Source organism: Crinia signifera, chromosome 19, assembly GCF_055691185.1.
Source record: "Crinia signifera chromosome 19, ASM5569118v1, whole genome shotgun sequence".
Classification (NCBI taxonomy): Eukaryota; Metazoa; Chordata; class Amphibia; order Anura; family Myobatrachidae; genus Crinia; species Crinia signifera.
The window spans coordinates 143383028-143453524 of record NC_139226.1 but is presented as its reverse complement, the minus strand read 5'-3'; the positions used below and the strand labels follow the sequence as shown (position 1 = coordinate 143453524).

The 70497-nt window shown below is 50.5% G+C and overlaps 3 protein-coding genes across 5 annotated transcripts; 1 reads left to right on the top strand and 2 right to left on the bottom strand.

Annotated features, from left to right (window-relative positions):
* Positions 1 to 24549: 24549 nt before the first annotated feature.
* On the bottom strand, positions 24550 to 33708 carry LOC146043135 (E3 SUMO-protein ligase ZBED1-like). 2 transcript variants are annotated; one of them, XM_083163573.1, is made up of 4 exons: positions 33167 to 33708; positions 31368 to 33046; positions 30027 to 30161; positions 24550 to 25455 (listed from the first exon to the last, which is right to left on the bottom strand). In XM_083163573.1, the coding sequence occupies exons 2-4, from the start codon at positions 32971 to 32973 to the stop codon at positions 24761 to 24763; spliced, it is 2436 nt and encodes an 811-aa protein (XP_083019699.1). In that variant the 5' UTR covers positions 32974 to 33046; positions 33167 to 33708; the 3' UTR covers positions 24550 to 24760. The 2 variants fall into 2 exon arrangements, with proteins under 2 accessions (XP_083019699.1, XP_083019700.1); XM_083163574.1 differs by having other exon boundaries at positions 30027 to 30146; positions 31368 to 33704.
* TBRG1 (transforming growth factor beta regulator 1) lies at positions 33596 to 48876 on the top strand. 2 transcript variants are annotated; one of them, XM_083163576.1, is made up of 10 exons: positions 33596 to 33751; positions 37250 to 37394; positions 38790 to 38860; positions 39190 to 39398; positions 39546 to 39685; positions 40282 to 40428; positions 46121 to 46218; positions 47477 to 47587; positions 47665 to 47807; positions 48654 to 48876. In XM_083163576.1, exons 2-10 carry the CDS (start codon positions 37266 to 37268, stop codon positions 48782 to 48784), a joined length of 1179 nt encoding a protein of 392 aa, XP_083019702.1. In that variant the 5' UTR covers positions 33596 to 33751; positions 37250 to 37265; the 3' UTR covers positions 48785 to 48876. The 2 variants fall into 2 exon arrangements, with proteins under 2 accessions (XP_083019702.1, XP_083019701.1); XM_083163575.1 differs by lacking the exon at positions 33596 to 33751 and adding an exon at positions 36849 to 36971.
* A 770-nt stretch (positions 48877 to 49646) lies between these two features.
* Positions 49647 to 65367, bottom strand: PANX3 (pannexin 3). The gene is made up of 5 exons (XM_083162132.1): positions 65028 to 65367; positions 54369 to 54511; positions 52651 to 52865; positions 50933 to 51591; positions 49647 to 49864 (listed from the first exon to the last, which is right to left on the bottom strand). Exons 1-5 carry the CDS (start codon positions 65215 to 65217, stop codon positions 49842 to 49844), a joined length of 1230 nt encoding a protein of 409 aa, XP_083018258.1. The 5' UTR covers positions 65218 to 65367; the 3' UTR covers positions 49647 to 49841.
* Positions 65368 to 70497: the final 5130 nt, after the last annotated feature.

Genomic DNA, 70497 nt, shown 5'->3' with positions numbered 1-70497 from the left:
GTATCAGCGTAGTGTTACCACGGCCAGCCTAGTCAGCGTCCATGTCAGTATCAGCGTAGTGTTACCACGGCCAGCCTAGTCAGCGTCCCTGTCAGTATCAGCGTAGTGTTCCCGCGGCCAGCCTAGTCAGCGTCCCTGTCAGTATCAGCGTAGTGTTACCACGGTCAGCGTCCCTGTCAGTATCAGCGTTGTGTTCCCAGGGTCAGTGTCCCTGTCAGTATCAGCGTTGTGTTCCCACGGCCAGCGTAGTTAGCGTCCCTGTCCGTATCAGCGTCGTGTTCCCACGGCCAGCGTAGTCAGCGTCCCTGTCAGTTTCAGCGTTGTGTTCCCACGGTCAGTGTCCCTGTCAGTATCAGCGTAGTGTTCCCACGGCCAGCGTAGTCAGCGTCCCTGTCCGTATCAGCGTCGTGTTCCCACGGCCAGCGTAGTCAGCATCCCTGTCAGTATCAGCTTCGTGTTCCCATGGTCAGCATAGTCAGCGTCCCTGTCAATATCAGTGTAGTGTTCCCACGGCCAGCGTAGTTAGCGTCCCTGTCAATATCAGCGTTGTGTTCCCACGGTCAGTGTCCCTGTCAGAATCAGCGTTGTGTTCCCATGGCCAGCGTAGTTCGCATCCCTGTCAGTATCAGCGTAGTGTTCCCACGGCCAACGTAGTCAGCGTCCCTGTCCGTATCAGCATTGTGTTCCCACGGCCAGCGTAGTCAGCGTCCCTGTCAGTATCAGCGTAGTGTTTCCATGGCCAGCGTAGTCAGCATCCCTGTCAGTATCAGCGTTGTGTTCCCACGGCCAGCGTAGTCAGCGTCCCTGTCAGTATCAGCGTAGTGTTACCACGGCCAGCCTAGTCAGCGTCCCTGTCAGTATTAGCGTAGTGTTCCCGCGGCCAGCCTAGTCAGCGTCCCTGTCAGTATCAGCGTAGTGTTACCACGGCCAGCGTAGTCAGCGTCCCTGTCAGTATCAGCGTTGTGTTGCCACGGTCAGTGTCCCTGTCAGTATCAGCGTTGTGTTCCCACGGCCAGCGTAGTCAGCGTCCCTGTCAGTATCAGCGTAGTGTTCCCACGGCCAGCGTAGTCAGCGTCCCTGTCAGTATCAGCGTTGTGTTCCCACGGCCAGCGTAGTCAGCGTCCCTGTCAGTATCAGCGTCGTGTTCCCACTGTCAGTATCAGCATTGTGTTCGCATGGCCAGCGTAGTCAGCGTCCCTGTCAGTATCAGCGTAGTGTTCCCACGGCCAGCGTAGTCAGCGTCCCTGTCCGTATCAGCGTCGTGTTCCCACAGCCAGCGTAGTCAGCATCCCTGTCAGTATCAGCATAGTGTTCCCACGGCCAGTGTAGTCAGCGTCCCTGTCAGTATCAGCGTAGTGTTCCCGCGGCCAGCCTAGTCAGCGTCCCTGTCGGTATCAGCGTTGTGTTACCACGGCCAGCGTAGTCAGTGTCCCTGTCAGTATCAGCGTAGTGTTCCCACGGCCAGCGTAGTCAGCGCCCCTGTCAGTATTAGCGTTGTGTTCCCACGGTCAGTGTCCCTGTCAGTTTCAGCGTAGTGTTCCCACGGTCAGTGTCCCTGTCAGTATCAGCATCGTGTTACCACGGTCAGCGTAGTCAGCGACCCTGTCAGTATCAGCGTAGTGTTACCACGGCCAGCGTAGTCAGCACCCCTGTCAGTATCAGCGTAGTGTTCCCACGGCCAGCCTAGTCAGCGTCCCTGTCAGTATCAGCGTAGTGTTCCCGCGGCCAGCCTAGTCAGCGTCCCTGTCAGTATCAGCGTAGTGTTCCCACGGCCAGCGTAGTCAGCGTCTCTGTCAGTATCAGCGTTGTGTTCCCACGGTCAGTGTCCCTGTCAGTATCAGCGTAGTGTTCCCACGGCCAGCGTCCCTGTCAGTATCAGCGTAGTGTTACCACGGTCAGCGTCCCTGTCAGTATCAGCGTTGTGTTCCCACAGTCAGTGTCCCTGTCAGTATCAGCGTTGTGTTCCCACGGTCAGTGTCCCTGTCAGTATCAGCGTAGTGTTCCCACGGCCAGCGTAGTCAGCGTCCCTGTCCGTATCAGCGTCGTGTTCCCATGGCCAGCGTAGTCAGCGTCCCTGTCAGTATCAGCTTCGTGTTCCCATGGCCAGCATAGTCAGCGTCCCTGTCAATATCAGCGTAGTGTTCCCACGGCCAGCGTAGTTAGCGTCCCTGTCAATATCAGCGTAGTGTTCCCGCGGCCAGCCTAGTCAGCGTCCCTGTCAGTATCAGCGTAGTGTTACCACGGCCAGCCTAGTCAGCGTCCCTGTCAGTATCAGCGTAGTGTTCCCGGGGCCAGCCTAGTCAGCGTCCCTGTCAGTATCAGCGTAGTGTTACCACGGCCAGCGTAGTCAGCATCCCTGTCAGTATCAGCGTTGTGTTCCCACGGTCAGTGTCCCTGTCAGTATCAGCGTTGTGTTCCCATGGCCAGCGTAGTTCGCATCCCTGTCAGTATCAGCGTAGTGTTCCCACGGCCAACGTAGTCAGCGTCCCTGTCCGTATCAGCATCGTGTTCCCACGGCCAGCGTAGTCAGCGTCCCTGTCAGTATCAGCGTAGTGTTTCCATGGCCAGCATAGTCAGCGTCCCTGTCAGTATCAGCGTCGTGTTCCCACGGCCAGCGTAGTCAGCGTCCCTGTCAGTATCAGCGTAGTGTTCCCACGGCCAGCGTAGTCATCACCCCTGTCAGTATCAGCGTGGTGTTCCCACGGTCAGTGTCCCTGTCAGTATCAGCGTAGTGTTCCCACGGTCAGTGTCCCTGTCAGTATCAGCATCGTGTTACCACGGCCAGCGTAGTCAGCGACCCTGTCAGTATCAGCGTAGTGTTCTCACGGCCAGCATAGTCAGCGTCCCTGTCAGTATCAGCATAGTGTTCCCACGGTCAGTGTCCCTGTCAGTATCAGCGTTGTGTTCCCATGGCCAGCGGAGTCAGCGTCCCTGTCAGTATCAGCATAGTGTTCCCACGGCCAGCGTAGTCAGCGTCCCTGTCAGTATCAGCGTAGTGTTGCCACGGCCAACATAGCCAGCGTCCCTGTCAGTATCAGCATAGTGTTCCCACGGCCAGCGTAGTCAGCGCCCCTGTCAGTATCAGCGTAGTGTTCCCACGGCCAGCCTAGTCAGCGTCCCTGTCAGTATCAGCGTAGTGTTACCACGGCCAGCCTAGTCAGCGTCCATGTCAGTATCAGCGTAGTGTTCCCGCGGCCAGCCTAGTCAGCGTCCCTGTCAGTATCAGCGTAGTGTTACCACGGTCAGCGTCCCTGTCAGTATCAGCGTTGTGTTCCCAGGGTCAGTGTCCCTGTCAGTATCAGCGTTGTGTTCCCACGGCCAGCGTAGTCAGCGTCCCTGTCCGTATCAGCGTCGTGTTCCCACGGCCAGCGTAGTCAGCGTCCCTGTCAGTTTCAGCGTTGTGTTCCCACGGTCAGTGTCCCTGTCAGTATCAGCGTAGTGTTCCCACGGCCAGCGTAGTCAGCGTCCCTGTCCGTATCAGCGTCGTGTTCCCACGGCCAGCGTAGTCAGCATCCCTGTCAGTATCAGCTTCGTGTTCCCATGGTCAGCATAGTCAGCGTCCCTGTCAATATCAGTGTAGTGTTCCCACGGCCAGCGTAGTTAGCGTCCCTGTCAATATCAGCGTTGTGTTCCCACGGTCAGTGTCCCTGTCAGAATCAGCGTTGTGTTCCCATGGCCAGCGTAGTTCGCATCCCTGTCAGTATCAGCGTAGTGTTCCCACGGCCAACGTAGTCAGCGTCCCTGTCCGTATCAGCATTGTGTTCCCACGGCCAGCGTAGTCAGCGTCCCTGTCAGTATCAGCGTAGTGTTTCCATGGCCAGCGTAGTCAGCATCCCTGTCAGTATCAGCGTTGTGTTCCCACGGCCAGCGTAGTCAGCGTCCCTGTCAGTATCAGCGTAGTGTTACCACGGCCAGCCTAGTCAGCGTCCCTGTCAGTATCAGCGTAGTGTTCCCGCGGCCAGCCTAGTCAGCGTCCCTGTCAGTATCAGCGTAGTGTTACCACGGCCAGCGTAGTCAGCGTCCCTGTCAGTATCAGCGTTGTGTTCCCACGGTCAGTGTCCCTGTCAGTATCAGCGTTGTGTTCCCACGGCCAGCGTAGTCAGCGTCCCTGTCAGTATCAGCGTAGTGTTCCCACGGCCAGCGTAGTCAGCGTCCCTGTCAGTATCAGCGTTGTGTTCCCACGGCCAGCGTAGTCAGCGTCCCTGTCAGTATCAGCGTCGTGTTCCCACTGTCAGTATCAGCATTGTGTTCGCATGGCCAGCGTAGTCAGCGTCCCTGTCAGTATCAGCGTAGTGTTCCCACGGCCAGCGTAGTCAGCGTCCCTGTCCGTATCAGCGTCGTGTTCCCACAGCCAGCGTAGTCAGCATCCCTGTCAGTATCAGCATAGTGTTCCCACGGCCAGTGTAGTCAGCGTCCCTGTCAGTATCAGCGTAGTGTTCCCGCGGCCAGCCTAGTCAGCGTCCCTGTCGGTATCAGCGTTGTGTTACCACGGCCAGCGTAGTCAGTGTCCCTGTCAGTATCAGCGTAGTGTTCCCACGGCCAGCGTAGTCAGCGCCCCTGTCAGTATTAGCGTTGTGTTCCCACGGTCAGTGTCCCTGTCAGTTTCAGCGTAGTGTTCCCACGGTCAGTGTCCCTGTCAGTATCAGCATCGTGTTACCACGGTCAGCGTAGTCAGCGACCCTGTCAGTATCAGCGTAGTGTTCCCACGGCCAGCGTAGTCAGCACCCCTGTCAGTATCAGCGTAGTGTTCCCACGGCCAGCCTAGTCAGCGTCCCTGTCAGTATCAGCGTAGTGTTCCCGCGGCCAGCCTAGTCAGCGTCCCTGTCAGTATCAGCGTAGTGTTCCCACGGCCAGCGTAGTCAGCGTCTCTGTCAGTATCAGCGTTGTGTTCCCACGGTCAGTGTCCCTGTCAGTATCAGCGTAGTGTTCCCACGGCCAGCGTCCCTGTCAGTATCAGCGTAGTGTTACCACGGTCAGCGTCCCTGTCAGTATCAGCGTTGTGTTCCCACAGTCAGTGTCCCTGTCAGTATCAGCGTTGTGTTCCCACGGTCAGTGTCCCTGTCAGTATCAGCGTTGTGTTCCCATGGCCAGCGTAGTCAGCGTCCCCGTCCGTATCAGCGTCGTGTTCCCACGGCCAGCGTAGTCAGCGTCCCTGTCAGTATCAGCGTTGTGTTCCCACGGTCAGTGTCCCTTTCAGTATCAGCGTAGTGTTCCCACGGCCAGCGTAGTCAGCGTCCCTGTCCGTATCAGCGTCGTGTTCCCATGGCCAGCGTAGTCAGCGTCCCTGTCAGTATCAGCTTCGTGTTCCCATGGCCAGCATAGTCAGCGTCCCTGTCAATATCAGCGTAGTGTTCCCACGGCCAGCGTAGTTAGCGTCCCTGTCAATATCAGCGTAGTGTTCCCGCGGCCAGCCTAGTCAGCGTCCCTGTCAGTATCAGCGTAGTGTTACCACGGCCAGCCTAGTCAGCGTCCCTGTCAGTATCAGCGTAGTGTTCCCGCGGCCAGCCTAGTCAGCGTCCCTGTCAGTATCAGCGTAGTGTTACCACGGCCAGCGTAGTCAGCATCCCTGTCAGTATCAGCGTTGTGTTCCCACGGTCAGTGTCCCTGTCAGTATCAGCGTTGTGTTCCCATGGCCAGCGTAGTTCGCATCCCTGTCAGTATCAGCGTAGTGTTCCCACGGCCAACGTAGTCAGCGTCCCTGTCCGTATCAGCATCGTGTTCCCACGGCCAGCGTAGTCAGCGTCCCTGTCAGTATCAGCGTAGTGTTTCCATGGCCAGCATAGTCAGCGTCCCTGTCAGTATCAGCGTCGTGTTCCCACGGCCAGCGTAGTCAGCGTCCCTGTCCGTATCAGCGTTGTGTTCCCACGGCCAGCATAGTAAGCGTCCCTGTCAGTATCAGCGTAGTGTTCCCACGGCCAGCGTAGTCAGCGCCCCTGTCAGTATCAGCGTAGTGTTCCCGCGGCCAGCCTAGTCAGCGTCCCTGTCAGTATCAGCGTAGTGTTACCACGGCCAGCCTAGTCAGCGTCCCTGTCAGTATCAGCGTAGTGTTCCCGCGGCCAGCCTAGTCAGCGTCCCTGTCAGTATCAGCGTAGTGTTACCACGGCCAGCGTAGTCAGCATCCCTGTCAGTATCAGCGTTGTGTTCCCACGGTCAGTGTCCCTGTCAGTATCAGCGTGTGTTCCCACGGCCAGCGTAGTCAGCGTCCCTGTCAGTATCAGCGTAGTGTTCCCACGGCCAGCGTAGTCAACGTCCTTGTCCGTATCAGCGTTGTGTTCCCACGGCCAGCGTAGTCAGGGTCCCTGTCAGTATCAGCGTCGTGGTCCCACTGTCAGTATCAGCATTGTGTTCCCATGGCCAGCGTAGTCAGCGTCCCTGTCAGTATCAGCGTAGTGTTCCCACGGCCAGTGTAGTCAGTGTCCCTGTCAGTATCAGCGTAGTGTTCCCACGGCCAGCGTGGTCAGCGTCCCTGTCCGTATCAGCGTCGTGTTCCACAGCCAGCGTAGTCAGCGTCCCTGTCAGTATCAGCATAGTGTTCCCACGGCCAGTGTCGTCAGCGTCCCTGTCAGTATCAGGGTAGTGTTCCCGCGGCCAGCCTAGTCAGCGTCCCTGTCAGTATCAGCGTAGTGTTACCACGGCCAGCGTAGTCAGTGTCCCTGTCAGTATCAGCGTAGTGTTCCCACGGCCAGTGTAGTCAGCGCCCCTGTCAGTATCAGCGTTGTGTTCCCACGGTCAGTGTCCCTGTCAGTTTCAGTGTAGTGTTCCCACGGTCAGTGTCCCTGTCAGTTTCAGCGTAGTGTTCCCACGGTCAGTGTCCCTGTCAGTATCAGCATTGTGTTACCACGGTCAGCGTAGTCAGCGACCCTGTCAGTATCAGCGTAGTGTTCCCACGGCCAGCGTCCCTGTCAGTATCAGCATAGTGTTCCCACGGCCAGTGTAGTCAGCACCCCTGTCAGTATCAGCGTAGTGTTCCCACGGCCAGCCTAGTCAGCATCCCTGTCAGTATCAGCGTAGTGTTCCTGCGGCCATCCTAGTCAGCGTCCCTGTCAGTATCAGCGTAGTGTTACCACGGCCAGCCTAGTCAGCGTCTCTGTCAGTATCAGCGTAGTGTTCCCACGGCCAGCCTAGTCAGCGTCCCTGTCAGTATCAGCGTAGTGTTACCACGGCCAGTGTAGTCAGCGTCTCTGTCAGTATCAGCGTTGTGTTCCCACGGTCAGTGTCCCTGTCAGAATCAGCGTAGTGTTACCACGGCCAGCGTCCCTGTCAGTATCAGCATAGTGTTCCCACGGCCAGCGTAGTCAGCACCCCTGTCAGTATCAGCGTAGTGTTCCCACGGCCAGCCTAGTCAGCGTCCCTGCCAGTATCAGCGTAGTGTTCCCGCGGCCAGCCTAGTCAGCGTCCCTGTCAGTATCAGCGTAGTGTTACCACGGCCAGCCTAGTCAGCCTCCCTGTCAGTATCAGCGTAGTGTTCCCGCGGCCAGCCTAGTCAGCGTCCCTGTCAGTATCAGCGTAGTGTTACCACGGCCAGCGTAGTCAGCGTCTCTGTCAGTATCAGCATTGTGTTCCCACGGTCAGTGTCCCTGTCAGTATCAGCGTTGTGTTCCCACGGCCAGCGTAGTCAGCGTCCCTGTCCGTATCAGCGTCGTGTTCCCACGGCCAGCGTAGTCAGCATCCCTGTCAGTATCAGCGTTGTGTTTCCACGGTCAGTGTCCCTGTCAGTATCAGCGTAGTGTTCCCACGGCGAGCGTAGTCAGCGTCCCTGTCCGTATCAGCGTTGTGTTCCCACGGCCAGCGTAGTCAGCGTCCCTCATTGAGAGGGAAGCTTGCATTACTAAAGTGAAGCTTGATTACTTAAGTGAGTTGGAAACTGAAGCAGGTGAGTTATCTTGCATTCTGTCTGTCTTGTATTCTTTATCTGTCTTTCTATATAGAGACTGTAATTTTGAGGGAGAAATCTGAGTGTGATTTTGGTTGTGCCTGTATCTGTATAGTGTATTGTTACTAGGTGTGAACAGATACTAGGAGGAGGAGCTAAATCTAGGTGTCAAGGAAGATTAGGGGGAGGAGCTGAGTGTAACAGGGGCCTGACATACTATATAAGGAGGGGCAGAGCTCATTTGGGAGCGTGCTCATTGAGAGGGAAGCTTGCATTACTAAAGTGAAGCTTGATTACTTAAGTGAGTTGGAAACTGAAGCAGGTGAGTTATCTTGCATTCTGTCTGTCTTGTATTCTTTATCTGTCTTTCTATATAGAGACTGTAATTTTGAGGGAGAAATCTGAGTGTGATTTTGGTTGTGCCTGTATCTGTATAGTGTATTGTTACTAGGTGTGAACAGATACTAGGAGGAGGAGCTAAATCTAGGTGTCAAGGAAGATTAGGGGGAGGAGCTGAGTGTAACAGGGGCCTGACATACTATATAAGGAGGGGCAGAGCTCATTTGGGAGCGTGCTCATTGAGAGGGAAGCTTGCATTACTAAAGTGAAGCTTGATTACTTAAGTGAGTTGGAAACTGAAGCAGGTGAGTTAGAATACTGAAAAAGGTGAGTTTGAACACAGTCTAAATTTTCATATTCTGTTTTATTGTAATATATTCATCTTCTTTCTATCCTATTGTAACCTGTTGCTCAATTTTGACATTTAAATTCATTGTATCTATATTTTTCCAACATTGTATGTCATTTTTACTCATTCACTATTATTTTCTCTTATCTTTGCCACACATTTATCGCACCCTGTTTCCCTCTTCACGCCTGCTCACATTTGCCTCACTTCTGACCTTCTCTGTTCCCTTCATCCTCTCACTTGTTGTTGTTTCATACTTAATTGGATTACTCAATCAACCTGATTTTACCCACTGGTCTCCTCTCTGACAGTAGTTCCTTGCCTGTTACCTTCTCTCTCACTCTGTTTTCTACCAAATTTACTACAGACGCTGTCTGTCCTCCCAAATCCCTCTGTCTGCTTTCACTAACCTACCCTCTCACCTTCGGTTCCTCATGGCTGTTAATCTCTCAACTTCACTTTCTCCAACTGCTCCTCCCCCCTCCCATCCCATACCTATCCTGACCACTCGCCCCCGCACCCCCACCCTCCCAATGACCCCCCCTCGCTTATGCAATCCCAAAAACCTTATCCACATAAATACACAACCCACCCCCCCTCTTTCCTGTGCACTATGGAACGCCAGATCCATCTGCAACAAACTCCCTGCCATCCATGACCTATTCATCTCTAGAGCATTCCACCTCCTTGCTATCACCGAGACCTGGCTCTCCACCTCTGATTCTGTCTCTCCAGCTGCTCTCTCCCACGGTGGCCTCTCTTTCTCTCACACTCCCAGGCCTGACGGTCGCCAAGGTGGCGGTGTGGGTTTTCTCCTCTCAGCCTCATGCACCCACAGTGTCATTCACCCTGAACCCTCTCTCCTTTTCTCCTCCTTTGAGTCTCACTCTATCCGTCTATACTACCCCTACCACCTCCGTGTCGCTGTAATCTACCGCCCCCCTGGCCCTATCTCCCAATTTCTTGACAACTTCGCCGCCTGGCTTCCACACTTCCTCTCCTCTGACCTGCCATCTGTCATTCTTGGTGACTTTAACATCCCCTTGGATAACCCCGCTGATCCTGGCACCTCCAAACTCCTCTCTCTCTGCTCCTCTCTTGGCCTATCTCAGTGGACTACCTCTCCCACCCACATCCAAGGACACTCCCTCGATCTCGTCTTCTCTCGCTCTTGTTCCCTTACTGACTACACTATCTCAGCTTTTCCTCTTTCTGACCATCACCTCATCTCCTTCTCCCTCACTGCTTCCCCCTCTCCCACCCCCCCTCCCAAGCGCATTGTCTCACGGCATAACGTCAACACACTTGATCTTGCTGCCTTCTCAAACACGCTGTGTCCTCTTCTCGCCCCAATCGCCCTCATGTCCTGCCCGAACCTCGCTGCCTCCCTCTATAATGACACCCTATCTTCGGCATTGGACTCTGCCTGCCCTCCCTCCTCTATCCCCCTTCGATGCTCCAACCCCCAACCGTGGCACTCACCTATCACCCGATTCCTTAAAAAGTGCTCTCGCACTGCTGAGCGCTTCTGGAAGAAATCACGCTCCCTTGCGGATTATCTCCATTTCAAATTTATTCTTTCCTCCTTCAGCTCTGCCCTTGCTCTGGCCAAGGAATCCTACTTTAAGTCCCTCATCCTTTCCCAATCATCCAATCCCCGCAGGCTCTTCGCCACCTTCAACTCCTTGCTCTCCCCCCCTCCTCCAGCTCTTCCGTCCTCCATCGTAGCCGCTGATTTTGCTACCTACTTTTCAACCAAAATCTCCTCTCTCAGGACTGCCATCACTGCTGCCATGACCTCACCCTCTCCCTCCTCCCCTCCTACATCTCCACTCCCCTCCTTCCAACCCCTGTCCTCATTTTACCCCACCACTGCTGCTGAAGTCCACTCTATCCTTCAATCCGCTTCTCCCTCCACCTGCCCGCTTGATCCTATCCCCTCCAATATTATCCGTCGTCTCAGTCCATCAGTCTGCTCTCACCTGGCTCACCTCTTTAATCTTTCCCTATCCTCTGGGATCTTCCCTTCCTCCTTCAAACACGCTCTTGTCTCCCCAATTCTCAAAAAAACAAATCTGGACCCCAACTCTCCATCCAACTACAGGCCCATCTCCCTCCTCCCTTTTGCCTCCAAACTCCTAGAACGTCTGACCTATAATCGTCTCCTAAGCCACCTTACTGCTAACTCCATTCTAGACCCCCTCCAATCCGGGTTCCGCCCTTTACATTCCACTGAAACTGCCCTGACCAAAGTCACTAACGATCTACTATCGGCTAAATCCAAAGGCCTCTTCTCTATCCTCATCCAGCTTGATCTGTCGGCTGCCTTTGACACTGTTGACCACCCTCTCCTGCTCAACACCCTCCGCTCCTTTGGCATCACTGGCACGGTCTTCTCCTGGTTCACCTCATACCTCTCCGATCGCTCCTTCTCCGTCTCCACTCCGAGCTCCTCCTCTCCTACTACCCCCCAGCCAGTCGGTGTTCCCCAAGGGTCAGTCCTTGGCCCTCTCCTCTTCTCCCTCTACACCACCTCTCTGGGCACCCTCATCAGCTCCTATGGTTTTCATTACCACCTTTATGCTGATGATACCCTAATCTATCTCTCCTCCTCCGACTTATCCCCATCACTTCTGTCCAAGGTCTCCGAATGCCTCACGGCCATCTCAGCCTGGATGACCCAACGCTTCCTGAAACTAAACATGGCTAAAACTGAACTTCTAATCTTCCATCCCCCGAACATCCCCTCTTCTCCCACTATCTCCATCAGCATTGGTGAAACCGAGATCACGTCCACCGACCAAACGCGCTGCCTCGGTGTCATCATTGACTCCTCCCTCTCTTTCACCCCCCACATTCGTGCTCTCTCACAGTCTTGCCGCTTTCACCTACGCAACATCTCACGCATCAGACCATTCCTCTCCACTGACGCGACCAAAATTCTCATTCACTCTCTTGTCATCTCCCGCCTTGACTACTGCAACATCCTTCTCTCTGGGCTACCTCTCACCCGCCTCGCACCTCTCCAATCCATTCTTAACGCTGCTGCTAGGCTCATCTTCCTCTCCCGCCGCTCTACCTCCGCCTCCCCCCTCTGTTTATCTCTTCACTGGCTCCCAATTCCTTTCCGAGTTCTCTTTAAACTCCTCACCACCACCTACAAGGCTCTCTCCTCCTCCACAGCTCCCTACCTCTCTTCACTGATCTCTATCCACACTCCCTCCCGTCCTCTTCGCTCCATCGCTGACCGCCGACTGACCTCTCACCTAATCACCTCCTCCCACTCCCGTGTCCAAGATTTCTCTCGCGCTGCCCCCCTGCACTGGAACAACCTCCCGCCACCCATCAGGCTATCTGATTCCCTTACCTCCTTCAAGCGCTCCCTCAAAACCCACTTTTTTCGACTAGCCTATCCCTCCTCCTAACCTCTTTTGATCCTCCTATCCTGCCTCCGTTCCCCTCCGTTCCTACTTATCCTATTGTATTTCGTTCGTCCACCCACCTATTTTTAGTATGTTAACTCTTATGAGCAGGGCCCTTCTTCCTCACGTACTCACCCTACCTCATTACCTCACCTGTGCTCCTGTCCTGTTCTTCCCTTCCTCTACTTCATCTTCGGTCTCCTTGACTATTTTGACACCTACTTCTGAACTGATGCTGATTTTAGTTCTACCAGCTATACCCCTATTTATACTGTATCTTTCTACACACCCTGTACGTTACCTTGTAATTTGTTTGCTATGTACGGCGCTGCGGACACTTTGTGGCGCCTTATAAATAAACGTACTACTACTACTACTACTGTCAGTATCAGCTTCGTGTTCCCATGGCCAGCATAGTCAGCGTCCCTGTCAATATCAGCGTAGTGTTCCCATGGCCAACGTAGTCAGCGTCCCTGTCCGTATCAGCATCGTGTTCCCACGGCCAGCGTAGTCAGCGTCCCTGTCTGTATCAGCGTAGTGTTCCCACGGCCAGCGTAGTCAGCGCCCCTGTCAGTATCAGCGTAGTGTTCCCACGGCCAGCGTAGTCAGCGTCCCTGTCCGTATCAGCGTTGTGTTCCCACGGCCAGCATAGTAAGCGTCCCTGTCAGTATCAGCGTAGTGTTCCCACGGCCAGCGTAGTCAGCGCCCCTGTCAGTATCAGCGTAGTGTTCCCGCGGCCAGCCTAGTCAGCGTCCCTGTCAGTATCAGCGTAGTGTTACCACGGCCAGCCTAGTCAGCGTCCCTGTCAGTATCAGCGTAGTGTTCCCGCGGCCAGCCTAGTCAGCGTCCCTGTCAGTATCAGCGTAGTGTTACCACGGCCAGCGTAGTCAGCATCCCTGTCAGTATCAGCGTTGTGTTCCCACGGTCAGTGTCCCTGTCAGTATCAGCGTGTGTTCCCACGGCCAGCGTAGTCAGCGTCCCTGTCAGTATCAGCGTAGTGTTCCCACGGCCAGCGTAGTCAACGTCCTTGTCCGTATCAGCGTTGTGTTCCCACGGCCAGCGTAGTCAGGGTCCCTGTCAGTATCAGCGTCGTGGTCCCACTGTCAGTATCAGCATTGTGTTCCCATGGCCAGCGTAGTCAGCGTCCCTGTCAGTATCAGCGTAGTGTTCCCACGGCCAGTGTAGTCAGCGTCCCTGTCAGTATCAGCGTAGTGTTCCCACGGCCAGCGTGGTCAGCGTCCCTGTCCGTATCAGCGTCGTGTTCCACAGCCAGCGTAGTCAGCGTCCCTGTCAGTATCAGCGTTGTGTTCCCACGGTCAGTGTCCCTGTCAGTTTCAGCGTAGTGTTCCCACGGTCAGTGTCCCTGTCAGTTTCAGCGTAGTGTTCCCACGGTCAGTGTCCCTGTCAGTATCAGCATCGTGTTACCACGGTCAGCGTAGTCAGCGACCCTGTCAGTATCAGCATCGTGTTACCACGGTCAGCGTCCCTGTCAGTATCAGCATAGTGTTCCCACGGCCAGTGTAGTCAGCACCCCTGTCAGTATCAGCGTAGTGTTCCCACGGCCAGCCTAGTCAGCATCCCTGTCAGTATCAGCGTAGTGTTCCTGCGGCCATCCTAGTCAGCGTCCCTGTCAGTATCAGCGTAGTGTTACCACAGCCAGCCTAGTCAGCGTCTCTGTCAGTATCAGCGTAGTGTTCCCGCGGCCAGCCTAGTCAGCGTCCCTGTCAGTATCAGCGTAGTGTTACCACGGCCAGTGTAGTCAGCGTCTCTGTCAGTATCAGCGTTGTGTTCCCACGGTCAGTGTCCCTGTCAGAATCAGCGTAGTGTTACCACGGCCAGCGTCCCTGTCAGTATCAGCATAGTGTTCCCACAGCCAGCGTAGTCAGCACCCCTGTCAGTATCAGCGTAGTGTTCCCACGGCCAGCCTAGTCAGCGTCCCTGCCAGTATCAGCGTAGTGTTCCCGCGGCCAGCCTAGTCAGCGTCCCTGTCAGTATCAGCGTAGTGTTACCACGGCCAGCCTAGTCAGCCTCCCTGTCAGTATCAGCGTAGTGTTCCCGCGGCCAGCCTAGTCAGCGTCCCTGTCAGTATCAGCGTAGTGTTACCACGGCCAGCGTAGTCAGCGTCTCTGTCAGTATCAGCATTGTGTTCCCACGGTCAGTGTCCCTGTCAGTATCAGCGTTGTGTTCCCACGGCCAGCGTAGTCAGCGTCCCTGTCCGTATCAGCGTCGTGTTCCCACGGCCAGCGTAGTCAGCATCCCTGTCAGTATCAGCGTTGTGTTTCCACGGTCAGTGTCCCTGTCAGTATCAGCGTAGTGTTCCCACGGCGAGCGTAGTCAGCGTCCCTGTCCGTATCAGCGTTGTGTTCCCACGGCCAGCGTAGTCAGCGTCCCTGTCAGTATCAGCTTCGTGTTCCTATGGCCAGCATAGTCAGCGTCCCTGTCAATATCAGCGTAGTGTTCCCATGGCCAACGTAGTCAGCGTCCCTGTCCGTATCAGCATCGTGTTCCCACGGCCAGCGTAGTCAGCGTCCCTGTCAGTATCAGCGTAGTGTTTCCATGGCCAGCATAGTCAGCGTCCCTGTCAGTATCAGCGTCGTGTTCCCACGGCCAGCGTAGTCAGCGTCCCTGTCCGTATCAGCGTTGTGTTCCCACGGCCAGCATAGTAAGCGTCCCTGTCAGTATCAGCGTAGTGTTCCCACGGCCAGCGTAGTCAGCGCCCCTGTCAGTATCAGCGTAGTGTTCCCGCGGCCAGCCTAGTCAGCGTCCCTGTCAGTATCAGCGTAGTGTTCCCACGGCCAGCCTAGTCAGCGTCCCTGTCAGTATCAGCGTAGTGTTCCCGCGGCCAGCCTAGTCAGCGTCCCTGTCAGTATCAGCGTAGTGTTACCACGGCCAGCGTAGTCAGCATCCCTGTCAGTATCAGCGTTGTGTTCCCACGGTCAGTGTCCCTGTCAGTATCAGCGTGTGTTCCCACGGCCAGCGTAGTCAGCGTCCCTGTCAGTATCAGCGTAGTGTTCCCACGGCCAGCGTAGTCAACGTCCTTGTCCGTATCAGCGTTGTGTTCCCACGGCCAGCGTAGTCAGGGTCCCTGTCAGTATCAGCGTCGTGGTCCCACTGTCAGTATCAGCATTGTGTTCCCATGGCCAGCGTAGTCAGCGTCCCTGTCAGTATCAGCGTAGTGTTCCCACGGCCAGTGTAGTCAGCGTCCCTGTCAGTATCAGCGTAGTGTTCCCACGGCCAGCTTGGTCAGCGTCCCTGTCCGTATCAGCGTCGTGTTCCACAGCCAGCGTAGTCAGTGTCCCTGTCAGTATCAGTGTTGTGTTCCCACGGTCAGTGTCCCTGTCCGGATCAGCGTAGTGTTCCCACGGCCAGCGTAGTCAGCTCCCCTGTCAGTATCAGCGTTGTGTTCCCACGGTCAGTGTCCCTGTCAGTATTAGCGTAGTGTTCCTACGGCCAGCCTTGTCAGCGCCTCTGTCAGTATCAGCGTAGTGTTCCCACGGCCAGCATAGTCAGCCTCCCTGTCAGTATCAGCGTAGTGTTCCCGCGGCCAGCCTAGTCAGCGTCCCTGTCAGTATCAGCGTAGTGTTACCACGGCCAGCGTAGTCAGCGTCTCTGTCAGTATCAGCATTGTGTTCCCACGGTCAGTGTCCCTGTCAGTATCAGCGTTGTGTTCCCACGGCCAGCGTAGTCAGCGTCCCTGTCCGTATAAGCGTCGTGTTCCCACGGCCAGCGTAGTCAGCATCCCTGTCAGTATCAGCGTTGTGTTTCCACGGTCAGTGTCCCTGTCAGTATCAGCGTAGTGTTCCCACGGCGAGCGTAGTCAGCGTCCCTGTCCGTATCAGCGTTGTGTTCCCACGGCCAGCGTAGTCAGCGTCCCTGTCAGTATCAGCTTCGTGTTCCTATGGCCAGCATAGTCAGCGTCCCTGTCAATATCAGCGTAGTGTTCCCATGGCCAACGTAGTCAGCGTCCCTGTCCGTATCAGCATCGTGTTCCCACGGCCAGCGTAGTCAGCGTCCCTGTCAGTATCAGCGTAGTGTTTCCATGGCCAGCATAGTCAGCGTCCCTGTCAGTATCAGCGTCGTGTTCCCACGGCCAGCGTAGTCAGCGTCCCTGTCCGCATCAGCGTTGTGTTCCCACGGCCAGCATAGTAAGCGTCCCTGTCAGTATCAGCGTAGTGTTCCCACGGCCAGCGTAGTCAGCGCCCCTGTCAGTATCAGCGTAGTGTTCCCGCGGCCAGCCTAGTCAGCGTCCCTGTCAGTATCAGCGTAGTGTTACCACGGCCAGCCTAGTCAGCGTCCCTGTCAGTATCAGCGTAGTGTTCCCGCGGCCAGCCTAGTCAGCGTCCCTGTCAGTATCAGCGTAGTGTTACCACGGCCAGCGTAGTCAGCATCCCTGTCAGTATCAGCGTTGTGTTCCCACGGTCAGTGTCCCTGTCAGTATCAGCGTGTGTTCCCACGGCCAGCGTAGTCAGCGTCCCTGTCAGTATCAGCGTAGTGTTCCCACGGCCAGCGTAGTCAACGTCCTTGTCCGTATCAGCGTTGTGTTCCCACGGCCAGCGTAGTCAGGGTCCCTGTCAGTATCAGCGTCGTGGTCCCACTGTCAGTATCAGCATTGTGTTCCCATGGCCAGCGTAGTCAGCGTCCCTGTCAGTATCAGCGTAGTGTTCCCACGGCCAGTGTAGTCAGCGTCCCTGTCAGTATCAGCGTAGTGTTCCCACGGCCAGCGTGGTCAGCGTCCCTGTCCGTATCAGCGTCGTGTTCCACAGCCAGCGTAGTCAGTGTCCCTGTCAGTATCAGTGTTGTGTTCCCACGGTCAGTGTCCCTGTCCGGATCAGCGTAGTGTTCCCACGGCCAGCGTAGTCAGCTCCCCTGTCAGTATCAGCGTTGTGTTCCCACGGTCAGTGTCCCTGTCAGTATTAGCGTAGTGTTCCTACGGCCAGCCTTGTCAGCGCCTCTGTCAGTATCAGCGTAGTGTTCCCACGGCCAGCATAGTCAGCGTCCCTGTCAGTATCAGCGTCGTGTTCCCACGGTCAGCGTCCCTGTCATTATCAGCGTAGTGTTCCCACGGTCAGTGTCCCTGTCAGTATCAGCATTGTGTTACCACGGCCAGCATAGTCAGCGTCCCTGTCAGTATCAGCGTAGTGTTCCCACGGCCAGCATAGTCAGCGTCCCTGTCAGTATCAGCGTAGTGTTCCCACGGCCAGCGTAGTCAGCGCCCCTGTCAGTATCAGCATAGTGTTCCCACGCTCAGTGTCCCTGTCAGTATCAGCGTTGTGTTACCACGGTCAGCGTCCCTGTCAGTATCAGCGTAGTGTTCCCACGGCCAGCGTAGTCAGCATCCCTGTCAGTATCAGTGTTGTGTTCCCACGGTCAGCGTCCCTGTCACTATCAGTGTAGTGTTCCCACGGCCAGCGTAGTTAGCGTCCCTGTCAGTATCAGCATAGTGTTCCCACGGTCAGTGTCCCTGTCAGTATCAGCATAGTGTTCCCACGGTCAGTGTCCCTGTCAGTATCAGCGTTGTGTTCCCACGGTCAGCGTCCCTGTCAGTATCAGCGTTGTGTTCCCACGGTCAGCGTCCCTGTCAGTATCAGCGTAGTGTTCCCACGGCCAGCGTAGTCAGCGTCCCTATCAGTATCAGCGTCGTGTTCCCACGGTCAGCGTCCCTGTCAGTATCAGCGTAGTGTTCCCACGGCCAGCGTAGTTAGCGTCCCTGTCAGTATCAGCATAGTGTTCCCACGGCCAGCGTAGTCAGCGTCCCTGTCAGTATCAGCGTCGTGGTCCCACGGCCAGCGTAGTTAGCGTCCCTGTCAGTATCAGCATTGTGTTCCCACGGCCAGCGTAGTCAGCGTCGCTGTCAGTATCAGCGTCGTGTTCCCGCGGTCAGCGTCCCTGTCAGTATCAGCGTAGTGTTACCACGGCCAGCGTAGTTAGCGTCCCTGTCAGTATCAGTGTAGTGTCCCCACGGCCAGCGTCCCTGTCAGTATCAGCGTAGTGTTCCCACGGCCAGCATAGTCCGCGTCCCTGTCAGTATCAGCGTAGTGTTCCCACGGTCAGCGTCCCTGTCAGTATCAGCGTCGTGTTCCCACGGTCAGCGTCCCTGTCAGTATCAGCGTAGTGTTCCCACGGTCAGCGTCCCTGTCAGTATCAGCGTTGTGTTCCCACGGTCAGCGTCCCTGTCTGTATCAGCGTAGTGTTCCCACAGTCAGCGTCCCTGTCAGTATCAGCGTAGTGTTCCCACGGCCAGCGTAGTCAGCGTCCCTGTCAGTATCAGCGTAGTGTTCCCACGGCCAGCGTAGTCAGCGTCCCTGTCAGTATCAGCGTAGTGTTCCCACGGCCAGCGTAGTCAGCGTCCCTGTCAGTATCAGCGTAGTGTTCCCACGGCCAGCGTAGTCAGCGTCCCTGTCAGTATCAGCATTGTGTTCCCACGGCCAGCGTCCCTGTCAGTATCAGCGTAGTGTTCCCACGGCCAGCGTAGTCAGCGTCCCTGTCAGTATCAGCGTAGTGTTCCCACGGCCAGCATAGTCAGCGTCCCTGTCAGTATCAGCATTGTGTTCCCACGGCCAGCGTCCCTGTCAGTATCAGCGTAGTGTTCCCACGGCCAGCGTAGTCAGCATCCCTGTCAGTATCAGCATAGTCAGTACGTTCACGGCTAGCCGGAGCTTACGTAGTTAGCGTAGTCAGTCATTATTACGCATTTGGTTATTCTTTATGTCTGTAAAATCCATTTGACAGTTAACACGTGTCATCATTATTGTTTCAGATAGATGACATGATAGGTGTGAATGTGTTCCTGAAACACCCGCAATATCCACGGCAGCCCGAAGCATGGCGAGCGGTGTTCATACCCCCACTATCTACATCGGCGTGGAGTTAATTTTATAAAGTGTGGCGAGCAGACGTGTAAAACAAACCCAAAGGGTGGCGAGGGGAGACGTATTCCACTGCGCTCGCCATGCTTGTGACATGGAGCACTGGCAAATGCATCCTTTATTGTGCATGAGACGCACTTATGCCCACACCCCCCATTTGTGCACGAGACGCACGTGTTACCGAACCCCTAACCTTGATAGTCACCCTGAAGTGGACATGGGCAGGGTTGCCGTACCCTGCCACAAAAATTACTTAGACGCTTGTGCATCTCAGGCAGATGGAGCACCTCTCCGCCAGCGCTGGGGATTTGGCGGTTACTAGCGCTGTGTGGGAGGTTCTCATTAGGCTTGCCTGGGGGGAACACTACGCTGACAGTGTAGCCTGCCGCTGTGAAACTACACAAGTACCAACTCATTTTTGGTGGAGACAATTTTTGCTTATCTCAAACATTTGGGGTGTTTCTCCTGGCTGAGCGTTAGAGACCAGCAGTTTATTGGGCCATGGGGGACATCATTTCCCAAAGAAATAATGTATCATTCAAGTAAATATTCAACTGGTAAGGCCCCCCCCATACACTAGGCTGAGCCATCGAATCCGGAGGTAAAACACATGTGATTTGCCACTTTTTATCTGGTTTACCGGTCCAGTGTGTCTAATTAGGATAAAGGACAGTACAGTGGTTCCCAACCCTGGCCCTGAAGTACCACCAACAGTGCATATTTTTCAGGTCTCCAAACAGAATCACAGGTGAGATAATTAGTTCCACCTGTGGATCTTTACAATGTGTCTGAATAATGAGTGCACCTGCCGGGTGACCTGAAGAACGTCCTCTTCTGGGGGTACTTGAGGACCAGGGTTGGGAAGCACTGCCCTAGAGCATGGGCCCCATAAGTCACGGTTTCCTGTTTGGCATATTTGTACTCTGTAATTTGGTGCTGAGGATCCCTTGTGACACCATATAGGACAATAATAGTATGTTCCTCCTGTGTTTGTGTGGGTTTCCTAACACACACACTGCGCCAACATACTAGTAGTATAATTGGCATCACTTTAGTGCAGGCATTCCCAACCTCAGTCCACAAGGCCCACCAAGAGGACAGGTTTTAATGATCTCCATTCTTCAGCACAGCTGGTTAAATCAAAATAACTGGGGGGCAGATGTATTAGCCTATCAGGGCCGGTTTGTCCTGCCCCGGAAATACCTACCACAGCACTTAGAGGCAGACCCCCCACCCTCTTTCACCCTCACTGCCAGCCAGTGCAGCCTCGACTCCCCACCCCGGGTTTCTCCTGCCGTTATTCACAGACAGCACAGCAGTGACTAGGTGGCAAGCTCATGGGGAATCGGGCACCCGAGCCACCCCAAACTTCTGCTGCCTGCTCACTACTGCGAATGGCGGCTGTGGCAGCAGCATTGAGCCCCGGGGTTGAGGAGTCAGCACTGGCCAGAGGTGACAACATGGGAAGCGGGGAAAGAGCTGGGGGGGGTGTGCTCCTAGTGGTGGTGCGCCGCTGGCACACACCCGCAATCAGTGGCATGCCTGGAAATTTCTCAGGAGATCCCGCGCAGGCAGCGCAGCCGGAGAAATTTCCGGGCATACCACCGAAGTGGTTAAGCCTGGTGAAGAGATAGAAAGGAGATAAAGTACCAGCCAATCAGCTGTTTGAAAAATGAGCTAGGAGTTAATTGGCTGGTACTTTATCTCCACACCAGGCTTAAGACACCTGTGCTCAAGCCTGGACATCTCTAAAACCTGCACTGTTGCTGTGCCTTGAGTACTGAGGTTGGGAATGCCTGCCCTACCTGTATAATTGTGGGGGGGGGATATAGATTACTAGTTAAAAGCCTGTCACAGTGACGGCTTAGTCCCTCTCTACACTACCTCCAATCTGTCTTCACAGCTTCCTCTGTCCACATCCAGCCAGTTTGACACAGATCATTTCTCTTTCACTTTCTGTTAAAGAGTAATTTGGTCCATCTAGTGGTCATTGGCGGTACTTCTCCTCGGAGGTGGCATAGTTAGCATATCACAGGCCATGGAGGAGCTATGCTTCATCTAAAATCTTCATTACCATGCTGCTACGTAGGTCTCCTCCTTTTTGGTCTGTTTTTGCACTTTATTATGCCTTAAATAAATGGGACCTTTTTGTGCAATGATCTTCCTGGTTCTCTAAAATACTACATAGTATCTCACATTATATGAGCTTCAGCGTTCCAGCTTTGTTTTGTGTGCAGCTCAAGTCTCATGGTCTGGATATATATATATATATATATATATATATATTTTATAACCAGTTATTATATAGCGCCACCAAGCGTTTTATAGGTGACATTTTATTCGTATGGAGAGGAAGTGATGAGTTTTTAACCAATTTTTGTGAGTTTTTAAATTCAAATACTTTTAACATCAATCTTACTTTTAATATCAGTAAAACAGAACTGGTGTTTTTAGACATATATACATCATGAAAGATGCGAACGTAATAAGGGCTTCCACAGATGCGGATCCTGCACCATGTGCAAAGCAACAGCACATAAACCATATGAAAAAAAGGTTACTATGTTTGAAGCCAATGGTACAAAATAAATCAGTTTATTACGTGCCACAGTAGAAACGTCATATATCTTTTGGAGTGTGACAACAATAAGATATATATTGGTAAAACAAAAAGGAATTTAAAATTGAGGTCAGCAGAACACATATATAATATCCGCAAATGTGCGACCACTCACCCATTATCTGAGCACTTTTTTAAACACCATAAAAAGTGTGAAGGTTCCATAAAAAGAATCATTGGTATCCAGCAAGTAAATTCCCATTGGAAAAATCATGATGTAGAAATAAATCTTGCAAAAAATGAAATGGATCTTTCTTTTAGATACTCTTTTACCAAAAGGTCACAATGTTGATTTCGAACATTAAATGGTTTTTAGAAGAATAATATGAATGTACCTTTTTATCGAGTCTTTTATTGTATTTTTATGAGTGATTATTTGGTGTAACAATCATTTGGAGAATTAATGTAAATCTCCTAAATATGCACTTTATTTTTATAGATACTCATTGAAAATAATGCACTTTATCTTACGTGTTTTTTTATCTTCCTTTTCATGTATACTTGGAAGCAGGGCTATTTTTGTGCAGGCTCTAGCAGGAACTGTGGCCCTTATTCTAGTTCACTCTGATAAAATATTTCTTAGATGGACAAAACCATGTGCACTGCAGGTGAGGCAGGTTTTACTTGTGCAGAGATAATTAGATTTGGGTGGGGTTTTACACCTGCCTCACCTGCAGTGCAAATGGTTTTGTCCATCTAAGAAATATTTTGTCAGAAAGAGTGAACTAGAATAAGGGCCACAGTTCCTGCTGGAGCCTGCACAAAAATAGCCCTGCTTGGAAGTAAATCTAAAAAGAAAATGTGTAAACATTGCTCTCCCGGTAAAAGGGATGGACCATGCGGGAATAATAAGTACTGCATAGTAGGTGAGGAGAGCAATGTGGAAAAATTGGAATAGTAAAAAGCCAGAAGAAAATTTGCCCTTCACTTTGCCCATAGTAAAGATGGCGGCCGTGACATCCAGCGCTCATAAAGCAGAAAATGGAAGCCGATTATGCAGGAAAAAGAGTACCCAAACCTCCGTGTTGCATAGAGGATACAGACAGAATCGGAGAAAGTGAAAGATAATAACTGTTTACATTGAGCTGCTCATGGAAGGTGTATTCCGGAAGCGGAAGTAAGGTGGAACGCAACCGGAAGTGACTGCTGGAACACAGTACACTTCCGGTTGCGGCAGAAATCGCGGGAATCTCCCGCGAATCTTCATTGGCTAAGGATCTGTTATTGTCAGTAAGAAAGGGGTATAAAACACCCCTCCCAGCACAGGCACTTTATACAGCCTAAGGAAGGAGAAGCATTCTCCGAAACGCGTTCCTGCTAAACTTGCCAGTGCACTTGCACTTTTTGGCACCTGGACACTTTTGAAAGGACGCATTTGCACTTTCCCCTGGGACCCTTACCCTCAAGCCTTCTGCGGTGGTGCCGCAGGTCTTATTGCTTTTAAGAGAAAGCCCACCGCAACCATCAACTAGGGTGAGTTCAAACATCTTGTATATATTGTTCCCAGTGGATACAAGTGTCCATGTGTTATATGTATGTAAATTTTAAATATGCAAATAAATGTTGTTTTTAAAGTTTAAACAACTCACATTTTATTTATGATTGTGCGCCAAGCTATCCCATTACTTTTACCACACAATAATTCAGTTCAAGGGGGACGGTATCCCTCCTATGGGAATATAGCAGACTGCTAGTTAATAATTAATGCGCATTGGTCACAAGTAATATTATAAAAGTATATTCTAGGTGCTGGTACAGACTGCAGTAACCACATGGGGGCAGTATGGCATCAGAAGCTGCTTCAGGTACCTTGGTCATGTGGGGCTTTGAAAGTCAGCATAGAGCCCTTCTGTGCCATATCTTCTATGGCAGGCATCGGCCCACCTGCGTGCCCATGGAAATGTCCAGCGTTCTCAAGGGGATGCCCGTAAACCGCTGGGGGTTCCCATGGGAAGGCAACACCTTCCCACAAACGGCCCGGTGAGTGGTGGGGACTCTACAGTGGGGATTCACCATCAGGAGGACTGAGGAGGTCTGGATTAGTGCGAGGAAACAGGGGCCCATTTCTTTGCACCTTGCTAACATCAGCCAGTCCAGCCGTGATCGCCATCCAGTATAATTTTAAATGGCATCATAATAAAGGATATAATATTACAGTATCCTTTTGTATTATTTGTTGTTCTCCCTGACGGGCATCATAATGCATTGAAAGGGAAGAAGGGACAGGAGAAAGACCCACCTGATACGCCGTTTTACTACTTCTCTACGCGAGTCATTTGTTTAGGGGTATTAACCCCATCATACTTTCCTGAATATATTTGGCTGTTCGAAATACACCTGGAAAGGTGTGATATGCACTAATTTACTCAATAAATCTTGTGAGTGTTTTCAGAAGAGGGACGGTACCCAGTATTCTGTTTACATTTTTTACATAAAACTTGAAAAGCCACATACTGTAGAACATAATATACCGAAACAGTATTACACGAGGGGATATACCCTCCATCGCTCCCTCTCTTATGGTTTCGTATATCGAGACGGGACAAGTGACCTCGGAAGGAGACAACCAGGGGACTAATAGTTTCTTATTAACAAGCGCCCATTTTTATACTGAGATATTTTTCTTCATGGCCTGATGAGATAGTTTGTTGCCAGGGTCTGCACATGTGCAAACCCCCGAACATCGGACTGGGGCCTAATTTGCCCTGTTTTGAGCCAACCTGGATCATGCCCCAGGTTTGTGAACCAGTGATAGTTATAACCAATGGTGACCATCATGATGGAGACTAGAGACAGACTAGGAGGGATGTATAAAGAGACAGGACTAATGGAACAGACACTGCGCAGTGTGTAGCAACCAGGGAAAGAGCTACTTTACATTACAAAGAACTAAAGTGGCTCATTACTTTGTTTTATTCATAATAATCAAATGAAAATGGGGTTTTTCACACTATAACATTTTGTGGTATTGCTAACGGTAGCGAGCTTCATGTCCCTGCTGGTGCTGGCCCACGTCCCATTGTTACCATGTTTGTTTTAATATTAGAACACGTTTGCCCTTTACAACAGAGGCTGAAGCATTAGTTAAAGTATCTTTAATCAAACAGCTTATTTTACAGTACTACCAGTGTAGGGTGAACTACAACTTCTAGAGGTCTTCACCTATAAAATCCATTACAGCTCTAAGGAACAGTCTCATTGCCACAAGGTATTGTCGAGGTACAAAATATGGGTGCAGCAACAGTATCCAATGTCACAAATAGGCCTACTATGACAGATCTATCTAATAGGTCAGCTCACAGAGAGTATCTTAGTAGAACCATCACTGGGTGGTGACCCATCAGCGGCTGACGAAGATGTGGACCTCTCCTGGTGTAAATCTAGTGCCTCTAGAAAGTCAGCAGGCAGTCTAGAGGAAGAGGAACCACTGTTGAAAGTCTCCATGGCAACAGGCCCAACAGCCGGTACTGCAGTAATGGTACTGTTGCAAGTATCCATGGCCACTGTGCCGACAGCCGGAATTGCAGTGATGGTACTGTTGCAAGTCTCCATGGCCACTGTGCCGACAGCCGGAATTGCAGTGATGATACTGTTGCAAGTCTCCATGGCCACTGTGCCGACAGCCGGAATTGCAGTGATGGTACTGTTGCAAGTCTCCATGGCCACTTTGCCGACAGCCGGAATTGCAGTGACCTTAGCAAACTCGGGAGGCTGGGGCTGTTGTAAGGTAACGGTCCCAAGACCGCTAGAGTCCTGTCCGATTCGAACACTCTGCAAAAATACTAACTTTGAAACCAGTTTTCCCTCTATGATATTTCTCGATTTGGTCTTCATTTCACCAGCTCTGTCGAAGAGCCGTTTGGAAGGGACGGACGTGGCCACAGTTGTCAGATATTGCCTTGCTATTTTTCTTAGGTTAGGGTATGTAGTTTCCATTTGCTTCCAAAATCTAAGAGGGTTCTCCTCTATTTTCTCTGGCGGGGCACCTGGAACAAGATTATGAAAAGTGATTACAAGCCAAAACTGAAAGATCACTACATCATTTATTTCATTGCTTCAAGATTAGAAATGGGCAAATATGTTACACTACAATGTGCTACAGAAATCAGACAAGTGTCAGGAGAGAATTTTTTTGATATTGGAATAATTCAGATTGTTTATCAAGGGTGTCAGGAAATCGTATTTGCAGCATAAGATATAAAAACCCGGTACTTAATCTTGTAATATACAATATTGTGCAGAAGCTTTAGGCGGGAAAAATGCTGCCATGTAAGAATACTTTCATAATGTTAATAATTTGATCTTGCCAAGTGAATCGTAGGAGAAATCTCAATCAAATCAGTAGGAAGACCGCGTGGAGAAATGCCTGGCATGTAATAGGCAGAGAGATACCAAGGACATCCCTGCATTTATTCTCAACATCCTGCCCCGGGAATAGCTCCCAGCATCCGGAACGCCCAACGACCTGCGGACATTGACGGCAACAAGCGCCATCGCCAGCAGCCAGGAGGAAATAGACTGGATCTCCAACTGGAACAGTCACAGGTCTAAAAACAGCTGCATTGACTTTATAGTACAAGGGGCTATTAGAGATTGACTTATTATCACAATATTAATATTTGGACTTAGAATATAACCAAGGTCTCCGAATTCCTATATGAATCTGGTTACTGGTATTATTCATCGCTGTTCCTCACACAGTTTTATGCCCCCTACACAGCTGTCTCAGTTAATGACATATGGAAATGCTGAACATTTACCACCTGTATGGTAGGATCACACCCCCGACTATAATCTGACAAAGTCTCTGACTTTGTACAAGTGTACCTAGAAGAATTGATGCTATTATAAAGGCAATGGGAGGTCACTCCAAATATTGTTTTAGATTTCGCATTTTGATAAAAAAAAAGCATTCTTACTTTGCAGCATATTTTTCACACCTGCCTAAAACGTTTGCAGAGCATTGCATACACAGACACACAAACAGGGCCAAGTGTAATATGGCAGGAGAATCAGAAAGTGAACGTTTTCCTTCGGTTTTATTTACATAAAGCAGCAATCATTTACATAAAGCAGCCTGGTTTTGCAGTGTAATTGTCACTTTAAGAATAATGGGAATCTCTCGCTTCATGATTCTCACACCCTATTACATTGGCTCACAGTCTACGCTTACTCCATAAAGAAGAGAAAAACAAATGCTCTGCGCTGCCGAGAAAATAAATTCTGCTAAACAAAGAAGATTCTGGACACACGGTTCAATCTGTAACAAAAATCAATACACAAATGTAACAAGTAAATACACAGGCATGGAATAAGCACAACTATAAAATATTCCTCATTCCATACGAGGTAGCACTTATATATGGGGTCTCCAGATCTCAATTCGTTATCGTCGTGGATAAGCAGAATACTAATATTTGGTAGCAGCAAAAAGTTAATATATGGCAAGAAATCTGCAGTGAGGGGTTAACAAGCCGGTAGATGGGAAGCCAGTCTGTATTGTGTAAGCCGTTGTTGGCAGAGTTTATCCTGCAGCCAGTAGTATTAGTTGGAAACTTCTCCCCCTTTAATCACTTTTTAACTGCCCAAATAGGAAAAGGGGGCAGAATAGCTCCGGAGCTGCTTACCTAAATGATGGCAGCACCCGCCGCTTGTTTGTAGCCAATCCACAGCTCTGCGGCTGTTTGATGTAATACGCGGTAGCCAGGAGATGCCCACACGCCGAGTTATCCCGAGTGCAGGACTGCGCTCAACGGGGGAATTCACCGGCCGCACTGACACCTCGATGGAAGGCAAGGCATGGCGTACAGCATGTATCTCCGAGCCGGGTAGAATTGTCAGAAGTAGTGTAGACGTCAACGCGTTTCATAACCACTGTTACTGGAAACTTTTTTGACGCCTTGAGGAAGTTTAGAGTAACCGTGGTTACGAAACGCTACAAACAAGCGGTTTTCACTTTTTGTGGCTACCAAATATTACTATTCTGCTTATCCACGACGATAACTAATTGAGATCTGGAGACCCCATACATAAGTGCTACCTTGTATGGAATGAGGAATATTTTAGATTAGGGGTAGCCAACCAATCAGCGATGACTATCCGAAAAAATCCGTTCTAGTAAGACAAAGAGTCGATACGCCAGTTTCATCTATCCACTCAGTACGCCATCAGTCTCACGCGCTGTTCACCGAGAACGGGATGCGCATACATGGGAGACAATTGCGCATCTCTTCCGGAAGATACGGCATGCTGGCCAGATAGATGAAACTGGCTAAACCTGCTTACCACGGGCGCAGCCAGGAGGGCTCAGAATGGCAAGCGGTGGTGCAGCAGAAGCCGGAGACGCAGGTGTTCACATTGTCCCAGCGCCACCAGGACACGGCAGTGGGAGGCGGAGCACAATGAGTGACTCTTTGTGCTCCCACTGCCGTATCCCGGCGGCGCTGGGGCGATTTGACCGCCAAGCCGCACATTGAGGGGGGAGAGCCGCATGTGGCTCGCGAGCCGTTGGTTGGCCACCCGTTTTAGATATTTTATAGTTGTGCTTATTCCGTGCCTGTGTGTTACATTTGTGTAATTGATTTTTACGGTTATAAAATAGTTACAGATTGAACCGTGTGTCCAGAATGATTTTTGTTCAGCAGATCTACCTGTTTTTCTCTTGTTTCTAGTTTTCTGTGAGCTCAGGTGAACTCGCATGCAGCAGCTGTTATAAATAAAATTGGTCTAGGAGACATTTATTTTGTAACATTACATGAAGCGCTAGGAATTTGTAGTTTGGTGAGATCTGTGATCCTACCAAACTTACAATATACCCCGCTTACTCAGTAAATAATATAAAACTTTGCATAAACATAAAAAAAAAAAAGTTTAAACAAGCCCACTAACATTTAAGATTTCCAGAAAAGCCCACACATCTTATGAGACTATACCCAACTATTGCGTAACTACAGACATGGCCAAAAGTTTTGAGAATGGCACAAGTATTGGTTGTCACAAAGTCTGCTGCCTCAGATTTTATGATGGCAATATGCATATACTGCAGAATATCATGACAAGTGATTAGATTAATTGCAAAATACCTCTTTGCCATGACAAATAAACCTAAGCCCAAAAACATTTCCACTGCATTTCAGCCCTGCCATAGAAGGACCAGCTGACATGTCAGTGATTTTCTCAGTAACACAAGTGACAGTTTTGCCGAGGACAAGGCTGGAAATAAGGTCATACGATTCAGTAAGAATAAGACTGGAAGCTTTAAAAGGGAGGTTGGTGCTTTAAACCAATGCTCTGTTAACCACTAGGTTCATTGCAATAAAACATGTGCAATCATTGCTTAGCACAAAAAGGGCTTCACATGCAAGGATATTGTTGCTATTAAGATTGCACCTGGGGAAGTTCTGAGGAAAGCTTCAGGGCACCCAAGAATGTCCGGTAAGCCCCGGGACATCTCCTAAAGTTTATTCAGCTGCAGGATCAGGACACGTTCAGTGCTTGCTCAGGAATGGCAGCAGGCAGGTGTGTTAGTGTTCATTCTAGCACCCGCCATATTTAAAAACCTGTGCAGTTCCTCTTCCCTGCCTGAGGTGTCGCTGTCTGCCGTAGTGCTTCTAGCACAGTGTGGTCTGTATGTCACCACTGATATGCAAGCCAGACCTGTGCTAGAAGCACCACAGGAGACAGCGACACCCCAGGCAGGGAAGAGGAACTGCATGGGTTTTCAGATATGGTGGGTGCTAGAATGAACACTGTGTGCCTCATAATGGAGTCAACAAGGGCAGCACAGAAGCTACTTCCCTCCAGGAAAAACATCAGCGAAAGATTTATATTCTGCAAAAAAAAGTACACAGACGCGACTACCGAGGACAGGGGCAAAGTAATTTTCTCTTATGATTTTCCTTTTAGATTGTTTGGTGCATCTGGAATAATACTTGTCTGGAGAAGGAAAAAGTGAAGTGTCTTGCCAACAGTAAAGCATCCTAAAACCATTCATGTGTGGGGTTGCTTCTCCGCCAAGGGAGTGGGTTCACAATTTTGCCTAAGAACATAGCCATGAATAAAGAATGGTACCGAGCAACATCTCCCAACCATCCAAGGACAGTTCGGTGATGAACGATACCCTTCCCCAGCATGATGGTGGCACCTTCAGTGGCTCAGGGAACGAAACAGACTCCACAAACCTAAATCCACATGAGACCATGTGGTCAATCCTCAAGAGGCTGGTGGACAAACAAAACCCCACAAATCCTGACAAAGTCTAAGCATTGATTCGATTAGGCAAGAATGGCAAACCATCAGTGGCCCAAAAGTTGATTGACAGCTGCCAGGGTTAATTACAGAGGTCTTGAAAAAGAAGAGTCAACATTGCAAATATTCACTCTGCATAAACTTATTGTAATGGTCAGTAAAAGTCTTTGGAATGCTTGTAATTTCACTTCAGTACCATAGGTCTAAACACTAAAACAGCAAATATTGGCTGTACTTTATACAAAGCCGGCAGGAGTTCACGCACATAACATTTCCATATATCTGACATTTGCAGAATCAGCCGACTTACCCAAGTACATAGACAGCTCCTGCGGCAGCTCGGAACTCGGAGACTCCTCAGGCTGTTGCCAGGTTTTTTGCACTATTTTGTTGTGGTCACTGAAAAGGCTCCTTGGTGGTCTCCGTACATCTGAAATAACCATCGCTGTTTAGGTAATGTAATAATATATAAAGACTGGAAAAATATTGTATTTCACAACTAAGAACTGAGATGGAACAATTAATACCCTTAAAAGCCCCATACACACTAGGCGATATTATTCACTAGGGCTTTCTGAGCGATATGGTTTACAAAATCGCCTGGTGTGTACACTCCAGGTCGTTAACGGCCCACTCCCTCGTCTGAAGTCCTTCTGCCCAACTTGACCGTTGCACCCTTTTCCCCCCTGGCATCAGCAAGTGTGTATGCCAGAGGTCCTTGCCGCCACCAATATCGGCGTTAGCGGGGAATCATTTAATGTGTATGGGGCTAAAGAGTCAGTGGCAAAAATTGAGATTCTAGTTCTACTGAATCTTTGGTTGCTAAAGCTGCTGGGACACCATGGTGAAAGTATATCGTGACTGGCATTTCCTGGAAATAATTGTACTTACAGTCACGGTTATAAAGGATCTCCAGGCTTGAGCACAGGTAACTTAATTAACATGTCAGTCAATTTGTTTTATCCATCTGGGTTCAAACATGCACAGCCTTAAAACGGTGCCCATACACTTATCCAATTTGGGCTGATTTTGCTTGATTGTAACGGATCACGTCTTGAAATCGTCTCAAATCGGATGTGTTTGACATCCCCATCTGACCCGATGCGCGTCCCGTGCACCTCAGGTCGGACCCTACAGATTGAACCTGCTGCAGATTCAAATGTGTCGGATCTGACCCATCAGCTTCACATCGCGGGTGCTTTAAGCACCCCTGATGTGTTGGTCCAAAGCACCGCTGGCACACACCTATGTGAAGGGGCAGGCAGCACGAAACACCTGGGTTCTGTGCGTAGCAGGGTTGCGGCGGCGAAGGCAGTCCATATGGGAAAACAAAGAAAATACCTGGGCACCGTGGGGTCCAGGTTGCTTTCCAGACACGAGGACTGCCCGCTCCGCCAATGCACCCCCTTCACTTTTTCTCCTGCCCCCGCAGCTCCCCGGGAATTTAACATGGGATTAATCACATGCGATTTATCCCATGTAACAAACAAGTGCCAAATCGTAATGAGCTCTCCTGCGCAGCTGCTTCGGACGGCCTAATGTATGGGAGCCTTTACTGTAATGGTGGAGTTTGGGGAACTCTGCATTAAACATATAAAAAAATATTCTTTTGGATTTTAATGTCTAAAATTAGATAAAGGATTCACCTTACCTTCACTGTTAGCCGAGGAACCTGACAAGTCGTTGCCGTTGGCTCTTCCCGCGGCATCCTTCGTCAGCCAGTTGCTCAGGAAAGTGACCTGTTTGGCCAATGCAGAGGGATCCCTGAAGTAGAGTTTTTTGAAGCGGGGGTCTAATACTGTGGCAACCGCTAATAAAAAGACATGCTCGATGCTGCGAAATCTTTCCTTCATCCCACTAATGGCTTCATTTAGAACAGCCTTTGGGGTTTCATTGTTTGGAAGCAGATTCTCAAGTTCCTGAAGGATTATGGAAGTAATCGGGATCACCAAACTACTTGTTAAGTAGTGTTCCCCACTAATCTTTCTTATTGCCGCTTCAAATGGCTCCAGTATGTCAATTATTTCACTCACATCCTGTAATTCGGAGGCAGTCAGCATGGGAGTCGCACTGGGATCCCCACCGATGACCTCGCTGATGTAAGGTTGCAACTCTCTCAGCTGCTGAAACATATTATACGTTGAGTTCCAGCTCTTAGGGGGCGATTTCAGCAGCTTGTTCTCTTCGATCATCTGCCTCAGGTCACCATTGTCTGCTATGTGCTGCTTAAACCAGGTCATACCTGCTTTTGACTTAGAAAGAAGGGGTGACAAGGTCTCCATCTCCAGACATTTTTCCACAACTAAATGAAGAGCACTCACAAAGCAGGCAATATGTTTATCTTCTCCAAAAGCTAATTCTGCTACTTTTTTTATACTTCCGTCGTCTGTCACAATGGCCATCACGTCATCGGTTTCTGGTCTTATGCCCCATTCGCGGCAACACTGCTTCAGCTGCTCGGCAAGGCTTTCACTTGTGTGTCGTTCCGCAAGCGGCAAGACACCGATTGTCCCACTAAGCAGTTCATCTTCATCATGACAATGGACGGTGAGACTGAGAAAGCTCTGCAGCTGGTCATCAGTCCATACATCCGTCGTAAGGGTGCATTTCTTGTCAACAAGTTTCTTCTTTATAATGCCGCTTAGGGTATTGTATTTTTCCACAACGTGTTGTTTGATGGTTTTCCGAGTCGGGACAACATAGTGAGGAGCCAACGTTTTTAATAAATTATTAAATCCAGCATTTTCCACAATGCGAATTGGCTGACTGTCTTTACAGACCATATCAACAACTGCCTGGGTTACCAGGGGACCCGGACACCGGATTTCTAGGTGACCAAGGCTTTGGGTTGCCGGGTAATCCTGGTTCTGAGTTGCAAGGTGTCCAGGCTTCCGAGTTGCTAGGTGACCAAGCCCATAGCTGTGCACCCTCCTGGCCAATGACGCCGGCCTTTCCTCTTGTCGAATTGATGGTCCCGGCTCTGCCAGTTGTGCTACGCCACCATTTGCAGAAGATTCATCTTGCTCCGAGACCTCAAGGACCTTTACGATATACCCTTCCACGTTGAGAAATCTGGTTGTACCCCCATCTGCGGCAGAGACTGGCGCCTGCAGCACATCAGGGTGTTTCCTCACCAGATGTTGCTTAAGATTAGAGGTGGTTCTAACAAATTTTAGTTGCCTACCACAGTACCTGCAAGTGGCTACGCTCTCTGAGGGTCTATCAAAGTGGTCCCAGATGTTGTTCTTCTGATGCATTCTCTCTACACGATTATATGCAGACTCTTTATCTAGTGCATATGCTCTCTCTCTGTATAGCACCTATGTACAGGCTGTATATGCCCTATACACTATCACACGGGCTGTATATGCCCTATACACTATCACACAGGCTGTATATGCCCTATACACTATCACACAGGCTCTATATGCCCTATACACTATCACACAGGCTGTATATAGCCCTATACACTATCACACAGGCTGTATATAGCCCTATACACTATCACACAGGCTGTATATGCCCTATACACTATCACACAGGCTGTATATAGCCCTATACACTATCACACAGGCTGTATATAGCCCTATACACTATCACACAGGCTGTATATATGCCCTATGTATGCACTGCTGGCTTACAAGGAGCACTCAGGAGACCATCTGCCCTCTATGTGAGTGAGGACTCACCGCATAACAACTCGGTATTAGTGAAGCGTGCTCTACTCTCTAACCGCCAAGCGGGTAACGGCGGGATCCAATAGGAAACGAGAGCCGCTACAGTCCTCCCGCCTATCACAGCGACCCTCTCATATCGGCGGGTGGGCAGCGTGGCAACGACCTGCGCTTCTATTGGACGTATCACGGATGACCAGCTATGGGCGGAAGTAGCGGGATCTTTCACCGGAAATGCGGCGTGTGTGCGCCGTTACCATAGAGTAAGCCCGGAAGTGTGTATAGAGCGGAGCTGCGGAAGGACCTCTAGTCCCTCGAGTGCCAAAGGGGAGCACAGGAGGGACCAGTAGGTTGTTTATAGGTAGGTATACTATGTACATATACCGGGGCGGCGTACGGAGACGAGCAGGGGTCAAAGCCAGGCTGTGTGACTATATGTGTGTGTATATAATGTATACATACCTCCCAGCATGCCCCTCTCCAGGAGGACACAATGCTCTGTTCCTGGGCTTCCCTGGTAATGTAGGATTGCCAGCACCTGTGGTGACACCTTTCTTATCAGTTACCTGGCTCCCCACAGGTGCTGGCAATCCTACATTATCCATACCTCCCAGCATGCCTCTCTCCAGGAGGACACAATGCTCTGTTCCTGGGCTTCCCTGGTAATGTATGATTGCCAGCACCTGTGGTGACACCTTTCTTATCAGTTACCTGGCTCCCCACAGGTGCTGGCAATCATACATTATCCATACCTCCCAGCATGCCCCTCTCCAGGAGGACACAATTCTCTGCTCCTGGGCTTCCCTGGTAATGTATGATTGCCAGCACCTGTGGTGACACCTTTCTTATCAGTTACTTAGCTCCCCACAGGCGCTGGCAATCATACATTATCCATACCTCCCAGCATGCCCCTCTCCAGGAGGACACAATGCTCTGTTCCTGGGCTTCCCTGGTAATGTAGGATTGCCAGCACCTGTGGTGACACCTTTCTTATCAGTTACCCAGCTCCCTACAGGTGCTGGCAATCATACATTATCCATACCTCCCAGCATGCCCCTCTCCAGGAGGACACAATGCTCTGTTCCTGGGCTTCCCTGGTAATGTAGGATTGCCAGCACCTGTGGTGACACCTTTCTTATCAGTTACCTGGCTCCCCACAGGTGCTGGCAATCATACATTATCCATACCTCCCAGCATGCCCCTCTCCAGGAGGACACAATTCTCTGCTCCTGGGCTTCCCTGGTAATGTAGGATTGCCAGCACCTGTGGTGACACCTTTCTTATCAGTTACCTAGCTCCCCACAGGCGCTGGCAATCATACATTATCCATCCCTCCCAGCATGCCCCTCTCCAGGAGGACACAATGCTCTGTTCCTGGGCTTCCCTGGTAATGTAGGATTGCCAGCACCTGTGGTGACACCTTTCTTATCAGTTACCCAGCTCCCTACAGGTGCTGGCAATAATACATTATCCATACCTCCCAGCATGCCCCTCTCCAGGAGGACACAATGCTCTGTTCCTGGGCTTCCCTGGTAATGTAGGATTGCCAGCACCTGTGGTGACACCTTTCTTATCAGTTACCTAGCTCCCCACAGGTGCTGGCAATCGTACATTATCCATACCTCCCAGCATGCCCCTCTCCAGGAGGACACAATGCTCTGCTCCTGGGCTTCCCTGGTAATGTATGACTGCCAGCACCTGTGGTGACACCTTTCTTATCAGTTACCTAGCTCCCCACAGGTGCTGGCAATCATACATTATTCATACCTCCCAGCATGCCTCTCTCCAGGAGGACACAATGCTCTGTTCCTGGGCTTCCCTGGTAATGTATGATTGCCAGCACCTGTGGTGACACCTTTCTTATCAGTTACCTAGCTCCCCACAGGTGCTGGCAATCGTACATTATCCATACCTCCCAGCATGCCCCTCTCCAGGAGGACACAATGCTCTGTTCCTGGGCTTCCCTGGTAATGTATGATTGCCAGCACCTGTGGTGACACCTTTCTTATCAGTTACCTAGCTCCCCACAGGTGCTGGCAATCATACATTATTCATACCTCCCAGCATGCCTCTCTCCAGGAGGACACAATGCTCTGTTCCTGGGCTTCCCTGGTAATGTATGATTGCCAGCACCTGTGGTGACACCTTTCTTATCAGTTACCTGGCTCCCCACAGGTGCTGGCAATCATACATTATCCATACCTCCCAGCATGCCCCTCTCCAGGAGGACACAATTCTCTGCTCCTGGGCTTCCCTGGTAATGTATGATTGCCAGCACCTGTGGTGACACCTTTCTTATCAGTTACTTAGCTCCCCACAGGCGCTGGCAATCATACATTATCCATACCTCCCAGCATGCCCCTCTCCAGGAGGACACAATGCTCTGTTCCTGGGCTTCCCTGGTAATGTAGGATTGCCAGCACCTGTGGTGACACCTTTCTTATCAGTTACCCAGCTCCCTACAGGTGCTGGCAATCATACATTATCCATACCTCCCAGCATGCCCCTCTCCAGGAGGACACAATTCTCTGCTCCTGGGCTTCCCTGGTAATGTAGGATTGCCAGCACCTGTGGTGACACCTTTCTTATCAGTTACCTGGCTCCCCACAGGTGCTGGCAATCATACATTATCCATACCTCCCAGCATGCCCCTCTCCAGGAGGACACAATTCTCTGCTCCTGGGCTTCCCTGGTAATGTAGGATTGCCAGCACCTGTGGTGACACCTTTCTTATCAGTTACCTAGCTCCCCACAGGCGCTGGCAATCATACATTATCCATCCCTCCCAGCATGCCCCTCTCCAGGAGGACACAATGCTCTGTTCCTGGGCTTCCCTGGTAATGTAGGATTGCCAGCACCTGTGGTGACACCTTTCTTATCAGTTACCCAGCTCCCTACAGGTGCTGGCAATAATACATTATCCATACCTCCCAGCATGCCCCTCTCCAGGAGGACACAATGCTCTGTTCCTGGGCTTCCCTGGTAATGTAGGATTGCCAGCACCTGTGGTGACACCTTTCTTATCAGTTACCTAGCTCCCCACAGGTGCTGGCAATCGTACATTATCCATACCTCCCAGCATGCCCCTCTCCAGGAGGACACAATGCTCTGCTCCTGGGCTTCCCTGGTAATGTATGACTGCCAGCACCTGTGGTGACACCTTTCTTATCAGTTACCTAGCTCCCCACAGGTGCTGGCAGTCATACATTACCAGGGAAGCCCAGGAGCAGAGCAATTCCTCCCTCATGGAGAGGGTCAGGTAGGCGACCATGTTATTGTATATATACATTTATGTGTGTGTGTGCCTACGGATATGTTATCATAAATCCTTGCCTCTACGCAACACAGTGGGAGTGGTCCTGTGCAAGTCCATTGGGGCTTACAGTCTGAGAGGGAGAGGTGTGACCTGGGTGAGAGGGAGAGGTGTGACCTGGGTGAGAGGGAGAGGTGTGACCTGTGTGAGAGGGCAGGTGGGTGTTATAAGTAGGACTCATGAAAAGATGTGAGGGGATGAGTTCCAGGGTAAAGGGGAAGCAGAATAACTGGCTGTGGGGGAGTGAGAGGAGGAGACTAGAGTGGAGGTGCGTCAGTGACATTACATTATATCAGTGCTTAGTGAGTTGAATGATGTGTTGATGTCTACCTGTCCCGCAGCCACGTTCCTTGGTATTACATTGGCAGCTATCCCTGTACAAGGCAATACAGTAACTTTATTGGCGATTTATTTAGTTTTTGCACATTTTGTACCCACAAATGAGATGGATGCTTAGATGATATGTATCAAGCTTTGCATTGCGGAATGTTACAGGAGATGTGATTTATAGATGTGCACGGATTAAATTATCATCCTTTACCCCAGTGTGCGCCCAGGAAGGATGAACCCCAATTTCGCATTGCATGCCTCTTACCAGGATGTGAAAATGAAGAATAAGCGGAGAAGCCACAAGGAGAAATACCGGCTGAAGTGCCTGCGGCTGAGGAGAATCGCGAAAGCCATGGTGTTTGTGCGTAGCATTCATGCTATATGCTGTTCTGTAAACCTATATACACCAAGAAGGAGGGGGGGGGGGGGGGGTTGTTGCTGGTTTAGTATATATTTTGATTGCGATTTTAGTCTATCAGTCAAATCCACAGATGGCCGGTGGGCCCGTAGTAAAGCTACCCACAAGTGTTCTCTTTTGTCCTATTTCAGTATGTGACATGGGGGTGCTTCAGCTTGCTTTGCAAAAGCAAACTCCTTTAATGGGCGAAACCATGTGCTCTGCAGGTGGGGCAGATGTAACATGTGCCGAGAGAGTTATATTTGGGTATTATTTTGTTTCTGTGCAGGATGAATACTGGCTGCTTTATTTTTACACTGCAAGTTTTATTTAAATTTGAACACACCTCACCCAAATGTAACACTCTCGGCACATGTTACATCTGCCCCACCTGCAGTGCACATGGTTTTGCCCATTAAAGAAGGAGTTTGCTTTAGCAAACCAACCTGAATCACCCCCATAGTGTCCCTTCACCTATTTCCCAGGTGGCCAGTTTATCCCATGTAAGTGACCCTCTATTATGTTTGTTGCATTTTTCTTTTATCTATATTCATTTGTTTAATTGACACTATTGTTTGGCGCTATTTATTTATGTTTCCTCTTCTATTGTGCAGTGTTTTGGTGCCCTTATGGGAGAGGGGAGTCCAGTATAGAGCAGAAAAAGGGAGGACTAGGAAATAAAGGGGTGATGGGGATATCTATATAGTAATAGAAGAAGGACAACTTTTATGTATAACCTATTTATATGATACCGGCCAGATGCTTCAAAAGTGATACAATGGAGAGTGATAAACCACCAGCCAATCAGCTCCTAAATTCCATGTCACAGAATGTGTTTGAAAAATGTCAGGCAGGAGCTGATTGGCTGGTTGTTTATCACTCTCCATTTTATCATTTTTGAAGCTTAGTGCATCTGGCCCTTGGTCCGTAGATTTGCGGAAGGAGAGATTTCAGTGTTGTAATTGGTTGCCTTGTTTTTGGGTTAGGTGTCCAAACGTCCGCTTGCCATTTACAATGCTTCACCTATGTGTTCTTGAAAATGTGACAATTGGTGAACTTCCCCTGTGCACCTGCCCTGTTTGGTGGCCTGGATACTGTGACAGTTTTTCACAGCCCCTTCTAAGAGGGTGAAAAGGGGTAAAATGTTGCGGGTTGAAACCGGGCACATCCGTTATTATTACTTGATTTTATGTGGACTAGAAAGCATTTCTCTGGGTAAAAAGCTGAAGAAAGACAAGTTTTAGGGGTGTGTTTTGTTTGTTTGTTTTGTAAACTCTGGTTCTAGTGTAAGTTTATAAAATGTGCTTATATTACTTGCCATGCGTGTCATGTGTCATTACCTGTTTTTGCAATTTTCAGGAAAATGCATCTCTCTCGGATGAAATTGCACGCATTGAGAGTAAATTCATTAAAGCCAAGGAAGAGAGGAGGTAAATATTAATTGTGTATGTATTTCATAGATTCTACATCTAAATCAGGCATCATGTATGTGAAAACGTGTTTTGTTTGTGTTTTTCCAATCTCTCTTGCATGCTTTATGAAAAAGGTAAGAAATGATAATATTCCCTGGTATAGATGCTATTTATGATAACCCATAAGCTAGTATTTGCAGTATCGTGATTACCATGGCAACCACAGTCTAGTGGCACATGATTTAGTGAGCACAGTGGATTTGTTACACTACTCCTAATGCTTTTTTTACTGTGACACCCTCTCAGCCTTTTTACCCCTATTTATTATTGTTATTCTTCTTCTCCAGATTCCTATTAAAAAGGCTTCTGCAGCTTCAGGCGCTGAGCGAGGAGGATCCAGCTGGGACTCATAGCTCCGGCTTATCACTCAGCTTCGACATGGCCGGAATGAGTGACGGCAACCTGGACATGGGTCTTCCCAGTGTGTCTGACGATGGTCTGGGTAAAAAGCTCAAGAAAGACAAGCGAGAAAAGGGCAAAGAAAACAAGTCCGAAGGCAAGTGGTGCGCACTAACGGAACCCGTCACCACGCATGTAACGTGTATTAGTGCGTCTGCCATGTGTGAAAACATCTAACCAGATGAGATGTGGGCTGCGGAACGTGTGTTACTGACCATACATGTTGTTTCCTCCCTGTTTGTAGCGATGAAAAGATTATCTAAGAGGAAGAGAGTTACGGAAGGTTCAGCCCGCAGGTGGGTTCAGCCGATACTCTTGGATCCATGTGGGCGACCGGTCTTCCCCATCGTGTTGGATGGGTTGACGGTTTACAGTCTTGGAGAGGTGAGGACCATGGGCTAGTTTTGCTAAATGGTGGCAAGTGCAGGCTTAGGATTCTCTCAGGTTCCAGAATGTAAAAAGATTTAACGCAAGACTGCATTGTATCATCTTTCCTTGTTATACAAATGAGAGTGGGAGGAGACAGATTTGGCATATTCTGTCAATTTGATGATAATCCCCGCCACTGGTGCTGTGGGACAGAGGGACATACCCTCAGAGGAAGCAGCAACTTGCTGGAGAGAACGCTATTAACTCTGGGAGAACTTGTGATGTCACTGAGGTCTGTATTCATGCAGCAATGGTTCCTGGTACACTGACAGGCTGAGTATTGGTTCCGCCCCCACACGCTGTCAGCTCCACATTACCATACCATGATCTTAACATTGCTTCCGGTAAACCCGTGCAAACCTACAAACTCCGGTAATGCTAACCACTACACCAATCCTGCTGCCTAGATAGAGGGTTTATAAATGCACAATATGGCCTTACAGTTAGTTTTCACCTGTTTCCATCATTATTACAAACTGGAATGTTCCTAGAACATACTGGAACACACACACTCTCTTCCTAATGATAACGTCTTCTTGTGTTCTCCGCAGATTGTATCGGACAGGAAAGGCTTCCATGACAAAGCTGCCATTTATCCTGTAGGGTTTTGTAGTACAAGAGTGTACGTCAGCATGAGGAACCCTGAGCAGAAGTGTCTGTACACGTGTCAGATCAAAGATGGCTGGTCTGGGCCCAAGGTGATCACTACTTACTGTGTCATGGTCCTAGCTATCTGTCCCAGGGCTTGCTGGAGTCCTTTCCACTGCCTGGGACTCACTGGCTGGAGTCCTTACCACTGGCCGGGGCTCGCTGGCCGGAGGCCTTACCGCTGGCCGGAGGCCTTACCACTGGCCGGAGGCCTTACCACTGGCTGAAAGCCTTACCACTGGCCGGGGCTCGCTGGCTGGAGGCCTTACCATTGGCCGGGGCTCGCTGGCTGGAGACCTTACCATTGGCCGGGGCTCGCTGGCTGGAGACCTTACCATTGGCCGGGGCTCGCTGGCTGGAGGCCTTACCACTGGCCGGGGCTCGCTGGCTGGAGGCCTTACCATTGGCCGGGGCTCGCTGGCTGGAGACCTTACCATTGGCCGGGGCTCGCTGGCTGGAGGCCTTACCACTGGCCGGGGCTGGCTGGCGGCCTTACCACTGGCCGGGGCTGGCTGGCTGGAGGCCTTACCACTGGCCGGGGCTGGCTGGCTGGAGGCCTTACCACTGGCCGGGGCTCGCTGGCTGGAGGCCTTACCATTGGCCGGGGCTCGCTGGCTGGAGGCCTTACCACTGGCCGGGGCTCGCTGGCTGGAGGCCTTACCACTGGCCGGGGCTCGCTGGCTGGAGGCCTTACCACTGGCCGGGGCTCGCTGGCTGGAGGCCTTACCACTGGCCGGGGCTCGCTGGCTGGAGGCCTTACCACTGGCCGGGGCTCGCTGGCTGGAGGCCTTACCACTGGCCGGGGCTCGCTGGCTGGAGGCCTTACCACTGGCCGGGGCTCGCTGGCTGGAGGCCTTACCACTGGCCGGGGCTCGCTGGCTGGAGGCCTTACCACTGGCCGGGGCTTGCTTGCTGAACTATGGCGAGAATAAGTCTGCTCAATACCCTCCGTAGCTCATTAGCGCGACATTAGGTAGGATACGTCTGTCCTTTGCGCTGAATGTGGCTCGGTAGCGGGGTATTAGGCAGGATACGTCTGTCCTTAGCGCTGACTGTCGTCTGCCCTTTGCGCTGACTGTGGCTCGGTAGCGGGGCATTAGGCAGGATACGTCTGCCCTTTGCGCTGAATGTGGCTCGGTAGCGGGGTATTAGGCAGGATACGTCTGCCCTTAGCGCTGACTGTGGCTCGGTAGCGGGGCATTGGGCAGGATACGTCTGCCCTTAGCGATGACTGTGGCTCGGTAGCGGGGTATTGGGCAGGATACGTCTGCCCTTAGCGCTGACTGTGGCTCGGTAGCGGGGCATTGGGCAGGATACGTCTGCCCTTAGCACTGACTGTGGCTCGGTAGCTGGGCATTGGGCAGGATACGTCTGTCCTTAGCGATGATTGTGGCTCGGTAGCGGGGTATTGGGCAGGATACGTCTGCCCTTAGCGCTGACTGTGGCTCGGTAGCGGGGCATTAGGCAGGATACGTCTGTCCTTAGCGCTGACTGTGGCTCGGTAGCGGGGCATTAGGCAGGATACGTCTGTCCTTTGCGCTGACTGTGGCTCGGTAGCGGGGCATTAGGCAGGATACGTCTGCCCTTAGCGCTGACTGTGGCTCGGTAGCGGGGCATTAGGCAGGGTACGTCTGCCCTTAGCGCTGACTGTGGCTCGGTAGCGGGGCATTGGGCAGGATATGTATGTCCTTAGCTCTGACTGTGGCTCGGTAACGGGGTATTAGGCAGGATACGTCTGCCCTTAGCGATGACTGTGGCTCGGTAGCGGGGCATTAGGCAGGATACGTCTGTCCTTAGCGCTGACTGTGGCTCGGGAGCGGGGTATTAGGCAGTATACGTCTGCCCTTAGCGATGACTGTGGCTCGGTAGCGGGGTATTGGGCAGGATACGTCTGCCCTTAGCGCTGACTGTGGCTCGTTAGCGGGGCATTGGGCAGGATACGTCTGCCCTTAGCGCTGACTGTGGCTCGGTAGCGGGGTATTAGGCAGGATACGTCTGCCCTTAGCGCTGACTGTGGCTCGGTAGCGGGGTATTAGGCAGGATACGTCTGTCCTTAGCGCTGACTGTGGCTCGGTAGCGGGGCAGGATATGTCTGCCCTTAGCGCTGACTGTGGCTAGGTAGCGGGGCATTGGGCAGGATACTTCTGTCCTTAGCGCTGACTGTGGCTCGGTAGCGGGGCAGGATACGTCTGCCCTTAGCACTGACTGTGGCTCGGTAGCGGGGTATTGGGCAGGATACGTCTTCCCTTAGCGCTGACTGTGGCTCGGTAGCTGGGTATTAGGCAGGATACGTCTGCCCTTAGCGCTGATTGTGGCTCGGTAGCGGGGCATTAGGCAGGATACGTCTGCCCTTAGCGCTGACTGTGGCTCGGTAGCGGGGCATTGGGCAGGATACGTCTGTCCTTAGCGCTGACTGTGGCTCAGTAGCAGGGTATTAGGCAGGATACGTCTGCCCTTAGCGCTGATTGTGGCTCGGTAGCGGGGCAGGATACGTCTGTCCTTAGCGCTGACTGTGGCTCGGTAGCGGGGTATTAGGCAGGATACGTCTGTCCTTAGCGCTGACTGTGGCTCGGTAGCGGGGCAGGATACGTCTGCCCTTAGCGCTGACTGTGGCTAGGTAGCGGGGCATTGGGCAGGATACTTCTGTCCTTAGCGCTGACTGTGGCTTGGTAGCGGGGCAGGATACGTCTGCCCTTAGCACTGACTGTGGCTTGGTAGCGGGGTATTGGGCAGGATACGTCTTCCCTTAGCGCTGACTGTGGCTCGGTAGCTGGGTATTAGGCAGGATACGTCTGCCCTTAGCGCTGATTGTGGCTCGGTAGCGGGGCATTAGGCAGGATACGTCTGCCCTTAGCGCTGACTGTGGCTCGGTAGCGGGGCATTGGGCAGGATACGTCTGTCCTTAGCGCTGACTGTGGCTCAGTAGCAGGGTATTAGGCAGGATACGTCTGCCCTTAGTGCTGACTGTGGCTCGGTAGTGGGGCAGGATACGTCTGTCCTTAGCGCTAACTGTGGCTCGGTAGCGGGGTATTAGGCAGGATACGCCTGCCCTTAGCGCTGACTGTGGCTCGGTAGCGGGGCATTAGGCAGGATACGTCTGTCCTTAGCGCTGACTGTGGCTCGGTAGCGGGGTATTAGGCAGGATACGTCTGTCCTTAGCGCTGACTGTGGCTCCGTAGCGGGGTATTGGGCAGGATACGTCTGCCCTTAGCGCTGACTGTGGCTCGGTAGCGGGGCATTAGGCAGGATACGTCTGTCCTTAGCGCTGACTGTGACTCGGTAGCGGGGTATTAGGCAGGATACGTCTGTCCTTAGCGCTGACTGTGGCTCGGTAGCGGGGTATTGGGTAGGATACGTCTGCCCTTAGCGCTGACTGTGGCTCGATAGCGGGGTATTGGGCAGGATACGTCTGCCCTTAGCGCTGACTGTGGCTCGGTAGCGGGGCATTAGGCAGGATACGTCTGTCCTTAGCGCTGACTGTGGCTCGGTAGCGGGGCATTAGGCAGGATACGTCTGCCCTTAGTGCTGACTGTGGCTCGGTAGCGGGGTATTGGGCAGGATACGTCTGCCCTTAGCGCTGACTGTGGCTAGGTAGCGGGGCATTAGGCAGGATACGTCTGTCCTTAGCGCTGACTGTGGCTTGGTAGCGGGGTATTGGGCAGGATACGTCTGCCCTTAGCGCTGACTGTGGCTCGGTAGCGGGGCATTGGGCAGGATACGTCTGTCCTTAGCGATGACTGTGGCTCGGTAGCGGGGCATTAGGCAGGATACGTCTGCCCTTAGCGATGACTGTGGCTCGGTAGCGGGGCATTAGGCAGGATACGTCTGCCCTTAGCGCTGACTGTGGCTCGGTAGCGGGGCATTGGGCAGGATACGTCTGCCCTTAGCGCTGACTGAGGCTCGGTAGCGGGGTATTGGGCAGGATACGTCTGCCCTTAGCGCTGACTGTGGCTCGGTAGCGGGGCATTGGGCAGGATACGTCTGCCCTTAGCGCTGACTGTGGCTCGGTAGCGGGGCAGGATACGTCTGTCCTTAGCGCTGACTGTGGCTCGGTAGCGGGGTATTGGGCAGGATACGTCTGTCCTTAGCGCTGACTGAGGCTCGGTAGCGGGGTATTGGGCAGGATACGTCTGTCCTTAGCGATGACTGTGGCTCGGTAGCGGGGCATTGGGCAGGATACGTCTGCCCTTAGCGATGACTGTGGCTCGGTAGCGGGGTATTGGGCAGGATACTTCTGTCCTTAGCGCTGACTGTGGCTCGGTAGCGGGGCATTAGGCAGGATACGTCTGTCCTTAGCGATGACTGTGGCTCGGTAGCGGGGCATTAGGCAGGATACGTCTGCCCTTAGCGATGACTGTGGCTCGGTAGCGGGGCATTAGGCAGGATACGTCTGCCCTTAGCGCTGACTGTGGCTCGGTAGCGGGGCATTGGGCAGGATACGTCTGCCCTTAGCGCTGACTGAGGTTCGGTAGCGGGGTATTGGGCAGGATACGTCTGCCCTTAGCGCTGACTGTGGCTCGGTAGCGGGGCATTGGGCAGGATACGTCTGTCCTTAGCGCTGACTGTGGCTCGGTAGCGGGGCATTGGGCAGGATACGTCTGTCCTTAGCGCTGACTGTGGCTCGGTAGCGGGGCAATAGGCAGGATACGTCTGTCCTTTGCGGTGACTGTGGCTCGGTAGCGGGGCATTAGGCAGGATACGTCTGCCATTAGCGTTGACTGTGGCTCGGTAGCGGGGTATTAGGCAGGATACGTCTGCCCTTAGTGCTGACTGTGGCTCGGTAGCGGGGCAGGATACGTCTGCCCTTAGCGCTGACTGTGGCGGGGTATTAGGCAGGATACGTCTGCCCTTAGCGCTGACTGTGGCTCGGTAGCGGGGCATTAGGCAGGATACGTCTGCCCTTAGCGCTGACTGTGGCTCGGTAGCGGGGTATTAGGCAGGATACGTCTGCCCTTAGCGCTGACTTGGCTCGGTAGCGGGGCATTAGGCAGGATACGTCTGTCCTTAGCGATGACTGTGGCTCAGTAGCGGGGCATTGGGCAGGATACGTCTGCCCTTAGCGCTGACTGTGGCTCGGTAGCGGGCCATTGGGCAGGATACGTCTGCCCTTAGCGCTGACTGTGGCTCGGTAGCGGGGCATTGGGCAGGATACGTCTGTCCTTAGCGCTGACTGTGGCTCGGTAGCGGGGTATTAGGCAGGATACCTCTGCCCTTAGCGCTGACTGTGGCTCGGTAATACATGAATTGCTACATTCCAGCGAAGATGACTATTCTTAGTGCTTCTCACCCTGCTGTACCCTAACAAAGTCATTGACCGTTCTACAGCGATCATCTCTCAGCAGTAAGGGATCTTTTTTTTTTTTTTCAGTTATTGGGCAGGATACGTCTGCCCTTAGCGCTGACTGTGGCTCGGTAGCGGGGCATTAGGCAGGATACGTCTGCCCTTAGCGCTGACTGTGGCTCGGTAGCGGGGCAGGATACGTCTGCCCTTAGCGATGACTGTGGCTCGGTAGCGGGGCAGGATACGTCTGCCCTTAGCGCTGACTGTGGCTCGGTAGCGGGGCATTAGGCAGGATACGTCTGCCCTTAGCGCTGACTGTGGCTCGGTAATACATGAATTGCTACATTCCAGCGAAGATGACTATTCTTAGTGCTTCTCACCCTGCTGTACCCTAACAAAGTCATTGACCGTTCTACAGCGATCATCTCTCAGCAGTAAGGGATCTTTTGTTTTTTTTTCAGTTCGAGATCATGCCGGAGGATGATCCCCAGAATTCCATCGTCTCCGGCTCAGCCGCTGAATGTCACGCCACCCTTCTGAAAAACATTGGCGGTGTGCGGTGAGTTGGACAATTGGGAGATACAGCAATCATGGGATGGGGAGGAGCGTATGGGTCCTTCAGCCAGGAATGGCGATGAGGTTATTGATGCGCTGCTGGAGAAGAGTGATACTATTGTGATTGCAGATGAACCATGTAACAGAAATGGTTTGTGTTAGGGGATTGGCAGCAATGCCATTTTCTTCTGCCCCTGATATACAACTGGTTATTGTGCCTTCTGAGAAAGTACAGACTACAGTGGCATAAATCGGTCAGCGCAGCGCTATTCTCAGTAATGGCATCCGACAGAATGGAGTGTGGACATCCCAGGTCCTGATGGGATAGGCCCCACATATCTGGCTACTGGACCGGAGAATAACGGACACTGGGGCCTCACCTTACAGCCGCACATGGGCAGATGTATGAAGCAGTGATAAAGTGTCCGGTATCACCGGCCAATCACCTCCTGACTGTCCCTTTTTAAACCCAGCCTGTAACTTAAGAGTCAGGAGCTGATTGGCTGGTGATAAGGTACCAGGCACTTTATCACTTCTCTGCCCCACAGTTACACTGCTCTGCTGATGATATGGGCTATGGGCCTTATTCAGCGAAACCATGCTGCGCTACAGGTGGTGCAGATGTAACATGTACAGAGAGAGTTATATTAGGAAACACTATATTGTTTCTGTGCAGGGTAAATACTGGCTGCTATATTCTTACACTGCAATTTAGATATCAGTTTAAAGGTGCGTACACACGGGGGCGATTTTGTATAATATCGCGGGAAATATGGTCGCTGAGCAACCATATTGCCCGCAATGGGAGTGTGCACCGGCGATATATCGCCGGGTGCGCGCTCCCGTTTTTGCCCCTGTGGTGATCGCTGGTTGCAGGAACATACTCCTGCGACCAGCTGATTACCACTGCCGGGCTCCCCCCATCTCTGGTCGCTGATGTAAAGGAGAAACTGAGCAATATATCTCCCCCGTGTGTACACAGCATTCTACTCCTCACCCAAATCTAACTCTCTGCACCTGTTACATCTTCCCCACCTGCAGCGCAAAATAGTTTTGGTAATTTGCTTGCTTTTGTGCTTTGCTAACCAAGCTGAATCAGACCCAATGTGTGTAGGTCAGGCAAATCCTCCCCTATATACACTGGACAGCACTACGGTCATCCCATCATTCTCCCAGCTGGCGGGTGGATAACTTCAGTCCCAGTGATCGCCACACTGTCTCTCCCGTCCTTGCTGTAATACGGTATTTCTGGTCTTTCCCAGGGGACAGAGTGGAACCACCCCGGACAATACTGGCCCATATTTCTTTGGCTTCTCGCACCCCACCATTCAGCATCTAATACAAAGCTGCCCTGGAGCCCGCAAGTGTGTAAGGTGAGCGATAGAGGAATCCCGTATGGTGACTTGTGTCTGCAGGCGTTTCCCGTTACAGCGTCCCTTTTCTGTTTCAGCTACGATTGGGTGAAGTTTGAAGTATGGAAGACATGCGACGGCCCCATTCCACAGGAGCTCTCTGAGAATAACGCCTCCATCAACTTTGATGCTTTTCAAAGACAGTCGTTTGATGGGATAAAACCGGACAGTGTACTAGCAGGTAGGGGGCGTAATCAACGAGACGCTGGCAGTCCAAGTGATCTATATCGGGCATGGCCAAACGGTGACCCTCCAGCTGTTGTGAAACTACACATCCCAGCATGCCTTGCCATAGTTTTAGCATTCCCTAATAGCAAAACTGGCAAGGCATGCTGGGACATGTAGCTTCACAATAGTTTGGCCAAGCCTGATCTAAACATGGACAGGAGCAGTTGAGACCAGAGCAATGGCGGCTATTCAGTGCTGGTCAGGATCTGGGCGCATTCATGGGAACAGTGGGGGTGTTGAATGCGGCTATTTTCCGCATCCGTTTCCGCAGTGAGTAGATGGAACTAGGGCAATTCCACCTCTTCGATCTTTGTAAACATTCGGAAAAGGTGTGGATCCGCGACTCCATGCCTTTTTCCGTGGACACGGCCACTACTTCCAAAATTTAGCTGCGGTTTCTGCAAATGCTATTAATAGCGGCATTGAATACCCCCCATTGTTCCCAAAGAGCCGCGAATCCATTTATGTGGTGAAAATGGCCAGGATTGAATATTGAAATCCCGTTATTAATTGGTAATAAGGGGAAAGATTAACCCTTTGAGTGCCAGCATTGCTGTGAGAGATCCTCAAAATATCTGCTAAAAATGCCAGCGACTTTTGGTATAAATAACTACAAATATGGCTGTCAGTTAATTGAAGTGGAGTTAAATATTGTACCCAAAAATAAAGAACATCGCTGCGACACTGACATAAACCAGCCGTCCACCCCATGCTCATGTTTATTAGCGTAGTTCCACCGCCTTGAAGCGCACTGTCCACTGCACACATCAGATGTCTGAGAAATGTTCTTTACCCCCAGGGACGCTGGATCTCCTGGAAATCCAGGCCTCACACGATTATATCTCCACGTACCAGGAAATGTTTCTGTCTCCCCCCCAGCATCTGAAATCCTCCTCTAACCAGTACAGTTCGTCTGAGTCTCCAGTGTGAGAGCGCACAACGCGGTTCGCTTCTCATTGGTTTTATGTATGTACCTCTCATATTGCCGTATTTATTTACAATAAATCCATGTCTCTTATTTCTCCACATGTATTTATTTTTGCCTATAATGCATCTTGAGGCAAATTCCTTCTCAAATGGACAAAACCATGTGCACTGCAGGTGGGGCAGATGTAACGTGCAGATAGAATTAGATTTGGGTGGGGTTTTACTTCAAAGTGAGATCTACATTGCAGTGTAAAAATAAAGCAGTCAGTGTTTACCCTGCACAGAAACAAAATACTCACCCAAATCTAACTCTCTGCACATGTTACATCTGCCCTGCAGTGCAGCATTGTTTTGTCCATTTGAGAAGGAATTTGCCTCTGAGAGTGAACCAGAATAAGGCCCCTTATTTGCACCGCAATGTGAATAAGACGCACAGGCATTAGTAAACACGCTGACGAATAGGTGCGACTAGACACGGGGCTGTTCAATGTGACTCAGCAAAGACGAGAGTGAATGCATCTGTTCTATGCTGTGTGTTTCAGTGCTTTACTAAAATGAACAATGATTGTACCAATTTGTACACCGGTCCGCCTCGGGTAGGCTGTCAGCCCTGACATGGGCGCAATATATTTAAATCGCCGGGACTGCTTCAAAGTGACATTTGTTAGTGAGTGATTTAATCTGAGGACAGTTACTTGGGTACTATTGTCTTCAGCATTTACTTACCGCATGGGATGTGCCCGTGGTACATGTCATACATGGCATACCCACGTGTAAATAAATCTGAATCACCGTGTATGATGTAGTCCCGGACCGGAATGCACATCTGGAGTTGGGAAACCATTGTGATTTCTAGTGGGGAGAAGTATGTCCGTTTTCTTTTTTTAATTAATAAATGTCCATAATATATTAAGATTCATATCTATAAAATGAAACATTATCATACGTTGTTGTTAAAGTTGGATGAGAAAACACATTTTAATTTAAGTAAAAAAAAAAAATGAAATAAAAGCACAGTAGTGAAGGGTGATCGGATCATCCGGGCAGGTCCAGCTGGCTGCTACTTTCTGTTTCTTTCCATTTCTGAAAGAGATATAAATGTATTCCTGTGTTATCCAGCAGGGTATCCGGATCACTGTCACTAGGGCTGTGTACACAGCAGCAGGGCCAAATTAAGCCCTGATCACAGGGCACATTTTTTATCAAATGGACAAAACCATGCTGCACTGTAGGTGGGGCAGATGTAAAAGGTACAGAGAGAAAGAGAGATTTTGGTGAGTTGATTTGTTTCTATGCAGGATAAATACTGGCTGCTTTATTTTTACACTGCCGTTTGACCACACCCCACCCATCGGCCCCCCCCCTGCAGTGCAGCATGGTTTTGTCCATTTGGGAAATGTACCCTGGGATCAAGGCTACAAATCACTGCAGCTTTCAGTGTCTGTAGTGTGAGAGGAGAAGTTTCCAGTCACATACTGGATGGCGCCTTCCTGGCTCCGCTGACACACAGATGTGGTTAACGCATTGGGGCTTATTCTGCATTGGACGCAGCAACGCTCATGAGTGCATTGTTGCCGGTATTGCTCCTGCGCTGTTGCAGTTGCTGCTACGAGCCCTCCCCTGCCTTGTGTACCAAATGGATGTGCAAGAACTGAGACACCCACATTGGACAGCTGCAGACCCTGAGAATGTTGCTTTGTACATTGTTGGACACAGCCATTGGTTGCACCATGGAAACTTATCCCATCCCCTTGCTTGGTGCAGATTCTCCATCAAAGTGTGGCCATGTGAGTGATTAAGGGTCTATGTACCGAGCCTCCGAGAGAGATAAAGTACCAGCCAGACTGTATTAAGGCTGGAGAAGTGATAAAGTGATAACGCAGCAGCCAACTCCTAACTGCAAAGTTACCGGCTTGGTTTGAAAATTGGCAGCAGCGTTATCACCTCCCACTTTATCACTTCATCCGTTGTGTCAGTAAGCAGAGGTTCTGGTGCAATATGAGGTCAGTAATAATAAGAATAAGGACCTGAGTATTGTGCTCTTTCCTGCCATTACTATGACCCATCATAGAGGCCATGGTGCCACCGCCAGTCCATGTCCCTGATGTCAGTGTATTGTAACGTTGACCAGTCCTACAGGACAATCCTTACCGTAGAGCTCTATTGCTGTTTGGTGCTCCGTCCCTCCGTTTCCGTCGCACCCTGCGTTGTTGATCGTTTCGGTGTCTTCATCCATCCCCACCAGCAAAGTCATAAAGTCCACCACGGTGTCGATATTTTCCTTGTTCTTGGTCTTGTCCTTGAGCGTACAGAGGACGCTGAGCCGGCTGAAGGACTTCAGCCGGGAGATGTTGGCCCGCAGGAACATGATGATGATGTTTAAGTCGTTGATGGGGCACCCAAGCATCTTCTTACTCAGGAGGTCAAACGCAGGAAGCATTTCGTAGACATTTAGGAACTGCTTGTCCCAGTGGAAGAGCTTGCTTATATTATAGAGAATGACAGGAACCAAGAGAATGTAAATGACCGCGTTCACCACGCTAATAATTTGGAATATCGATAACGCTATTAATTTGCATTTGACAAACGTGGCTGCGGACGAATGGAAGTCAGGAGTTACGTGGCAATTGAACTCATCTTGGTGGAAGATGTTGAGGTGGAAGAATCCCAGGTAGAAGCAGGTGAAGACTATGAGGATGAGGAGGAGAATGTTCCGCAGGAGGTAAGTCAGAGCGATGTAATGCGAGTGCTGCTTGCAGGTCAGGTACTTCTCCAACAGGGGGAACTCGAAGTAGCGCACGTGGCGAGCACTGAAACACAGCCCCGATTAGTACCCATCATTGCAAATTAAAATCAACACTTACAAGCTGATAGTGTGCGCTATATAAATAGAGTGTTCCCGGCTGTCGGGAGGGAGCGCCAAGTGAGTCCTGGCACACTCCGTGCTGCGAGCAGGGGGAACATCATTCCATAGCCAATGCTTCCTTTTCCCTGGGTTCACAACTGCGAACGTTTGGTGCCTTCCCGCCCATTTGTCAAGGAAGATCAATTGTTAGAGTAATCTGGGGCCCTCGGGGACCTGGTAGATGATCCAGCTCTGCTTTATCTCTTATGTCAGTGTTTCCCAACTCCAGTCCTCAAGGACCCCTAACAGTTCATGTTTTCCAGATCTCCTATTTGGCGCATAGGCATGTCCACTACTGTCTGACACATTTAGAAATCTGCTGATTCCGCCACCTGTTATACTGAGGAGATCTGGATAACATGGACTGTGAGGAGTCCCTGAGGACTGGAGTTAGGAATTGGACTAGTGAAGTAGTTGAACCCCGCTGTAGTTTACAGTAATCACGTGCTATGTCCAGTGCGTTTGTTTCTGTGATTCATGGGAGGGGTTAGGGCGGAGACTGGGAGGTGCTATGGGCATGTAATGTGTAATGGCCACAGTGGCTATATCTTATAGGAGGCTTCTATTAGGCACGGCCATCTGAAAGGGGTCGATGTTGTATCCGATGGTGAAGAGATCCAATCCCCTAGTGCACTGGGGCCTCTGCGTATGTGTGTGAAATGTTGCGGTATGATTGTTCTCCACAAGTTAACAAAGCGCCAGCTTATGTAAGATACTTCCCAGCGGGTTGGCGTGAAATGTAGAACGACGCTCGCAGTTACTGTAAAGACTGGTGCACTGACTGCGAGCGGTGTTTGTACATTTTCACCTCTGACCTTCAGGGAAGCTGACGCCGCCACTTCGTAAATAACGCCCTACGTCTCATTACAGTGTTGGGGTGAATGAGCCCCTATTATTTTTTTGGGCACCTGATTTAATGATTGTATAACTACAGCACTATTATACCAAGATCAGTGCTCAGCACCTTTTCAGCTCCTCCCAGAACAGCTGGGGGTCCGGGCAGCTGCGGTGAGTCTTCAGTAAATGCTGGACCAGTTTAATAGACCGGTTGTAGGACTTGTCCAGCTCATCAATAATAAAGAGCAGATCGGGGTAAAGTGCAGACTTCGAGATATATTGCCAGAGTGCGACCGGAATAAACATCGCAATAGCCACAATCATCAATGTGAAGGGAAACACCTGGGGGAGGAAGATAAGAATTGATATAAGGGTGGGATGGAGCACAACATATATATGTACGAGGGGTACAACGTCACAAGTAAGGGGGGAGCAGGGGGCACAAACTAAAAGTGTGGGGCATGTGGCATAAATCTACACATTCATTAAATGTTAAAGGGATATTAAAGTATATTAAATTGAACTATAAAAGGGAACATTTGGCTTGCATACATAAACTGCCTCTCCCTGCCACCATCTGCCTCCACCCTCTGCCTCTCCCTGCCACCATCTGCCTCCACCCTCTGCCACCCACTGCCTCTCCCTGCCACCATCTGCTTCCACCCTCTGCCTCTCCCTGCCACAATCTGCCTCTCCCTGCCACCATCTGCCTCCACCCACTGCCTCTCCCTGCCACCATCTGCCTCTCCCAGCCACCCACTGCCTCTCCCTGCCACCCTCTGCCTCCACTCCCTGCTACCCTCTGCCTCCCGCTGCCACCATCTGCCTCCACCCTCTGCCTCTCCCTGCCACCATCTGCCTCCACCCACTGCCTCTCCCTGCCACCATCTGCCTCTCCCTGCCACCCTCTGCCTCTCCCTGCCACCCTCTGACTCTCCCTGACACCATCTGCTTCCACCCTCTGCCTTTCCCTGCCACCATCTGCATCTCCCTGCCACACTCTGCCTCCACCCTCTGCCTCTCCCTGACACCATCGGCTTCCACCATCTGCCTCTCCCTGCCACCATCTGCCTCTCCCTGCCACCATCTGCCTCCACCCACTGCCTCTCCCTGCCACCCTCTGCCTCTCACCGCCACCCTCTGCCTCTCACTGCCACCATCTGCCTCTCCCTGCCACCATCTGCCTCTACCCATCCACCCACTGTCTCTCCTAGCCACCATCTGCCTCTACCCTTCCCTTCCACCCTCTGCCTATCATGCATTGTCTCTACCATTCAACGTCCTCCTCTATCCCTCTGTCACCCACTGCCACCATCTGCCTCTATCCTTTCCTTGTCACCCACTGCCTCCCCCTGGCATCCTCTTCCCCAATACCCCTCCCTGTAACCTACTGCCTCCCATTGGCACCCTATGCCTCTCCTAGACTTCCTCTGCCTCCCTCTAGAGCAGTGTTTTTCAACCACTGTCTGGTGGCACACTAGTGTACCTTGAGCTGTTCTCAAGTGTGCCCCCAGATCTAGAGATGCCCAGACCAGTTTACAGCCACCACCAGTTCAACTGTTATTTACTGGTCTCTTCTTTTCATGTAAAGGGCCAATGTATTTTATTTGTGTTACCTGTGGGGACCAGTGTGATTGTTTGTTTTTTAAATGGTGGCCAATAGGTGTGTGTTTTTTCCTGTGGGGGCTAGTGTGTTTTGCCCTGTGGGGATCTCATGGTGTGTCTTGGCAATTTTAAAATCTTATTTAGTGTGCCGTAAGGTGAAAAGGTTGAAAATCACCGCTCTAGAGGATGATTTGGGTGATTGACCACTAGGAATATACAGACAGTTGATGCAGATCTTACCTTATGTATCCACAGCGACCTGATGTAGGGGTTAGTGGGGGAAGAGAAGTCGTGGTGGGTCAGGGACTGCCAGCAATGCTTGTCCACATATTCCACTTGTTTCTCCGTAAAATTATTTGGAGGGAAGCAGAGGACTTGTGACCCTGAAATAGGGAGAATACGTCACGTGTGGGGCCGCAGGCTGACTGCCCTCACTGGTGGATGGGGCTCATTCTGCTGGGATAGGCAGCATGACACGTGGCCTGTAGGAATTATTAATGCACCCCACAGGGGCGTGAGCCCTGGGCACAGATAGCCCTGATGTATGTATTCCTGTCTATGGCGTATAACACAGGTACGGTGGGCTGTGGAACTACAAGTGCCAGAATAGACACAGCTGAACAACTTCTCAGCAGCCTAATTACTGCTGTTTTTGGCAGTAATGGGGTGTTTTCGCTGGTGAACCATTGGGCGTCATCAGTGGCAGCTCTAGAGGCACAGCTCAAAATTCAAATAGGGGAGAAACCCCAACTCCCAGTTAGTGCTTGGAATGGCAGTTGTTGGGTGTGGCTCCCATATTTGAATTTTGTGCTGCAGCTACACTCCACCACCACCCACTGGAGCCTCCCCTGCGCTGCATCATGTTTCATTTCTAATACCGGCACAGTTGCAGTATTTCAAATCTCATTAGCACCATGTCGGTATGCTTTGTTCAAAGATCCACTGTCTACATTATCAGTGTCGGCATTGTGGCCACGGACCAGTTAACTACATTCTGAAATATTGAGCTTAACACATGGTGGGAATAGAACCCATGACCTCAGTGCTGTGAGGCAGTAATGCTAACCATTACACCGTCGGTACTGCCCCGTATATATAACACATGGTGGGGATAGAACCCATGACCTCAGTGCTGTGAGGCAGTAATGTAACCATTACACCGTCCGTACTGCCCCGTATATATAACACATGGTGGGGATAGAACCCATGACCTCAGCGCTGTGAGGCAGTAATACTAACCATTACACCATCCGTACTGCCCCGTGTATATATAACACATGGTGGGGATAGAACCCATGACCTCAGTGCTGTGAGGCAGTAATGCTAACCATTACACCATCCGTACTGCCCCATATATATAACACATGGTGGGAATAGAACCCATGACCTCAGTGCTGTAACGCAGTAATGTAACCATTACACCATCCGTGCTACCCTGTATATATAACACATGGTGGGGATAGAACCCATCACCTCAGCGCTGTGAGGCAGTAATGCTAACCATTACACCATGCGTACTGCCCTGTATATATAACACATGGTGGGGATAGAACCCATGACCTCAGTGCTGTGAGGCAGTAATGTAACCATTACACCATCCGTGCTACCCTGTATATATAACACATGGTGGGGATAGAACCCATCACCTCAGTGCTGTGAGGCAGTAATACTAACCATTACACCGTCCGTACTGCCCCGTATATATAACACATGGTGGGAATAGAACCCATGACCTCAGTGCTGTGAGGCAGTAATGTAACCATTACACCATCCGTGCTACCCTGTATATATAACACATGGTGGGGATAGAACCCATCACCTCAGCGCTGTGAGGCAGTAATGCTAACCATTACACCATGCGTACTGCCCTGTATATATAACACATGGTGGGAATAGAGCCCATGACCTCAGTGATGTGAGGCAGTAATATTAACCATTACACCATCCGTACTGCCCCGTATATATAACACATGGTGGGGATAGAACCCATGACCTCAGCGCTGTGAGGCAGTAATGCTAACCATTACACCGGCCGTACTGCCTGTATATATAACACATGGTGGGGATAGAACCCATGACCTCAGTGCTGTGAGGCAGTAATGTAACCATTACACCGTCCGTACTGCCCCGTATATATAACACATGGTGGGGATAGAACGCATGACCTCAGTGCTGTGAGGCAGTAATGTAACCATTACACCGTCCGTACTGCCCGTATATATATAACACATGGTGGGGATAGAACCCATGACCTCAGTGCTGTGAGGCAGTAATGCTAACCATTACACCATCCGTACTGCCCCATATATATAACACATGGTGGGAATAGAACCCATGACCTCAGTGCTGTAACGCAGTAATGAAACCATTACACCATCCGTACTGCCCTGTATATATAACACATGGTGGGGATAGAACCCATGACCTCAGTGCTGTGAGGCAGTAATGTAACCATTACACCATCCGTGCTACCCTGTATATATAACACATGGTGGGGATAGAACCCATCACCTCAGTGCTGTGAGGCAGTAATACTAACCATTACACCGTCCGTACTGCCCCGTATATATAACACATGGTGGGAATAGAACCCATGACCTCAGTGCTGTGAGGCAGTAATGTAACCATTACACCATCCGTGCTACCCTGTATATATAACACATGGTGGGGATAGAACCCATCACCTCAGCGCTGTGAGGCAGTAATGCTAACCATTACACCATGCGTACTGCCCTGTATATATAACACATGGTGGGAATAGAGCCCATGACCTCAGTGATGTGAGGCAGTAATATTAACCATTACACCATCCGTACTGCCCCGTATATATAACACATGGTGGGGATAGAACCCATGACCTCAGCGCTGTGAGGCAGTAATGCTAACCATTACACCGGCCGTACTGCCTGTATATATAACACATGGTGGGGATAGAACCCATGACCTCAGTGCTGTGAGGCAGTAATGTAACCATTACACCGTCCGTACTGCCCCGTATATATAACACATGGTGGGGATAGAACGCATGACCTCAGTGCTGTGAGGCAGTAATGTAACCATTACACCGTCCGTACTGCCCGTATATATATAACACATGGTGGGGATAGAACCCATGACCTCAGTGCTGTGAGGCAGTAATGCTAACCATTACACCATCCGTACTGCCCCATATATATAACACATGGTGGGAATAGAACCCATGACCTCAGTGCTGTAACGCAGTAATGAAACCATTACACCATCCGTGCTACCCTGTATATATAACACATGGTGGGGATAGAACCCATCACCTCAGCGCTGTGAGGCAGTAATGCTAACCATTACACCATGCGTACTGCCCTGTATATATAACACATGGTGGGGATAGAACCCATGACCTCAGTGCTGTGAGGCAGTAATGTAACCATTACACCATCCGTGCTACCCTTTTGCCGCCATGGTGGGCCTGCATACTTTAAATGCCAGGGACTATTTTTAATCCCATTCCCACCCTCTCTCTGCCGCTCTTTTAGCATGTACACTGGCACCACTTATCACCGCCCCTCCCCCACCCAAACCCTCTTTTATCATGGTGCCCCCCCCCTGTCATTTTATCCTGGATCCGCCCCTGGTGCCCACAAAGCGTGATCTATGTGCACTGTCTGGGTTCTATAGAGAGAGAGATAAATTATACAGTATTTATATATGGGGAGCTGTACAGGAGCAGCTGGGTGTGGCAGTAATGTAACCATTACACCATATGGGGAGCTGTACAGGGCGCAGCTGGGTGTGGCAGTAATGCTAACCATTACACCATATGGGGAGCTGTACAGGGCGCAGCTGGGTGTGGCAGTAATGCTATAACCATTACCCCATATGGGGAGCTGTACAGGGTGCAGCTGGATGTGGCAGTAATGTAACCATTACACCATATGTGGAGCTGTACAGGGCGCAGCTGGGTGTGGCAGTAATGCTATAACCATTACACCATATGGGGAGCTGTACAGGGCGCAGCTGGGTGTGGCAGTAATGTAACCATTACAACATATGGGGAGCTGTACAGGGCGCAGCTGGGTGTGGCAGTAATGCTATAACCATTACACCATATGGGGAGCTGTACAGGGTGCAGCTGGGTGTGGCTGTAATGCTATAACCATTACACCATATGGGGAGCTGTGCAGGGCGCAGCTGGGTGTGGCAGTAATGTAACCATTACACCATATGGGGGGCTGTACAGGGCGCAGCTGGGTGTGGCAGTAATGTAACCATTGCACCATATGGGGAGCTGTACAGGGCGCAGCTGGGTGTGGCAGTAATGTAACCATTACACCATATGGGGAGCTGTACAGGGCGCAGCTGGGTGTGGCAGTAATGTAACCATTACACCATATGGGGAGCTGTACAGGGCGCAGCTGGGTGTGGCAGTAATGTAACCATTACACCATATGGGGAGTTGTACAGGGTGCAGCTGGGTGTGGCAGTGATGTAACCATTACACCTAATGGGGAGCTGTACAGGGCGCAGCTGGGTGTGGCAGTAATGCTATAACCATTACACCATATGGGGAGCTGTACAGGGCGCAGCTGGGTGTGGCAGTAATACTATAACCATTACACCATATGGGGAGCTGTACAGGGCGCAGCTGGGTGTGGCAGTAATGCTATAACCATTACACCATATGGGGAGCTGTACAGGGCGCAGCTGGGTGTGGTAGTAATGTGACCATTACAACATATGGGGAGCTGTACAGGGTGCAGCTGGGTGTGGCAGTAATGTAACCATTACACCATATGGGGAGCTGTACAGGGTGCAGCTGGGTGTGGCTGTAATGCTATAACTATTACACCATATGGGGAGCTGTACAGGGCGCAGCTGGGTGTGGCAGTAATGCTATAACCATTACACCATATGGGGAGCTGTACAGGGCGCAGCTGGGTGTGGCAGTAATGCTATAACCATTACACCATATGGGGAGCTGTACAGGGCGCAGCTGGGTGTGGCAGTAATGCTATAACCATTACACCATATGGGGAGCTGTACAGGGCGCAGCTGGGTGTGGCAGTAATGTAACCATTACACCATATGGGGAGCTGTACAGGGTGCAGCTGGGTGTGGCTGTAATGCTATAACCATTACACCATATGGGGAGCTGTACAGGGCGCAGCTGGGTGTGGCAGTAATGTAACCATTACACCATATGGGGAGCTGTACAGGGTGCAGCTGGGTGTGGCTGTAATGCTATAACCATTACACCATATGGGGAGCTGTACAGGGCGCAGCTGGGTGTGGCAGTAATGTAACCATTACACCATATGGGGAGCTGTACAGGGCACAGCTGGGTGTGGCAGTAATGTAACCATTACACCATATGGGGAGCTGTACAGGGTGCAGCTGGGTGTGGCAGTAATGTAACCCAGGGTTGCCGACTTTAACATTCTCCTCTCCGGGAGAAGCCTGGAGAGGAGAGTTTCAGCAGCCGCTCAGGGGGCGGGGCTTACGAGTGACATCACTAAGCCCTGCCCCCATACTGTTAAAAGCAGCGAATTCAGGGATCTCCATGGAGGGGTGGGGCTAAAATGATGCGATTGTGCCGTTTTAGCTCCGCCCCCTCCTCTGAGACCCGAGGATTGCGGCATTTTAATGCCGCGATCCGGGGGTCAGCGGGGGTCCCCCCTGAATCCGGGAGGGTTGCCCACCCTTCCAGGGGCCGGGAGGGGGTACCCGATTTTCGGGAGACTCCCGGAAATTCCGGGAGGGTCGGCAACCCTGATGTAACCATTACACCATATGGGGAGCTGTACAGGGCGCAGCTGGGTGTGGCAGTAATGCTATAACCATTACACCATATGGGGAGCTGTACAGGGCGCAGTAGGGTGTGGCAGTAATGTAACCATTACACCATATGGGGAGCTGTACAGGGCGCAGCTGGGTGTGGCAGTAATGTAACCATTACACCATATGGGAAGCTGTACAGGGCGCAGCAGGGTGTGGCAGTAATACTATAACCATTACACCATATGGGGAGCTGTACAGGGCGCAGCTGGGTGTGGCAGTAATGCTATAACCATTACACCATATGGGGAGCTGTACAGGGCGCAGTAGGGTGTAGCAGTAATGTAACCATTACACCATATGGGGAGCTGTACAGGGTGCAGCTGGGTGTGGCAGTGATGTAACCATTACACCCAATGGGGAGCTGTACAGGGCGCAGCTGGGTGTGGCAGTAATGCTATAACCATTACACCATATGGGGAGCTGTACAGGGCGCAGCTGGGTGTGGCAGTAATACTATAACCATTACACCATATGGGGAGCTGTACAGGGCGCAGCTGGGTGTGGCAGTAATGCTATAACCATTACACCATATGGGGAGCTGTACAGGGCGCAGCTGGGTGTGGCAGTAATGTAACCATTACAACATATGGGGAGCTGTACATGGCGCAGCTGGGTGTGGCAGTAATGCTATAACCATTACACCATATGGGGAGCTGTACAGGGCGCAGCTGGGTGTGGCAGTAATGTAACCATTACACCATATGGGGAGCTGTACAGGGCGCAGCTGGGTGTGGCAGTAATGTAACCATTACACCATATGGGGAGCTGCACAGGGCGCAGCTGGGTGTGGCAGTAATGCTATAACCATTACACCATATGGGGAGCTGTACAGGGCGCAGCTGGGTGTGGCAGTAATGTAACCATTACACCATATGGGGAGCTGTACAGGGCGCAGCTGGGTGTGGCAGTAATGTAACCATTACACCATATGGGGAGCTGCACAGGGCGCAGCTGGGTGTGGCAGTAATGTAACCATTACACCATATGGGGAGCTGTACGGGGCGCAGCTGGGTGTGGCAGTAATGCTATAACCATTGCACCATATGGGGAGCTGCACAGGTTGCAGCTGGGTGTGGCAGTAATGTAACCATTACACCATATGGGGAGCTGTACAGGGCGCAGCTGGGTGTGGCAGTAATGTAACCATTACACCATATGGGGAGCTGTACAGGGCGCAGCTGGGTGTGGCAGTAATGTAACCATTACACCATATGGGGAGCTGTACAGGGTGCAGCTGGGTGTGGCAGTAATGTAACCATTACACCATATGGGGAGCTGTACAGGGCGCAGCTGGGTGTGGCAGTAATGTAACCATTACACCATATGGGGAGCTGCACAGGGCGCAGCTGGGTGTGGCAGTAATGTAACCATTACACCATATGGGGAGCTGCACAGGGCGCAGCTGGGTGTGGCAGTAATGTAACCATTACACCATATGGGGACCTGTACAGGGCGCAGCTTGGTGTGGCAGTAATGTAACCATTACACCATATGGGGAGCTGTACAGGGCGCAGCTGGGTGTGGCAGTAATGTAACCATTACACCATATGGGGAGCTGCACAGGGCGCAGCTGGGTGTGGCATTAATGTAACCATTACACCATATGGGGAGCTGTACAGGGCGCAGCTGGGTGTGGCAGTAATGCTATAACCATTACACCATATGGGGAGCTGTACAGGGCGCAGCTGGGTGTGGCAGTAATGTAACCATTACACCATATGGGGAGCTGTACAGGGCGCAGCTGGGTGTGGCAGTAATGTAACCATTACACCATATGGGGAGCTGCACAGGGCGCAGCTGGGTGTGGCAGTAATGTAACCATTACACCATATGGGGAGCTGTACAGGGCGCAGCTGGGTGTGGCAGTAATGCTATAACCATTACACCATATGGGGAGCTGTACAGGGCGCAGCTGGGTGTGGCAGTAATGCTATAACCATTACACCATATGGGGAGCTGTACAGGGCGCAGCTGGGTGTGGCAGTAATGCTATAACCATTACACCATATGGGGAGCTGTACAGGGCGCAGCTGGGTGTGGCAGTAATGTAACCATTACACCATATGGGGAGCTGTACAGGGCGCAGCTGGGTGTGGCAGTAATGTAACCATTACACCATATGGGGAGCTGTACAGGGCGCAGCTGGGTGTGGCAGTAATGTAACCATTACACCATATGGGGAGCTGTACAGGGCGCAGCTGGGTGTGGCAGTAATGCTATAACCATTACACCATATGGGGAGCTGTACAGGGCGCAGCTGGGTGTGGCAGTAATGCTATAACCATTACACCATATGGGGAGCTGTACAGGGCGCAGCTGGGTGTGGCAGTAATGCTATAACCATTACACCATATGGGGAGCTGTACAGGGTGCAGCTGGGTGTGGCAGTAATGTAACCATTACAACATATGGGGAGCTGTACAGGGTGCAGCTGGGTGTGGCAGTAATGTAACCATTACACCATATGGGGAGCTGTACAGGGCGCAGCTTGGTTTGGCAGTAAGGTAACCATTACAACATATAGGGAGCTGTACAGGGCGCAGCTGGGTGTGGCAGTAAGGTAACCATTACACCATATGAGGAGCTGTACAGGGCGCAGCTGGGTGTGGCAGTAATGTAACCATTACACCATATGGGGAGCTGTACAGGGCGCAGCTGGGTGTGGCAGTAATGTAACCATTACACCATATGGGGAGCTGTACAGGGCGCAGCTGGGTGTGGCAGTAATGTAACCATTACACCATATGGGGAGCTGTACAGGGCGCAGCTGGGTGTGGCACACATAACTGTCTTCCCCACAAGTGGTGGCATTAAGGTCTATGCTACTACAAGCACCTTCTAGTGATCACAGAACGTAACATCTGCCCGGAGCCCTCCCAGAGTCAGGATGGGTATTACAGTAACGCCTCTGTTCTGTACATTGTTCTATAGCTGATATTTGGGTAATTCTATATAAATAACATCATTACACATACATAGAGATTGGGGTAAATGTATTAAGCTGTGGAGAAAGATAAAGTACCAGCCAATAGCTGATTGACTGATACTTTATCTCTCTCTCGAAGCTTTGCTACATCTGCACCATTGTATTATAAGAAGTATGATTCCTTTCACATGTGTATGTCCTCCTGGTTATATAAGAGCCTGTTGTCTGTGGAGAAAGCGACTCAATGTACATACTGCTATTCGGAAGGAGGGTAAGCAGTAGCGCACGCAGGGGGGGGGGTTTCTGAGTACCCAGAAACCCCCCCAGGAGTCTAAGGACCCTAGGCTGAAAGCTGAGGGTCCCCTCTTTCCATGGGTACAAGAATTTTAAAAATCGGCCATTGGGAACCGGAGATATCTGATTTCAAAGCAGTGGTCCCCATCCAAGCCTATTAATTGCTATTCCCAGTCAGATATTTCAGGTTCTGTCTGACTTGGAGTTTTGCTGAGGGGATATTCCAAAAGCTGGGACTCTCCCCCTTTGATGGACACTAGTAGCTTGTCTCTACTGTTCCCAGAACCAGAGATATCAGCCTTCCAGCAGCTGGTTACTGCTCCAGCTCCACACACCTGGTATGTAGTTTTAAATTCTCCTTGGCAGATTGCTCTGCCTCCTGAACTCTGATCCCCTAGTCCCCAGTACAATTTGGTAGTTGGGATTCTCTAGTTTTATTTCCATTAAAATCTAAGAAATCTATTTCTGGGAACTGGAGATATCTGCAGTCAAGCAAGCTGTCGTCCCACCAGAAAATTATGAATAATAAGCCCACTCTACTATACACCCCTCCTCTGCATATTAAACATCCTCTACCACCCTGGAAGTTATGTATCAGGGCCCCTTCATTCAGCCCAATGCCCCCTTCTACCACCCCATCTCCCACCATCTGTGCAGTAAAGGGGTAATTAGTGGAAATTACTGATCCAGGCCCTACATGCTGAGCAGTTGATATAATACCCCCTACCACCCGGGGCAAAGCTTCCCCCACCCCTACCGCTGGAGGATCGGTAAGTGCCCCAATACATTGTTATGCCCAGGGGTCTACACTGCTGTTGATGCCCATGTATGTACTGTATGTATATATAATTATTATTATTATTATTATTTATATACATTTGGTCTATCTATAATACTTTAACTGACCCGGCATATACTGGGTCACCTAAGTGTCCATCTCCGTGCTTTGCTCCGCCCCTCTGGAAACCCCCTTCTGAAAATCCTGCGTTTGCCCCTGGTAAGGCTGGCCCCCACGGACATCCTGCCTACAGGACTGGGATGTCCCTCGGATAAATAGTCCCTGGACTTACTGATCCATACTCTATGTGCTGTAACCCATTCTTGCCCATTTTATGCCCCACATGCAGACAGTACCATTCCTTGTTATGTCCATAACTTCTGCTACAGTTTTCCCACGGAACATATGGGGGAGACGAGATGAACAGGAGGCACTGTAATATGTGGCACTCATTGGTGGCTGTGCCCATTAAATGTCACCGCACAACCCCCAATGGAACATAGTGAGTGATAAAGTACTAACCTGCCAGCTGCTAACTGCCATGTAACAGGCTGTGTGTGAAAATGAGCGTTAGGAGCTGATTGGTTTGATTACTTTCTCTCCAATACTTCGTATAGAGATGTTATATAATGTATAGAGACAACTGGTTCTTAACTGTCATTTTGCATATACAGCCTGTAACATGGCAGTTAGCAGCTGATTGGTTCTTTATCTTTCCCCAAACTTTGATAAATCTCTCCCCGAGTTCAGGCCCCCATACACTTATACGCTATGGCCCTTGTCACATGATTTTGACCCATCGGGCTGATAAATCGCTTGACAATCGCCACATCGTATATGTGTCTTACCCCCGGATTGGATCCCGCGCTTATTGGATCTGGAGATTGCCATGGCTGCCACAAGGAATTGTTGGATCGCATATAATTGGATTGCATACGATACATCTTATACAAAATGAGTGCATACGATGTATCGTATGCGGCCTAGTTGCCGGGAGTCCGGCGGGCAGTAGCCAAGGTATCACCTGCATGGGATTTCTCAGCTTAGTGTATGGAGGACTTAATGTATGAAGGGATCGACGTCTTACCAGAAGAAAGTTCCCGGGCGAATGTCAGGGAGACGAGCAGCAGCGGCAGACCGACCGAGATCAGCTTAATGATCCGATCCAGGGGCAGCTCCAGGCGGAGGCCGGTCTTGCTTGTGGGGGTGTCTGGGAGCAGAGCGTCATTAAGCATATACTCCGCTGCCCTGTTTGCAATCGACATGTTTCCAGGCATAAATGATCAACCAAGGATAAAAACACTGGGAGAGCGGTCGCCCCCAAACGCTTCCCCCGCTACCTCATAGATCCAGGACAGACTAACAGCTCCCAGCTGCGTCCTGGGAGCTTAAATATCACAAACCTTCCTTTTTTTTTTATTTCCAAAAATACACCCTTTACGCATTACAGGAGCAGGAATCAATGGAATATGTGCAAAAATACACAGCGATGTCCCCAGTTACTGACACGCCGTAATTTACTGACCGCAGCGCTGTATACTGCAGACTAGATGCGGAATGTCTGTGGCCTGGGAACACCAGATGTGTATGCTGTAAGTAACGGGACAATTACAGGGCCGCTTCTATATAAAGAACTCGGTGGTTTCATGTCCCTGTAATTACCCAGCAGAACAGAGGTCCCTGAGAGGTGCCCAGAACCCTCCCCGGTGTTCTCACACAGGCCCATGGGACTTCTATTTCACATGGGATGTTGCTATGGGAAACGGATTCAGTATGAAATCCCGGCGTTCAAAATCCCAACCGCCGAAATCCTGACAAGGGGGGGACATGGATCACCCCCCCTTGCGGGCTCGCCACGCAGCGGGCCCGGTGCCTCGCTACGGTCGGCATGCTAATTTATTCTCCATCCAGGGGTGTCGTGGACACCCACGGGGGGAGAAAGTGTCGGCATTTTGGCGGTCGGGATTCTGAACGCCGGGATTTACACTGCATCCCTGGGAAACCAATCACTTCTTATTTATTTAGCACCATTAAGAAGAGGGATGGGGAACCTTCAACCCTCCAGCTGCTGTTGAACTTCACATCCCAGCATGCCCTGCTACAGTTTTGCAATTTGACCATGCTAAAACTGTAGCATGGCATGCTGGGATGTGTAGTTCAACAACAGCTGGAGGGTTGAAGGTTCCCCATCCTTGTTCTAGAAGATAGCGGGGGTGATTCAGCTTCAATTGGGACGGGCCCTGTTCTGATGGAAAATGGGCATGTGCAGGGGGCGGCACCATATGAAAACGCTGGGGGCAGGCGGCTAATGTCACATGACGTCAGCGCCACCCTGTCACTGATTTTTAATACTGGAGGGGAAATAAACCGTTCGACGGTCGCTGACCATCAGCCGCATGTGTTCGCGTACTTCCCCCCCGCATGGTACCGAGGAGATTCGGCAGGGGGGGGGGGAATGACCGCTGATTCAGGAACAGTATCTGATTGGTTGCCCATAGCAACATCCCATGTGACATAGAACTCCCCCAATCTCATGTAGTAGCAGCTCAGTCTGTGGGCCTGACTCACACCTGTGAGCAAGACAAAACCATGCTGCGCTGCAGTGGGGCAGATGTAACGTGCACAGAGAGTTAGATTTGGGTGGGGTGTGCAGCAAAAATTTCAGCCTTGCAAACAGGTCTGTATAAGGCCTGTATACGACGTATCATGCCCGTGGAATATTTTCATGTTATGCCACTAGTATATACGCCGCTAGTATATACACCTCTAGTATATACGCCGCTAGTAGATACGCCGCTAGTAGATACGCCGCTAGTAGATACGCCGCTAGTATATATGCCGCTAGTAGATATGACACTAGTATATATGCCACTATACGCCACTAGTAGATATGCCGCTAGTAGATAAGCCACTAGTAGATACGCCGCTTGTATATATGCCACTAGTATATACGCCACTAGTAGATATGCCGCTTGTATATATGCCGCTAGTAGATATGCCGCTAGTAGATATGCCGCTAGTATATATGCCACTAGTAGATATGCCGCTTGTATATATGCCACTAGTAGATATGCCGCTAGTATATATGCCGCTAGTAAATAAGCCACTAGTAGATACGCCGCTAGTAGATACGCCACTAGTATATACGCCACTAGTAGATACACTGCTAGTAGATACGCCGCTAGTAGATACACTGCTAGTAGATACGCCGCTAGTATATACGCCACTAGTAGATATGCCGCTTGTATATATGCCGCTATTAGATATGCCGCTAGTAGATATGCCGCTAGTATATATGCCACTAGTATATATGCCACTAGTAGATATGCCGCTTGTAGATATGCCGCTAGTAGATATGCCGCTAGTAGATATGCCGCTAGTATATATGCCGCTAGTAGATACGCCGCTAGTAGATACGCCGCTAGTAGATATGCCGCTAGTAGATATGCCGCTAGTAGATATGCCGCTAGTAGATATGCCACTAGTAGATATGCCGCTAGTAGATATGCCGCTAGTAGATATGCCGCTAGTAAATAAGCCACTAGTAGATACGCCGCTAGTAGATACGCCACTAGTAGATACACTGCTAGTAGATACGCCGCTAGTATATACGCCACTAGTAGATATGCCGCTTGTATATATGCCGCTTGTATATATGCCGCTATTAGATATGCCGCTAGTAGATATGCCGCTAGTATATATGCCACTAGTATATATGCCACTAGTAGATATGCCGCTTGTATATATGCCGCTAGTAGATATGCCGCTAGTATATATGCCACTAGTAGATACGCCGCTAGTAGATACGCCGCTAGTAGATACGCCGCTAGTATATACGCCACTAGTATATACGCCACTAGTAGATACGCCACTAGTAGATACGCCGCTAGTAGATACGTCGCTAGTGGATACGCCGCTGGTAGATACGCCGCTAGTATACATATGCCGCTAGTAGATAAGCCACTTGTAGATATGCCGCTTGTAGATATACCGCTAGTAGATGTGCCGCTAGTGGATACGCCGCTAGTATACATATGCCGCTAGTAGATAAGCCACTAGTAGATATGCCGCTTGTATATATGCCGCTAGTAGATATGCCGCTAGTGGATACGCCGCTAGTGGATACGCCGCTAGTATACATATGCCGCTAGTAGATATGCCACTAGTATAGATGCCGCTAGTAAAGATGCCACTAGTATAGATGCCGCTAGTATAGATGCCGCTAGTATATATCCCGCTAGTATATATCCCGCTAGTATAGATGCCGCTAGTATAGATGCCGCTAGTATAGATGCCGCTAGTATAGATGCCGCTAGTATAGATGCCGCTAGTATAGATCCCGCTAGTATAGATGCCGCTAGTATAGATGCCGCTAGTATAGATGCCGCTAGTAGATATGCCGCTAGTATAGATGCCGCTAGTATAGATGCCACTAGTATATACCCCACTAGTATAGATGCCACTAGTATATACCCCACTAGTATAGATGCCACTAGTATATACCCCACTAGTATAGATGCCACTAGTATATACCCCACTAGTATAGATGCCACTAGTATATACCCCACTAGTATAGATGCCACTAGTATATATCCCACTAGTATAGATGCCACTAGTATAGATGCCACTAGTATAGATGCCACTAGTATAGATGCATCTGCGCGTTTACCTAGCAATGCTGGCTTGGGGCGGCGGCGGGGAGCACACAGCAGATGTCAGCTGCCCGCCTGCTTCCCGCACAGGGTACTCGCACACCATAAAGGTGTCTCAGATCTGCGAGCGCTGGACAAATCATTTGATGGTTTCCGACCATCGAATGATTTCTCCCCTGCACCTAATGCTGTGTACACACGGTCCGATTTCCTTTCCGATGTTGACGATATAGTCAACATCGGATCAGCATCGGATCAACATCGGATGCAGATCGCAAGGGTTTTAACCCTTGCGATCCCGATGCGCGTTCATGTATCGGAAGCCAGAAAGTCTTGGCTGCCTTGTCTATATAGTGCAGATTTGCACTATATAGTCAAGATAGGATGCAAATCGGATGTGCCTTAAGATCCTATCCACGATTATATCTGATCAGATCGTGGATAGGATCTCAAGGCACATCTAACGTGTGTACACACCATTAGGCTGCAAATGGATGATTATGCAAATCATCCATTGGCAGTGGTGGGGTGAGGCGGTCGGCCGTGCGGGCGGCGTCTGGGGACTCGCAGTGAGTAAGCTCCTTTATATACATCCACTCAGACAGGTACCAGGGCAGAGGATGAGGTAATATATAAGTACGGGATCCAGTCACTATGTGGACAGTTATGTGAACAGCGTTGACACGGAATATGGCGACATGTGTAATGATGTCATTTAGCATAATGCCTACATTAGGGTTATGCTGTGAGTGCGTAGTGTGATGGACAAGGGCAGTGTATTCATATAACCGCGGGACGCCAAAGCTGAGAAGATGCGGCACACTATAGTCATGTCGTCATTTCCTCAGTGCCGACGTGAGGAATGTCAGCAATACAGCCAATGCACAAGTAAACCCTCTCATGGAAGAGAATGGACAGACTGGTGTACCAGTATAGATTGTGTACTGGTCCCTGTAAGCCTATACAGAGCAGCCATTGTACCAGCAGTACGCAGTGTGCCTACTGCCACTGGGTAATAACATAGCAGGATATGCCAGCCTGACACTACCACAGCTCAGCTGCCTCTGTGCCAAGAACAGAGCACACAGAACAGAAATAGCTCTGCCAGGGACAGGCTGCGGGCACAGACCAACATATCTGCAATTATCATTAGCAAATAGTCATTACTCACGGGATTATTATACATTTATCTGTCAGCTGATTCATTACTTATATGTTGGGGGTAGGATGTCAAGATATAATATTAGGCATGTAGCTATAGGTAGAACATTTATATATAGACGCTGGTAGTTATGTTATAATAATAGGCATGTAGCTATAGGTAGAACATTTATATATAGGCGCTGGTAGAGTTATATTATAATAATAGGCATGTAGCTATAGGTAGAACATTTATATATAGACGCTGGTAGAGCTATATTATAATAATAGTCATGTAGCTATAGGTAGAACATTTATATATAGACACTGGTAGAGTTATATTATAATAATAGGCATGTAGCTATAGGTAGAACATTTATATATAGGCGCTGGTAGAGCTATATTATAATAATAGGCATGTAGCTATAGGTAGAACATTTATATATAGGCGCTGGTAGAGCTATATTATAATAATAGTCATGTAGCTATAGGTAGAACATTTATATATAGACGCTGGTAGTTATATTATAATAATAGGCATGTAGCTGTAGGTAGAACATTTATATATAGACGCTGGTAGAGTTATATTATAATAATAGGCATGTAGCTATAGGTAGAACATTTATATATAGACGCTGGTAGTTATATTATAATAATAGGCATGTAGCTGTAGGTAGAACATTTATATATAGGCGCTGGTAGAGTAATATTATAATAATAGGCATGTAGCTATAGGTAGAACATTTATATATAGACGCTGGTAGA

What these genes read in the sequence shown, in the direction of transcription:
- LOC146043135 (XM_083163573.1), bottom strand. Translation starts at nt 32,973, where the DNA reads ATGCATCAGAAGAACAACATCTGGGACCACTTTGATAGACCCTCAGAG. An exon ending in TTCCTCGGCTAACAGTGAAG is followed by an intron (nt 30,162 to 31,367) that starts GTAAGGTGAATC and finishes TTACCTAAACAG; the next exon opens with CGATGGTTATTTCAGATGTA. An exon ending in GGAGCTGTCTATGTACTTGG is followed by an intron (nt 25,456 to 30,026) that starts GTAAGTCGGCTG and finishes ATCTTGTTCCAG; the next exon opens with GTGCCCCGCCAGAGAAAATA.
- TBRG1 (XM_083163575.1), top strand. Translation starts at nt 36,883, where the DNA reads ATGAAAAGATGTGAGGGGATGAGTTCCAGGGTAAAGGGGAAGCAGAAT. An exon ending in AGGAGGAGACTAGAGTGGAG is followed by an intron (nt 36,972 to 37,249) that starts GTGCGTCAGTGA and finishes CCTTTACCCCAG; the next exon opens with TGTGCGCCCAGGAAGGATGA. An exon ending in GGAGCCCGCAAGTGTGTAAG is followed by an intron (nt 47,588 to 47,664) that starts GTGAGCGATAGA and finishes TTTCTGTTTCAG; the next exon opens with CTACGATTGGGTGAAGTTTG.
- PANX3 (XM_083162132.1), bottom strand. Translation starts at nt 65,217, where the DNA reads ATGCCTGGAAACATGTCGATTGCAAACAGGGCAGCGGAGTATATGCTT. An exon ending in CGCCCGGGAACTTTCTTCTG is followed by an intron (nt 54,512 to 65,027) that starts GTAAGACGTCGA and finishes TCCCTATTTCAG; the next exon opens with GGTCACAAGTCCTCTGCTTC. An exon ending in AACAGCAATAGAGCTCTACG is followed by an intron (nt 49,865 to 50,932) that starts GTAAGGATTGTC and finishes TATCTCTTTCAG; the next exon opens with AAATGGAAAGAAACAGAAAG.